This window comes from Anarhichas minor, unplaced genomic scaffold, assembly GCF_050575085.1.
Source record: "Anarhichas minor isolate MPS153535 unplaced genomic scaffold, ASM5057508v1 ptg000080l, whole genome shotgun sequence".
NCBI classification, from domain to species: Eukaryota; Metazoa; Chordata; class Actinopteri; order Perciformes; family Anarhichadidae; genus Anarhichas; species Anarhichas minor.
This window is the reverse complement of record NW_027466526.1, coordinates 2,169,956-2,238,701: the sequence shown is the minus strand read 5'-3', so window position 1 is coordinate 2,238,701 and position 68,746 is coordinate 2,169,956. Positions and strand designations below refer to the sequence as shown.

Genomic DNA, 68,746 nt, shown 5'->3' with positions numbered 1-68,746 from the left:
AGACGATGTGACACAGTTACTTGGACTTGGTTTCCTACTTTTAGCTTTATGGTGGAATATTAAAAGACGTTTAGTTGTTGTTACAACATGCAGGCAGGGATACGGTGTCTACATCAGCCTCGGTGCAGTTGAAGAAGAAGTAACTGGATTCTACTTTTCCAACACACTGTGATGCTTTAGGTGGATCCCAAGCAGCTTCTGGAGGATGGCATCAGGAAGGAGCTGGTGAAGAGGGTAGCTTATGCTCTCCACAAAGGATTGATCTTCAACCTCAGGGCTAAGGTCAGACTTCAGATCTGTAGATCACTGAATACTTTTATAACAGCAGTGAAAAATGAAAGCGATGAGACCAAACAAGAATCTTCCTCTCTCTCAGCCCAGTGAGCTGATGCCCAAGTTGAAGGACATGGCGGCCACCATGGATGGGTTCTACAGGTCGTTTGAGTACATCCAGGACTACGTCAGCATTTACGGCCTTAAAATCTGGCAGGAGGAGGTGTCCCGTATCATCAACTACAATGTGGAACAGGAATGCAACAGCTTCCTCAGGACCAAGGTCAGCACAGCTCGACACAGTAGCACGCTTTTTGAAGGTTTCTGGTCACATCCCTGACCAGTGCACCAACAATCAATAAGAAAACGCTCTGGTCTTTGTGTATTCGTCAGTAACGGGGAGTTGATTCGTCGGTTTCTTTCCTTGCTTCCAATCAGATCCAGGACTGGCAGAGTGTGCACCAGTCCACCCACATCCCCATCCCAAAGTTTCCCTCCGTGGATGAGTCTGCCACCTTCATCGGCCGTCTCTGCCGAGAGATCCTCCGCATCACGGATCCCAAGTATGTCTCCTCAAATATAAGAAGAGTAACTGTACATGTATGTGCTAGCTTGTAAAAAAAGTCTTGTTGGCAAGATATTTGACCACGTCCGCTGTTCACAGATGTATTTATTTGTGACGTCTCACAAAAGAGATGAAGGAGAACCCGTGTACGTGTGGACATGGCCTGAAATAAAAGAGTTATTGAAATCCTAGGAAGTGAATTTCTTTCTCAGAACAACTGAGCTTTAGATGAAGAAACAAGCTTTTGTCTGTCATATATACAGTACATATAATACTGAATGTTGCAGTTTTCCTAAGCTCCCTGACAAACATTGGTCCTTTCTACAGGGTAACGTGCTACATCGACCAGTTGAACACCTGGTACGACTTGAGGAGCCACCACGAGGTCACCAACAACAGGCTGTTCTCTGAGATCCAGAACACTCTGGGTACATTTGGCCTCAATGGACTAGACCGCCTCCTCTGCTTCATGATTGTCAAGGAACTTCAGGTAATTAGCATACAAAGAAGCTTTCAGGCTGTGCAACAAAGCTACCCTAAGGCTCCTGAATCCTGGTCTGTAAGGGCTTTCTTTAATGCATACACTATGCATACCTGAATATATTTGCACCGTTAGCAACGTGTTTCTCTCATCAGAACTTCCTGATATGGATTCAGAGGACAATCCTGAAGGACAAAGCTGCGGTGGATGTTTTCAAAGCCATGCTGGGTGCTGCCAACCCGATCCAGGGTATCGTGGGTAGGTATTCATTATCGGAAATCCTTCAACCTGCCAGCGTCTTTTTATTCCTGAAGGAGAATTGATTTTTTTTTTTTCTGCGCAACAGGTAATGCCAGCAAAGTGTACGCTAGCGCTGTGGGCAAAACCCAGAAGATCTGGGGTGCATACCTGGAGGCCATCATGAAGGTACTGGTCCATGATGTTCCCTAATGGTGTGAATAGAAAATGTTTATTGATTACTTTAGTTTAGATATTCATCCTGTGTTTTCCTGCCACTCCATCTGTTTGTTGTAGGTTGGTCAGATGCAGATTCTCAGACAGCAGATCGCTAATGAGCTGAACTACTCCTGCAAGTTTGACTCCAAACACCTGGCTGCTGCCCTGGAAAACCTCAACAAGTCAGTCGTCTCACCACTTTGTTATTATTACCATTTATTTTGCCAAGTACTAGTAGTATCTCAATGACTGTTTGATTTAAGAAAATAAACCGTGTGATGTGACTTTTCCTGATTGAAATTGAAAATTGAAATCAACTCTTACTGTGCCCTTGGCAGGTCTCTGCTGGCCGACATTGAAGCTCACTACCAGGATCCATCGCTGCCCTACCCTAAAGAGGACAACACTCTTCTGTATGATATCACTGCCCACCTGGAGGCCGCCGGCATCCACAACCCACTCAACAAGGTCCGGCGATAATGAGCGTTGTTTGACAAATAATAATTGTTTTTCCAGAAACCACCACAAACTGTCTGTCGTGTCTGTTTTCTGTGGTTATTTATTGCTGAACGCTCCGACCATTTTTCTTCCATTTGTGTCTCTCACAGATCTACATCACCACAAAGCGCCTTCCGTACTTCCCCATCATCAACTTCCTGTTTATTATCGCTCAGCTGCCTAAACTTCAGTACAACAAAAACCAAGGCATGTTTTACTATATTACATTTTATCGCACTGTGGTTCACGAGGTTATTAAGTTGTACAGTCGTGAGTGCAACAGGTCAAACCAGTGTGCCCACATGGTATAACAGGCACCTCTTACAGTTTAAATGTTGTTTTTAATCATTGTGAGCCCACCAGATTCTTGTTATAATAGTGATGAATGATGTGGTGGATTTTACAGTCAGTGTGCCGGACTTGGTACCTAAGGCTGCGTCAAACATGTAAATGGTCGCTCGACTTTTCCCAGGAATGACCTGCAAGAAAGCCACAGATCCAGTTGACTGGCCTCCGCTAGTGCTCGGCGTGCTCACCCTGCTCAAGCAGTTTCACTCAAGATACACACAGCAGTTCTTGTCTCTCATTGGTCAGTTCATCCGCTCGATCATGGAGCAGTGCACAAGGTAACAAGACAGACTTGACTACATTTTTTTGTGTGTGTGTGGTTTAAAATATCGTTTCTGTTTGCTTGATCTGAAAACTTTTATGAAGTCTATCCTTTTATGGCTTTATGGACTCACGTTTGAGTTTGCATTTGACCCCATCATAGTCAGAAGATCCCTGACATGCCTTCTGATGTGGTGGGAGCGCTGATGTTCCTGGAAGACTATGTGAAGTACACAAAGCTGTCACGCAAGGTAGGCCAACTTTGACCTTAGCATTGCTGCTAGCAAGGTTGTCAACATGTGGTAAATTACAACAATTGACATAAACTGGTGGTAGCTTTGATACCCTTATATGTTGAGCAGCTGTATTGTTATTTAGTAAGATGTAATATCTTTCAGCTGTGAGAAAGTTTATCATAAAGCACCATGCCCTGAATAAGACTATAGACATGTTTTGAGCACTTTGTCTTGCATTTTTACATACTGTGGGATAGTAACGTGTATTTCTCCTTTTCCCCTGTATTCTTAAGGTGGCCGAAGCCCATGTGCCCAGTTTCATTTTTGATGAGTTCAGAACAATACTGTGAAGATCTGGAGGAAGCATTTTCATCATGTACTACTATGCTTTTGTTGCCATACGTTTTACATTTTGACTTGTCACATTAGGAAAAGCATAGGTGTGTAAAAACTAAACTGAAGCAGCAAAATGAAAATCAGTCTTTAATAATTTTATTATTTACAGTCTGTGCTTCAATGTCTACCATGAAAAAGCTTGTTTTACTTACACATTTCATTGACCATTAATGTCTTAATGCACTAATAATAGATTGTACATAGATATCAAATTTAAATAGCCTATTTGCCTACTTTATGTATTATCACTTTGTGCCATTTCCAAATACTATTTAGTAATAAATACGATTGTTCATAATATCTTGTGTTGTTTCTCTTCAGTTGATAAGTGGATCTTTTGGTCAAGGCTTTTATTTTGAAAAGAACAAAAACAAACCAGGAAGTATTTTAGCTGTAGTAGCTACTGTTGTAGTTTTTCGCGGGTGATTTGCGTGTTTTCTTGTAATGCATTTCACCGTTGCGTATCTTCTTAATATCATTACTACAACAAACTGACACAGATAAAGACACTGCTACTTCACGCTCATACAGGAAGTAGCTCGTCAATTAACGTTAGCTAGCTAGCTAGGCTAACCACACCAGAAGCTAGGACGTAAACATTAGCAAGCTAAGCTAACGTAGCTCAACTTGGGGTCGCTGGCAGTGTTCTCGGTAGATGTACGATCGTGATGTCTCTGAGCGCCGTTCACGGAACACTGTCGAGTCTGAAGTCGTGTCAGGCGGACATCGGGACAGGAATGGACATAGTGACCGATGTGGCGATGGACCTGGCGGAAACACAGGGTAAAGATTACACTTTTATTCGCCTGTTTGTGTCTACCTTAACGCTAACGTTACATAGTCACCAGGGATATTCACCAAAGTACCTGGCTATGATAGTAACTTTATTTTTGATTGAACAAGTGTATTTCCAGTTGTGGAAATGAAAAGTACATGACGTTACAGTACTTGGAGTAACGTTACAATTTTGAGGAAAGTTACTTACTATTCCATTTAATGCTAACGTTACTCCACAACATTTCAGAGTGAGTTATTGTACTTTTTAACCCACTACATTTATGTGGCATCTATAGCTTTGTGTACTTAAAATATATATAATTTACAAACACAATCCATCATAGGGTTATAAAATGTGATGCATTAGTATCGATTAAACCACCCAACAGTAATAAGTAGTGTAAATTAGCTCCACCTTGACCAGCTAAATACTGCGGACATGTCAATGCATCAATGATAATAATCTTGAAATATATTAATATACTTGCAGGGGCCAATCTGCATGATGAGTGTATATATATGTACTTTTAATACATCTGTTGCTAATACATCACTTTTTTTTTAACATAAAGATTTTCAATGCAAGACTTTTACACACAATGTAGTATGTTCATAGTGTGGTATTACTACTTTTACTTTAGTAAATGATCTGAATACGTCCATCACTGTGTGTGTGTGCGGTTATGTTACAGATGAAGGGGACAATCCGGGCATCAAGGAGATGGAGGCCATGATTCTGGAGTGTGCTAAGCTGGACAGAGAAATCAACCACTTTGTTGACATTGTGCAACAAGTCACATCAGAGGTGAGAGCAACCCGGTGCCGTCTAATTACATGAGTGGAAAACATTTCCCCTTATACTAAAGGATCGGGTCAGCTTCAAGATGCATTACCGGGATAAGGGCTTGGATGTACAAAAAGTGCGTATAGACGAGTGCTTCTTTGTAAGGTCATCGAGCTATCGCTTCGCTGCGTCCACACCGATTTTTTTTTTTTGTGAGTGGCAAGTCTTAATGTCAAGGTGTTGGTTTTAAATGTCAGGGAAAACACTGAAGTTGACTAATTGTAAAGGTCAAGGAAACGGCCTAATCTACTTCCGTTTGTGTAGGTTAACACACAACAGCCCGAGGCCATGTTCAGCCTGTCGGCCAAAGTGAAGGAGCAGTTCACGGAGAGAATAGCCAGACTCTCTGACGCCGAGCTGCAGAGTCACCCGAAAGTAGTGGCCTTCATGGACAGCATGAAGAACTCTCTCAACCAAGGTAAGGCCTGGAGAGATGGGAGAAATAATCCAAATTCATGCACTGCTGGACTCAACGCAATGGATTCAGGACTTTTAATAAACTTTGATCATAGCTGTGCTTGCAGGAGGGCTGCTCAGCCGAGCAGAAATAAATCTTGGGAGGGGTCCTTTTTAGAATAATTAGCTGAATTAAATTGAATTAATTAATTAAAACACAACTCCCTTTGTTTACTGTTGATTAATTAACTCCTGTAGCTGTTATTTTCGGCTTTTTAATTATTGTCCTTATTATACCCCTTATTAAAAACGTAGCCACGCTTGGGCAATGCCATATGTTGAGGTTCTCTGTACCAATGTTATTTCCCCAGTCTGACTCATTCCCAATAATTGCATTGTGGGAAAAAAAAAAAACATACTTTGCGGTGTCTGATTATATGAGATAATTTAATGTACAGTCAACATAATGTATTCTGTGAAGCCTTAACCCATCAACCATCATTCTTGTTCACTGTAAGAGTGCCAAATCGCCTAATTCTTCCCACGGAGGGATACTTTATGAAGCTTACATTTTGCTCTCTTAATGTCTAAAAATTAGAATATGTAACCTTATTGGCTTGGCCATTGCATCATCGCCTGGAAGACCACACTGTTTAAAGTGAACTTTATTCATGTTTTAAAAAATGAGATTGCTTTGTGTGGGTGGGTGTGTTGGATGCCTGTGTGAGCAGGTGGGATTTGTGTGTGTGCATGTCTTGCATACATACATGTATCTGTTGGTGTAATGTCTTTAGGCTATGTGTGACACTGTAAAAGTATACGGCTGTGTGTCTTACATCATTACGGCATTCCATTACATGCTGAATTAGCTCTGAATTTATTACCATGTTTCTATAATCCATAAATATAGTTTCAGCCACATCCATATCCATCTCGCTGTAGAACCTCCTGCCACCTCGTCATCCATCCAGTACGTCACTTATTACTGTGGTCGGACATTTGGAAGCTCACCGTCTGCATGTTGTGATTTCAGCCAACCAGGAGTCTGTGGAGAACACGGAGGAGCTCGATGAAGACATCGCTGTTACACAGAGCCAAGTCAACTTCACCTGCCCACTCACACAGGTGGACTGCTGCAGCCTGCTAATGTGTTATTTCTACCAGTTTACATATTCCAGTTGAATGCTTTTTTTTTTCTTATTTCAAAACATTTGCATCTTATTACAACTCCACCTGATTTCTGACAACAACATATTAGTTGCAGTGTCAGCAAAAACATAGGAAACCACCTTGATTTGATGTTTTAGCAGCTGTGTTTTGGGTGTGTGTGTGCGTTTTCATTTGACAACACCGCCGTGAATCTGTATTCAAGGTGGAAATGGTGAACCCGATGAAGAATAAGAAGTGCAACCACCACTATGATGAAGCTGCCATACTGGGCCTGATCAAAGCAAAACAAGGCCAGAAAAAGAAATGCCGGTAAGACACACTCTCCCTTGGATCACTGTTTTGCAGCAAGTAAACAACTTGGCGTGCTGCCGTGAGACCAGCCGTCGGCCTTAATTCACATTTTCTTTACTATACTGCTTTGATGTTGGAATGAATTTAAATGCGGCTGCTCCAAAAGGAACTCTGATGAAATCCCAGCGCCGGCTTATGTTGTCGTCAAAGACACCGTCCTATCGTCTTGAGTCCTGACTGTGGTCACCGCACGCACACGCCTTCCATGCACAATTATAGCAGCAATGCTCAAAGGGGCCGTATTGTGATTAGGTGTATGACTGATGAAATGCTGTTGCACTTGAAACCGCACTTCATCCTCATCCTCCCCGAAGTGCCTGTCAGTATCAATGCAGAGATGTTTTTAACTCGCGCTTGCTCACATTGGAGCAAATTTGCATATTCTATTTGTGCGTTTAGACGGCCTTTTAAGTGATCTTTGTCTGCCCTCTAGCTGTCCTGTGGTGGGCTGTGGGAACACCGACGTGAGACAGTCGGATCTGATTCCTGACCAGATGCTGAGGAGAAAGATCCAGAGCCAAAAGAGACACAGCAGCCGCACGTAGTACTGTTTTACATTTCTAGTGGCAGAATCTTTAATTATATAGCCCGTGACAAGGGAATTAATTGTATTTTAAGAAGGAGTATGTTGTTGGCAGTATTTTTGAGCCACTTGTTTTCATCAGTTGTCGGTTGAGACTAGTTATTCAATTTATAATTTTTCTATTCAGAGATTTGTACCCGAGGAAAACTCTGCCATCCGGCAAATTAGATTTTAATTAGTGATGATTTGTTTGTATTTCAACTGGAGCCTTTTTTTTTTTTTTTTGTATTCTTGTTCTATGTAAATAAAAGCTGCAGACCTTTTGATAAATGAATACGGCCAAAGTTGCATTTGTGACCGGGAGTGACTGTAGATATGTTTGTATTATCGTAACACTGTGCAGTACATCGACAGAACCACAAGAGAGCAGTGTCTGCATGAGGACACAGGATCTATGATAAAGAAATACATTTTTCATCTCTGGATTATAAATTCTCAACTCCAGGTGTGATGGAGGATTATTAGTAGCGTTGTGACTACTGTTCCCTACTGGCAACTATGAATCCAGGAAGTGCTCATTTTAGTCTTTGCTCATCATCGAGCATGTATACGTGTATGCACTTTACATATTTAAAGATGTTGAAATCTTAATGTGACTTGTGATGATCCTCATTAAAATAATAGTTTATTCTAACTGAAGTAAAAACTAAAGTAGGATTCTGGAGATACTAAATTAATTTCCTTAAAAAAAACCTGTTATTTGAATGAGCCATTAACGAACCGTTGTCAAACATCTGCAGGAATGCACTTATGTGATTAAATCTCTCCATCCAGCCTGCTCTCGCTCCTTGTAAAGGGTCTTTGTTCCAAAAGAGAAACAAACAAAAGGCTGTGTTGAGATGAAACTAGGTGAAGCTAATCTTTTAATAACCTTGCATCATGCATTTTCAAAAATCTCTAATTGCTCTTCCCCTCCAAAGAGTACGTCACGCAGCACTAAGAGCATTTAGCCCATGAAGATATTAACCGGCAACAACTGATTTTCATTCATTTCTCCACTCGACTTCGTTTTGAATTGGCATTCTGCAAAACTAATCGTGTTTACTGCACAACATGTGAAGTCGCAGGTAATTTAACAGCAGTTCAATTAGTGGAGAGTGCACGCAAACAAGCATCCGCGTTGCATTCGCCGTGTCACCGGCAGAGCCATTGAGACGTTTCTTTGGAGGGAGGCAGAGCTGTAAATATCCACAGAAATTCAATCACAATATTGTACAGACATGCACCACTGAGGAAAAAAAAACCAATCAATTCCCCATAGATGTTTGCTTTCTTCTGGTTACGTTTGATCAGGAATTCACATTCATCTGTTCAAAAGCTCCAAGAAGTATGTGTGTGTAATGGCTGCCTGAGACACTGTAAGCCTCAATAGCTGGCTTGTCCAAGGAGGGTTTTACCTCTTTTGCAGGAAGTGAACGTAGTCTCACTTTGTGGCACAGAGGGTGGATGGAGAAGGGGGAGAACGGCGCGGCTCAGATCAGACTGGTGGTCCAAAATTCTGGTTTGATTTTAGGTGTCATGCTTTTCTCCCCACTGCTTTCTGGGGCTAAATCCAAACAAGAGTCTGGTTCATTGTGCTGCTGACACACTGCCCTCATGACTTCCCCCTCTGGAGTGAATAAAACAAGTTCCTTTACACCACAGTTAAGGTTGCAAGTGAGAAAGTACTCTCAATTGTGCACAAACAAACACAAAACAATGTTCAACACTACTGTACCTGATGTAACTACTACTTTCATGATTAATCCTGCATTCAGAGTACTGTTAATTGCAAACTTGGAAGATACTCCTTTTTCACTGCCATGTTGTCGTGTCGCCGCATTAAATGCTCAGGTGTAAATAATAAAGTGAATGAGTGCTGAATTTCACTTAGCTGTCTTGGTTTTCAGGCTGCATGTTGACTTACTGGGACATTTAGAAAGGACAGAGACATTGTTAATGGTAAACAGCAACACCTGGGCGTTTGCAACAATGACGAGTCAAAATGTCAGCTGGAAAGAAGAAAGGTCTACTGTGAAGTTCAATGTAGGCAGAGTGAATCTCAGAGATACTTAACATTTCTGTTGCGATATCCCCGCTGGCATCAGTGATGTGTAGATCATTGTAGCTCAAGAGGTTTGGAGGAAAAATGTCCAAATCCAGTGCACAGTTAAATAGAAAGCATAATTTAACTCTTTAAAGTCAGTCTGTGTTTGATTGTATATCTGGGTTGTTGTTGTTAATGACGCAACCTCAAGTTCAAGGGGAGCATTGTTACTGAATTAATTTTTTTAAATTTCCTTAGGCTATAAATGTGTTTTTTGGGGGTGGGGGGGGTGGGGTGGGGGCTTACACCTTTGTTGTTGATATGCATGAAAACATCTTTGTTAATTAAAAGATATTGATGTATAATCCAGATATACTATATGCTATTCTTTTTTAAATGATGTAAATGCTGTATGTAACATCCCACATCTCCATATTATGGGTTACAGTGAAAAAAAACCGATTGATTAAATTAATTCATTAAAAAAAAATGTAGTCTGATAAACTCCTTTCAATAACCTCATAATTCTCTCACCTAGGTAGTAGATTTGTTCCTACTTATGTAAAGTGAAGTGAAGACTGAATATGTAAAAGAGGAGAGAGACAAAAAGGCGTACTGCCGCTTTAAATGACAACACCTCCCAGCAGTCGCTGGGTCCTGGGTGAGTTTCGCTGCAACACTGGTTCATACTACAAACAGACAGACAGTACAGCAGAGCAAACCACACAACAGCCTCCTAAGCGCACAGGAAGGAGCGCCCGTCAGCGCCGTCTGAAACCCTGTTTTTTTTACCGATGTGACTACAGGAGCGCGTGAGAAAGCTGCTGCCAGGAGCCGAACTGCAGGTGAGTCCGTCTGCTCTCCTGAGACTTTACTGTGGACCGACCTGTAGGAGATGAACCGGACTGCTGGTGGGGTATACCGCTGAGACAGACTTAACATGACGGCAGAAGTGTAGCAGGTGATGTGAAACAGTACTGAGGCGGTGTAAGAAGTAGACGTAGCAGTAGTTATATCCGGTGAGTATGTGGAAAACTGTGAGCCAACAGGTGCGTCAGGTCACACCTGTTGGGATTGTAGAAACAGCGCAGAGTAGTTGGACTTTCAGATCGGCTTGTGCTGTGAGTTCTTTGTTAAAGCTTCTGTCTATGTGTGTACAGGTCGGCGCAGTTGGCGTTCGTTTGGAGGACGTACCCAGCCGGACATGGATTATTGGTGCCCGTCTTCACTGCTTTGGATTTAGTTGAGACACGGCACAACGCTGCGCCTTAAACCCTCCGTCTCTCCTCCCCTGGTTGAAGAAAGAACAGGTGGATCCTGATTCTGTGTTCGTCTTAATCCACCTCCCAGCATCCACCTGTCACCTTTATGGGGAACCAGGTGGAGAAACTAACGCATTTGAATTACGCAGAGGTGCCAACGACTGACCCAAATGGGTTCGACCCGGAAGACGACGACGGACCGCGGATCGGCGTCTCGTACATTTTCTCCAACGACGACGACGAGCAGGAGGACAATTTGGACCGCCACGCGGTGAACCACGAGGAGAAGCCCTTCAACCCCCGGGACGAGCTGGCGTGCGCGATTTACTACCGAGAGGAGTGCGTCTACGAGACGAACGCCGGAGCCGCGACTCACTCTGCGGAAAGTCTCCTGAACAAGTGCAGGCCGGGAGACTTGCTGGAGTTCGTGGCCACCGGACAGTATCCCCACTGGGCCGTGTACGTGGGGGACTTCCAGGTGGTCCACATGCACAGGGCCGAGATAAAGAACAACTTCCTCACCGATGTGAGCCAGGGCAAAAAAGGCAGGATAGTGAACGGCCTCTACAGGTACCGCGCGCTCCCGCCGGAGGTGATCGTGCGCAACGCCCTGGACCACGTTGGGTCGAGGGACCGAGAGCTGTACTGGAGGAACTCTGAGTGCTTTGCCGCTTGGTGCCGCTTTGGCAAACGGGAGTTTAAAATCGGAGGGGAGATACGGATAGGGAAGCAGCCGTACAGGTTGAAATTGCTCTTTTCGGAGAAGAAGACTCACGTCCTGGAGTTTCAAAGCCTGGAGGACGTGATCATGGAGAAGAGGAGGAACGATCAGATCGGCAAAGATGCTGTGACGCAAGAGCTGGCCAACCACTTGAACGCAACACATGAAAACAAAGAGGAGCGTTTTGTCAACTGACAGCGGATGCTCTGGTCACCTGGTGCTGGTTGGAGCTTTAGCTTATAGGAGGTGTTCAATGGGGGAAAATGCACACTTTTCATGCTGAAAAACAAAACCTGTGTTGTTTGAGGGAGCAAATAAGAGTTTTATTTTTATTTTTTTTATTTTTTATTTTTTTCGTGGGCTTTGGTGTTTGCGCTGCAAACAAATCACAATCATAACAGGGAGTTACAATATTAACATTTGCTTCCTCCAAAATGAGAGGAAAGGCCCCGACGTCTGGGGTGACACTTGTTTCAATCTCAAGAGCACTAGCAAAGCACATCACGAGACAAAATCCCCACAAGTTGATTTGCTGCGGAAAGAAGTGGAAATTGGAAGTGGCAAATGTCCTCCCTCCTTCTAAGAAAAATGTGATTTATTTTTTTCCCACACTCAACCCCCAAGATTAAGTGACTTGCTATGATGGATACATTCGCATTGGAGCTGCACGCAGTCTAATCATTTGGGGATGAAGTCAGAATTGCCCATAATTATCTTTCTAATCCAATGAATCTTTGCACAGAGGAGCAAAACCTCTCCAATGTACTTGCACCTGACGAGAGTGCTGAAAGCCCTCGCTCCTGCACGACTCAGGTGATGGCGATCGATACAGATTGGACGAGAGACGAATGCTTGCTTTTTGTTATTGTGTGCCAACCTTGAGGGTGCCCTTCTTGTTGCTTTCTATCCAATCATCACTCAGCTTTACCCACTCTTTGACCACTTTGTGGACACAGCTATGACTGCACTTTGACTGATTCACCCGTGTCAACAGTTTATTTTTTTGGAGGAAAAAAAAAAGATGTTTGTATGAAAGAATATGGAAATAAATATATATTTGAACAGTTAAGTTTTTTTTCTTTTTTGGGCAAAGGATTGCATCTTTAACATTTTAAATGATTTAAGGCACTTCTGGTACAATGCTAATAAATAATGTCAAACCATAAATCTCAGGAAAAGTAGGAGAGGTTTTTATATAACCGCATCCTAAACACCAGCATTGTGTTTCACTACACAGACTATTTTTGAAAGCGACAACACCATCACAATTCCACTTCACACCCCAGAGGAGCCACGGCTCTACCTGTTCAACCAGTAAGATCCCAGCTTTCTGTCTGTTTGTTGGGGTGGAGAGCGTTGGCTGTCTGACAGTTAAAGCGGTTAATGCTGCCAGCTTTTTTATCTAAATATTTGCCTCAGAGCAAGCAGCTCCCCAAACTACTTACACATCAGGTTTGTGAGCTTGTTAAGTTGTGTTGCAGCCGTGCTGGACATGTTGCTTTGTTTACACCTCTGCCGACTGAAGATAAAGTCATTTTTTGAAAGTTTAGCCGCAGGCTAATGTTCCTCAACAGTATTTGGCTTTCTCTCCTTCCGCTGGAATTACATTACATTTTGGTCAAATGGGCTTAATTTTAACTCAGCCAAATCACATCCCCATTTAGTTTCTATACACTGTGTAAAAAAGGATAATATATATATATACTCAATGTTATAAACTTCCAGTTTATATAACTTGATAGGATTCAAATTGTGATGAGAAACAGGCCAGGGATGTAAATTATGTATCAGCTCACAACAGGTAGATATATAACGTGTATGTAGTGGCAAACAATGAAAGCCGGTGAAACACTTAACAGTACTTTCACATACAGAGGCTGCAACGGAAATTACAGCAGGCTCTGAGGTTGTTTTGAACCGTGAGACATCTTGTTTGTTTTTTTCTCCTCCCCCCTCTCTGTTTCAGAGGAAGCTGATGACTCGCTCATAGCCAGCCATGAGTTACTTGGCCTGTTTGTTTTCCTCTGGTATTATTTGCATGGAGATAATACTGTAGTCATTCTGCTGCAGGTAAGGTCCCACTGGACCATCAGCACTAGTACCGAACAGGAAAGCTGCCGGACACATTAGCATTTCTTCAATCCTCTACGGTCTACCCCAGTGATGAAATCTAAATTGTGTGTGTGTATGTGCGTGTGTGTGTGTGTATGGGTGGCATATATATGATAATCAGTCATATTTTTTTTTTTTTCTTTTTAGCAGCAACAGAATCCGAGCAGCATTTGTCACAGCACACGATGTTAAAGCAGCTTCCAGTAGAGCACTGTAATAGTGAATATTAACTCCCATTTTTCATCATGTGAGACAAAGCATTATTCAATTTGGTTCTTTCTCCACAAATTTGTGTGCTTTCTATGATTTCCCGAGCTATAAAAAAAAAACTGGTACATAATAACTCTCAGCGAAGAAAAAGGCACCAAGCTGTGAGCTGAATTAATAATAATCGGAGTATGGTTTTATTGTGCAGCTTGTCTGTTAGTCAACTCTTAAAGCTGCCCTGTGGAGTTTCCTGTACACAATGCTCCTGTTTACTTTTAGTGTTGCTCACCAAAATACAAAGTGTGTGTCTTTGAGGCCTAGCATATACGTATTTTCTTCCTCATAAAACATTTGCAGTCACCTCCTTACGCCGCCTTTGTTGACGCGACGTGATAACAGCTGTTAATACATCAACTGTTGAGCGGCAGAACAGCGTGAAACCAGCCAAACAAAACAGGGACCCGATCATGAAAACTCCACGGGTTATCTTTTATTTAGCTTGTCTCTCATTCAGTCCAGTAGCCCAAGAAAGCTGAGCCAGTGCATTCCTGATTAAACTCGAATGACTCCAGAAAAAGGCCACCAGCGTGATTCTGCAGCCAAACTCGATTTAGATGCGACTTGCGAGAGTGAGAGACATCTTTTTTACCGCAACACAAACACGTGTGAAACCAGGGGAAGCTTTGGGTTTGACATATTGGCTCATTCATATCAGCCTTTTGGCCAGCGAGTCTGTCATGTTTCCCGTGGAGGATTGGAGGAAAGCCCACGCCCTTCAGGCACAACTGGCAACATTACAGAAGTTGGGGACGAGCCAGAGCTCAAATCAAACCCACCCTGTGTTTACAGAATGTCATAATCTAACAACTTCTTCCCACACGCAAACATGTCTGAACTTCAGAGGAGTGTGCTTATGAGGAGATTCTATCTGACAGGCCTACAGGAAGTGGGAGTGTGTATTTTGGACGGGGCTTTAAGCCACTGTGAGATTGTTATCCATGTGGGACAAAAACACCGTGGAGCTGAAAGATGGATAGTGTGAGGACATTTGACAATCTCAGGTTATGTGCTCGACTATTTAGAATATGAATCTCACCTGAGGGATTTTAATAGATTCCCAGTTGTATTTGCTACTCAAACAGCATCTATGAGCTGCTAAGGTTTTTGCCGATAGGATTCCTCTTTAAGCAGCAAAGCATAGGATTTATGAATGGCTGTTGGGAGAGAGAGTGCACTTGTAAGATAAGATAGGAAAACAGATTGCCCTTAGATTGAACCATTATTTTTTTTATCCAAATTGTGCCAGTACTGATGAACAGCAGAGTCTGATACTCGCCACTTTCCAGTCATGTCAACGGTTAACTAAAAAAAAAATATGAATTTGTTTTCTCAGATTAAAAACATCCGCTTTAGACAGAAGCAGAGTGCTGCGGGGTGTTTTGTTTGTCAGGCCAATTTAACTGCCCACTCACCTGAATCATGTTTATGCTTGTGTTTGGAGAGACAGTTCCATTTCCTGTGAATTAGAGCGAGTGTAATGGAACTCCAAAATGAACTGCACTGCATTCATTAGCAACTATTGATCCACAGTGCTGCAACTCATGCAACTTTTTCTCTTTCTTCTACCACATTTCACTGTAAACTTTACTTCTTGCACCATCCCCTTGCATTTGGTCAATCGTTAGTATGGGACTCAGCGTTTGACTTGGACTGAACTCTGTTCGCTGCTTCATTTCAGACTGTGATTCTTTCTTGCCCCGGCGTGGGACGACCGTTTGTTTTTTCAGCTGCACAAAGGCAAAGTCCATTCCTTCCCAGCTCCATGGAGTTGTAGCGTTGCTCTCCTTTTTCAAAGCAACACTCCCATAACCTAGTTTTGCACTGTTTGTGCTGCACGTGCTACTTTTCAACTGCACAACAATTGAATTTAGTTTGTCTGCTTCCACGCAGACAGACGGGAACCAATGTTCCCTTCCTTCCTTTGTGGTTTCTTTCACTGTCCTTGACACATGTGGTTTGGTAGGACTGAGCAGAATGTGAAGGTAAAGCCTCTGTTAACAGCTACGACTGGGGGAAGTGCTGAGCTTAGAATGATCAGTTTAAAGACATCATGATGCTTTCAAAGAAATAACAAAGGAAACAAGAATACCAACGTAGAAAGTCAGGCCGGGTGAAGCTATAAGACATCATGTGTAAGGATAGCTTTGTAAGACAATCTAAGAATATCTTTGATTTGATCATTGTGACGAGAGGAAGAGCGTAGAATTTGAGCCCGTCAGAATGGAGTCAGGCCCCCTTTCAGTTTGAGCTGTCGTGTTCGGTCAGCCGGGCCTGTCTGGTTTACATAAGCAGAGCCAGACAGCAAGAAAGAGCCCGCAGGAAGCTTCAATAAACTGACCCTGTTTCTTTGGATGGTGATGGATGAATGAACGAATAAAAGAACGAAAGAGAGGGATGGGAGGCTTGAGTTAAGGCCTGGGAGAGAGAAAGGGAACAGAGACCACAGTGGTTGTTAAACCCTCATACTTGAACCGAGATGTGACTGAGATTTGTTGCCTTCAAGCACTCTGACCTGTTTGTCACTTCAATTATTTAAGGCTGATTCAATAGTTATCAACATTCGTCTTATCCTGAGTCACCACAGAGAATCCTGGCTAATCGCAAAATTACTATTTAAGCTATGTCAACTTATGCCAATTATACAGTTGTAGGCCTTTCACAAAAAACTCTTCTGTTCCGCCTTAGTATTTATACTTTACAGAGAGTTTAGCTTGAGTTACATTAAAATCTTTAGAGATCAATGGAAAGACTATAAATATATACTGTATATATAATCATACATACTAGTATTGCTAGTATTTTAGACTCACGAAAACATTCGCAAAGTAGTCCCACAGTTTTGGAAAAGTGTCAGTTTTGTGATTGGAGTGTGCTGCACCTGGCAGCAAGAGTCATAATCCCCCGACAGTGATTTTAGCAATTAATAGAGCCTACCCTCACGGCAGTCTTTACAAAACTTCCTCCCAGATCCCAGGGAATCAAATTAGTGCTTATCGCAGTTCTTGCTCTTCTTTAATTTCAATTCCATGCTGCTGCTCCTGTGCAGTGAGTTTAATTGTCAGGGTCAGAGCTGGATTTTCTTATGTCCTTCACCAATAATAATAATTAACTAAATCAGGTATGCCCTTATGCTGTACCTCTCTTCCTGGACTCACTCTTTCCTTGTTTGCCTTTTTGCTTTATTTGCTTATTGTAAGTAGTTTCAGTTGACCCCCGATGACGTCCATGACTCAGACTTTTTGACATCTGCTTTTTGTGATAACTGTGCCTCATTCTTTCCCATGAATTGCAGATATTAGATGACTGCAGGTGGTTTAGAGAAGTCCTGTTCTCCTGCGCACCACAGAGAAAGAGAAGCAGTGGAGCAAATACTGCTATGAAACACTTAACCGACTACAGAGTAATGATCGTTATCAAGCGTCTAGAGGAAGACATTTCGCTTGTAGCGTAGCATAAAAAAACAGGAAAACAGCTAATTGTTAACTAGTAAACTTTAGAGGTGCTAGTAGGCGGTTTTTGTAACCTTCAGACATAGCCGAAGACTATGTGTTTCCTCCCGTTTCCAGTCTTTATGCTAAGCTAAGTTGAGCTAACTGGCACCAGTGTAGTCGTATCAATCTTTTCATCAAACTCAAATACTCATATTTCCCCAAAATGTTCAACTATTCCTTGAAAACAAGTCCAACAATTGATCTCTGAATGGAAGATTCCTTGCTGATTTAAAAAGTGCCTATTGGTTAACTGATGATAAAACATGACTCGTTTTGACCAGAGACATTGACATGCTACAGTACTACCTCAAGAAAACAGAAAACTAGATTTAGGACCACTGATCCATTATTTTGCAGGATGACGTGCAAGCATGACGTCCATGTTCAGACTGTGACCGCTGATGCTGAATGGAAAAGGTCTGCACGTTGTTTAGAAAAGGTTACACCAAGTGACATTTTCTGTGTGTAGTTGAGTGTGAATTTAAGCAAACTTAACCTTTGCTCTGTGCACATACATGTACCGGGCATCAACCTGTTTATGTTTCACGGCTGTGCAAATACAGAGGAGGGGACGCTCATTCATATTGAAAATAATGTCTACCGTCATGCAGTCATCACGAAACGTCACACCACCCCGGCTCTGATTTCCTATTCTATTTCCAGCTGAGGAGCATCCCATCATCCTTTGTGGGTGTCTGCTATGAAAGCAGGTGTGCTCAGTAGCAAACTGAAACGTCCTGCTGGCTTAATCAAAGACATGGAAATGGAATTATTACAGGGTGTGAGCGTGTGAGGCAACGAGAACATCTCCGTATGTGTGTGCCCGTGCATACCTGTGAGTCTGTGCATGTGTGTGTAAGTGTGTGTGTGTGTGTGTGTGCGTGATGGGTGGCAGAGCAGCAGAGGTCCGGCCCTGCAGGCTAGATGTTAGCTGCTGATAATGAGGCCCTGTTGAGGCTAATGGAGGCAAAGCCAATTTAGACTCACTCAGTGGCCGTGTGATATCGCCACATCGACCAGATTGACGAGAGCTCGAAGATGAGCTGTTGTGCATCAGCATTTCAGGGATTGCAGTCTAGACAGCCTTTCGGAAGAAAAATAAATGTAAGAGAAAGAGAGAGAAAGAGGTGGCAACAGGACTGGAATTTAAAATCAAATCAGGCTGATGTTTTATGGGGGAATAATCTACGACCAGGCCAAACGCTCCGTGCAAACCCTTTGCTTTGACACATTTATACTTCCCTCACGCATTTGTAAACACAAACCTGAACTAAGCCTGTGTTGTGCATGTTGTTTCAGACGGAAAGGTGCAGAGCTCTACTTTGCTTCTGGAGATTTGTCACAGCAACACATCTTCGCAGGGTAATTGCGGTATCCCAGAGATGGATCAGTCTCCCATGTGTACTGCAGTTTATTGCCTTATAATTATGAGACTAATTATGAAGATGTATTACAACCCCCCCTTGTGTGCCCGGATATATGTGTATACGCACAATTCACACACGCACACATCAATCAGAAATACTGTAGCCGCTGATTAAAATCTCAATGTGAAATTGGGAGGTGGTAATGACTACACCACTGCCTCTCCGAGTCCGAGTGTCTGCTGTGAAGCAATACTAATGCTTCACTTTAAGGTCTGAGTTTGAGGTTTATCGTCAACAAAGCTCCTGATTACGTTTCTAACAAAGTGTGTTGACAACAAAGGAGCAATGAAGCTGCGTTCAAATTTCCACACCTTGTTAATATGGCTTTCTAATCAAAACTTTTTCGAAAAAAAATCGCCTACACTACCATCATTGCAATTACAGACAACTATTTTATTGGTATTGCAATGGAGTTTCTATTTTTTTTATGTCGTCTCTATTTTCTCCTACGCCGGTGCCGCCGCAGCAAGAGTACAGAACAACAATAATTGCAACAAGGCTCTTCTGTGTAACATCAATCATGATACAGGAAGTACAGTAGATTAAAACTTCTTATACAGAGCTTTATATTCTTTGTTCCTCAGGCATATTACAACAGGTTATTCATTATATGTTTGTTCAGAGGGCAGAGGAAGAAGGGGTCGACACAAACACGCACGCACACACACACACACACACACACACACACACACCCTTCTCAGGGGATCTGTAAGGACAATGGTAGCACACTGCACACAAGGACAAGGTGTGGCTCCTCTGATGCAGCAGGACTCAGGATGCAGTTTGTGTGTGTACCCACAGTGGGAGGCAGGGACTCCCGCGCACCAAAGGATTCATTTCCAAAACAACTTGGATGTGAGTCGCCTGGGCAAACTGAGCGCCAAGTCCACGCTGCAAAGAAGAAAATAATCATAAAAGGCTCCTTGTAGGATCTTTTTGTTTTATCCCCAGACGTGACAAAGTCCACGACCCTGTATATCTATTTCTGGTGGATTCACAAACACAAGCAGACAAACAGAGCTCTGGCTGTATTTTACACAGAATCCTTCCATCTACAAACACCCATCCTGTAGCCACAGACTGAGATACTGCTAAAGGAGCAAGCCAAGGCCTTATTATGGACGCAGATTTACTTTCATTAAACTTTGACTGAAGTTCATCAAAGAGCGTTCCGTCCCTTCAGCAAATCCAGTTGTGCTCTTGATCTGTGGCAGCGAACCGCTGATAAGTAGTTAGCTCTGTCCCGATAAAGACTCCATTAGAGCTACACACAGAGCTCCGGCGACGAGGGGGAAGACGATAACGCCATGTTCCTAAACAACGGGCCGACTTATCTCCCCATGCCTTCCTGTCCAGGATATCCCATTTGGCTCAGAGGCAATGACATTATCATGGTAGAGGCTGCACGCGGGTGTTTTTAAGTTCACAGATCGTGATGATATTCTGCAAACTTTCACTTCTGCATGGCATTTTCCAAAATCACATTAGGCTAACGCCACGAGTTTGTCTTTGGAGTGTTGTGAGTAACTGGAACAAAGGTTATCTCGGTGTCAAATCCCTGCAGCGGTTGTGTAGACGGGCTGAGCCTGTCCAAAGGCATGGTCGGCTTATAAGAGAAAACTAAGCAATTTCCTTTTTATAAAACAAGACACAGACTTGTGGCCCCTCAAATCACCCCATACCCGGCATCTGAATGCAGAATTTGATGCCTGCACGTATCCCGGCAGCACAGACACACACGCGCACACCGCAATGAACACTATCTTGTTGTTCCAGTGTACTCACACAAAAAAGCGTATACTCAAATAAATGTTCGGCATTTTCACCACGACTTTCAGATGAATAATTCAGGTCTACTCTTCAGAGGGTGGCATGAACTGAATGTACACCAGTCAGCGCACGCCATCTCTGTCTGGTGCGCTGTGTGTTATGTTGAGTGATCAACACACAGGCAGTTTGCCTCTTTAGCCAGCCGCTCATTGCCTTTTAATGTATGCACATGGAATGTATGATCATTAAAAATCACAGTGGCAAGGTAGGGGGGGTCAGACTGAATAAAAGCAAAAAGACCCCCCCCAACCTCTCCCTGTCTCTCTCTCTGTCCATTCATTAATGATATCTATAGCCCTTTAAGCCTTTCATGAGTGTTGGTGGAGTGTCGGGAAGCTCTCTAATCCTCGCGTTGCTCTTTATTCTGCCCATGACGCTCATCCCCTCTGTGTCAGATCCTGAAACCCCGCTAATCCCCTGGTGGCATTGCGCGGGGCCCCAGCTGTCGGCTCCCATGCTGCGCCGCTTCTCGCCCGGCTAATTTGTGCCCCTGCTTGGGATGCTATTGATGTCACCTTGCCCAATCTATTCCAATAACTTTTTATTTTCGCTCTCTTGCTCTTTCACACTGCTTCCTTTCTCTCTCGTCCTCTCTCTCTCTCTCTCTCTCTCTCTCTCTTTCCTGGCTGATGATGAAACTCCCAGCTGGCACCAAGTGAGCGCTTTTGTTCCCTCTGTTGTATAAAGAGTCAATGCCCTTTTCCTCCATGCCCGCACACTACAAATCTGACACAGAGCCCTTCCTCCAAAAGCGGAATGAACGGGCAGTGGAGGAGGTGGCGATAAATGCAGGACAGAAGGCCGAAGCAGCTGAGAGCACACAGACTAAGCAATTGAATGATAGCACATTAAGAATCCTCAAGTTCAATTAAGAGTGCTTAACAAAGCATCAGTATGCAGGCTAGCTTTCTCTGACTTATTTTAATGAGAGGAAGGAGGTGGGAAGGGGCAGAGGAAAGGGAAGGGCTGTGGGTGAGGGTGTGGGTAATGATTAGCGCTGTTTTCTTACTTGCTAAGCTCCTCTGTGCAGCTCAATGGAGCAGTGGGCCGCAAAGAGAATTTGGACACCTTGGTGTCGCCCACCCAGACTAATGCCACCCGTCTGGCACTCTGTGGAAATGAGTGTACATGCAGAGAGACAACACAGGTGTAGACTATCACCAGTAGCGCGAGAGAAGTTTTAGTAAAAGCAGAAATAACATAATATAGGGAACACTGTGTTACAAGTAAAGAGCCGTCGTTTTAAACGTTTTAAACAAATGTAAAGATGCTAAGATGCTATGTTGATTTTGGCGGTCCCTGTGGGCAAAAGCAATAGTGTTTCCGACCACCAGATTCCCTTTAGAAAACCTCTAATTTTGCAAAATAAAGAAATATTTGCAGAAAACAAAATCGCATGTCCAATGCCTGTAATAAGCCTGTCCATGAATGGCCTATACCCTGCCTTTCTACCCACATGTCTGTGTACCTGCGCGCACTATATTGGGCGTGACCGCAGTCTTTCACAAGTCTAGACAGACAAAATTTCCCAACAATAGCCATGTTCACGTTTACGTTCATTATGATAATGTTAGGTGTTTTCTTGCATTTGAATGAGACATGCCGTAGTTGAATACAGTTAGCAGTGACAAAGGTGCGCTGCGCTCCTGTCCTTAACGCTCTCTTGTGGACACCTCCTCTATGTGTTTTGTGGGAGTGGCTTTAGAGGGAGGCCCGAGGGGAGGGGCTGGGATTTTTTGGGTTAGATACAACACTAGTTTACTCTCCAAAATTCCCTACACCAGCTTTATGAAAGGGGCTGTGTTTAAACCTGGCTTCACTTCCTTAACTTGAAAAAGTATAGAGTCCAGAACGGAGTAGTGAATTGTAAGGAGTTTGGAGAGACTGAGAGGAGAGAGACAAAGACAGGGGTGACGGATGAATAGTGTCCATTGTAGAAAGAGTAGAGGAAAGAAAAGTCACAGTGAAACAGAGAAAGATTAGGGTAAAAGGAAAAGATGAATACAGAGACAGAGAAGGACCAAACAAATGATAGCAGTGAAAATTGGAGTAAGAGCCCCGAGCAGAGTTGCTGGGAGACGGAATGTGGAGATGACCCCCGTTCCCAACTTCCCTTGGCGTGGCCTCATCGATGTGACATGCATTACCATTACAGCTCTTGTCACAGGCCCCGCCGTCCCTTTCCTTCACTGTTGTCTCTCTACTGCCACTCATGATCACAGTCTCTCGCTTTAACACGCAGGGCCAACACACCACACCGCTCTCTCTCTCTCTCTCTCTCTCTCTCTCTCTCTCTGTCATCCCCTTCTCTGGACCCACTGTCACAAAGATAAATAAGCAAAAGAAGAAGTCAGTGTGAATTTTCCAACAGTCACTCTCTCCCAGCGGATTTCTCTACACTGTTTCTCCACTCCTCAGCGAGGCTGCGGGATTATCTCGGAGGGCTGTCGGGCTATTCGAGGTCAGGATGAGTATTTACAGGTCTGGCAGTGACAGTGCAGGGGGAGAGGGGAAAAAAAGTATTCACAGAAATGAAATCAGCTTGAGTCGAGTTTGCAAAGAGTGGGAACTCTGGTACAGTACAGGTGTCATATCACATTCTGCTGAATAGACCACAGCGGGAGAGGAGATGAAGAGGGAGCTGAACTCATCAAGTTCCTTTCAGAGTGACATTAAGTGCAGTCACAATCCTGTAATGTTTAAGCTATTTAAATGACACGAGTACAGAAAGAGGCCCTGAAGGGCTTTGGTAATTTGTGTGTACTGTGGGTGGTTCAGACACTCCATCAAACTCCAAATGTTCACTCTGTTTGTACAAGTGATACACAAGCACCACAATATATTCCTGTGCACGAACAGATAAAACCACTGACGGTGCCCGTCTGAGGAACCAGCTCATTGAAAAAGAAATTGCCAAATTATGTCTCCACTTTTATTTAAACCACAAGACATGTAATTTCAGTCATTACTCTATGACAGATTCATTTTTTTTTTTTTTTTCATTCGTGCCATTTTGTTGGAGGAAAATATACTCTCACCATCCCCGAGGGGGAAAATGGAACGTACTGTTTGTTGACAAGAGTTTATAATTTCTATCAGGCACCATGCATCTGTTTTTGTTTGACGACCAAAAGCAGCAGTCTATGTGGTCACAGTCAGAGAGGATTCAGATTCAGAAAATGAAGACAGAGAGACAGACAGATGGTTATGTTGATTCAAAAATAAAATCCACATTTAAAAAGGGGAATGTGACATGTAATTACAGCAACAACTCTTTGCATATATTCTCTCAGTTATTAACAATGTGTCTAGATATAATACGCCTATCTTGAGAAGGTCCTCATCCAGAGAGTCTTCTCCCCCGCCACAGTATCAGGAAATCGTATACGGAGAGCATCTTTTGTATTTTTTATTTTCCTACAAAAACATTTCAGAAACTCTCCTTTGTGCTGTTGTTCCACATGCCATTGACTCCTGAATGAAGGTATTACGTCCACATGAGTTCACACAAAGTTTGCAGGAGAGATTACGGAGGAGCCAGAGAGCTGCAGTGCACAAGGCTATGAGCTAATTCCTCAACAACAGTGAGCCCGATGGGTGCTATTGATGCCGTGTAAGAAAGCAGACAAGATGTGTATTTGCCCTGAAGTGGCACACGATTGTGCAGTCGCAGTATATGTAAAGTACATGTACACGTATGTTTATTCCCTGCCACTCAACTTTCCACATTCCAAAAGCGTCCTCCTCCTGTGCTCTCTGTGTATCATTTCAGCATCCGATACATAAATAGCATGAATATGTTGGCTTTCGAAACAGTTACAATGTGTCTTGTAAGGCGTTGATTTGTGGATGGAGCAGTGGAATAAAATGAAGTCCTGTTTTGATCAAATATTCATTTGACAAAGCAACAAAAAAAAAGCAAAACATACATGATACTCCGTGACTGTAAACACACATCTAAGATCTAAGTGAAACAAATATCAGGTCTGGAATTACTTTAATTTATTTATGTGCAAGGCAGAGATCTTTCATGCCAGAGCGATAATAACACACAAAAGTGTTGCACCTTCGTTGGGAGAAAAACCTCGGGGCAGGCTTACGCCCAGGATCTCTATGGAGAGCTCCAGTGGGGTGCAATAGGTGATTTGCATCGCCCCCTCCCGGCACTTTCATCCTGACCCGGCAACACTGTGCACGTGGGGGAACGGTAGCCAGTGCTGTTGCCCGGACAACTGATCACAGGATTACAGGTTGGGAGAAGGGAGAGAGAAAGAGAGACGTCAGCGAGGGAGAGTCAGTTAGTGTTTGTATCACTGGTCTTTAATGCTGGTCCTGCTGTTTTTTTCATTTTGGCCAGCTAATGACGGACTGCTTCAGACCTGGGACACAAAGACAATGCAATTAACTGGCTGGTTGGAAACAAATGCTCCATGGAGCACTGATGTGGGTTGAAATTGGGAACCAGTGGTTTAAATAGGTTTTCAGTGAGGTGGTTTTCTTATTGAGCATCTATGTAGAATTCAGTGTTGTCAAATGAAGCTGTTTTCTGCCCGGTCAAACTTCTTTTTTACTAAAGTGAGCAGTTAAATTAGTTTTTTGTTTTCATTTAGTCTGTTTTCATCCTCTCCTCTTGCATCTTTACTTCTTGCCTTGATTTGTTTCCTGCCTGTGTGATTGTCGGCCCCGCCCTTATGAGATTCACCAGTTACCTGCCTGATTCTACCTGCCTGTCTTTGGACTTATTGGCTGTGAGCCTTTTATGTAATAAATCTTTAAACTGCACCAGTCTACCTGTCGTCTCAGCTTTTAGGTCCACCTGCCTGCTTCAAACCTGACAATACCCCCCCCCCCCCTCTTCTGAGTAGTATGATTGAGATTGACAGGGCAATGAGTTCTGCGTGCTTAGCTCGACACGCAACAGCTGATAGCCGTCAAAACCAAAACCTCATTTCAGTTATAACTAGATTTCAACTTTTCTTTTCCTCTTTATTTTATAATTCGGTCAAAGCTAATAATATAAGACTTGTAAAAGCTTACAAGTGTTCATGTTAATGAAAACATTTAATGAATATCAAATATTATTGTTTTTGGTTCACCCTAATTTATGCTAATTAAGCAGGAGACTGGAAGTGTGTCCCAAGACCCAATGTTTTTTTTGTTTTTCTTGCACTCGTATTCACTCATATTCAGCTACATGGGAGGCTCTGATCAAATTATATTTATATGGACAAAAAGGGCTTTTATGACGAACAGTCGAGATCAAGGCTCTGATTGGGCTATTTCGTGTTTGGCAACATTCTCCGTGGTTGCTCTCCGACTAAAGGTTTGCCATTATTAAGTCAAATCCTATGGTTTTGAATTTGGACACGACGGCACACATTTGCATTAAAACCTGTGCAGTTAACAGCAGAAGTGTCGCTGAAAACACATGTGTGAAGACAGCAGAAGACGTAGGAATAAAGACACAAACTGTAGAGCATACCGGTCTGCACAACCTTCCCTCAAATCCAGTGACAAGCCTCTTCTCATCTCTGTTGGACTGTTGCCATGTAGACCAGGCCATTGAACAACGGGATAAGGCACACTCAAATCTAACGCCTTCAGGGGGGAAGAAAAGTTCCTACTGCTGCTGCATATTAAAGCATAGCTATTTTCTGTGAGTGTGGCACGTCTTTATTCAATATCAGGGGCTCCACAGAGACACATCCAGCTTCAGGCTGGCAGCAGTGCGGCGAGAGTGTGAGTTGTAATCCGACTGACTGATCGTTTTTAATAATGCTCGACGCCCCGGTACTCGCATTTATTCATATTTAACTGGGGAGATGTTAGAGTGGACCGGTGTTGCTCTGTTTTTCTATTAACCTTAAAGACAGACAATGGTCATAATTTATGGCAACAAGGGGGAGGCCTTCCTCTTTCACTGACCACTGACACAACTCGTGGTTCGCCCACGCAGGAGGGAGCGCCCCACAGTACCGGAGCATGTAGTATCGCTTGCATGTAGAGAAGTTTTATTTTTCGACCTTCTAACTTTCCTCTTAAGAATAAAAGGAGTAAAGATGTTTCAATTTTTGCCCTCAGTAACAAATAGGCAAATAATTGTGTCATTGTATAAGAGTTTAAACCAGAAAATCTCAACCTGCAAGCCTCTTATCGGTGACGCTGAACAACCCATTTAAACAATGATCCTTCTGTTTGCAATGCACATGCAAAGTATAGATCACGTCTAGTGGCTAAAAAGAACTGAACGGCAATGCAAACATGTTGGTGAAAACCATACCTGTCAACAAGAGGCCTCTTTCCCACAGGGGGTCGAGGTCACGGCTAGCTCAACATGTTTGATGGAAAAATAAAAGCGTGTTTTTTGAAAACTCTCATTCAGCTCAACGCAAACAATGTCACTCAGATATTCTAACAAAAATGAGGTTGATAAATAGCAATTATCTGTGCTGTTAGTAACTCATTCCTCAGTTACACACTTGGAGATCAGGAGGAAATAGTCTAGACCAGAGTGCAGATGAGACAAGACTGCAAATGTAACTCCGCTGGTAGTTCACTAAGCTGGCTTCACTCAATGAAACAAACTTGACGCTGACACTGAACATAAAAGAACACAGCAATGTTAGGGGGGGCCTTTCTTTCAATTGTTTTATAATAGTTTCTCCTGTTATCAAATGTAAAGGATGGTATTTGGATGCTCAAATCGAGCCAGAACATTACCTTTAACAACATTCAGCCAATTCCAGAAAGAAGATACGCGTGTACAAAATAGATTTAGGGCTGAAGAGTACTTTCACAAGAAGGAGGCATGCTTCATTCATTGGAATGTTTTTTTTCTAAATAGCCTTATCAGCGTTTAGGTGATTAGCCCCTGATGTTCCTTTTAAGTGAATACATACACAGGCACCGAATGGATCTGGCTTGACAAAAAAACAGCATCTTAGACAAGGTCAGAGCAGTCATCATCCCCAAGCTGAATTATCTGCTACTCAAGTACATTCCATTAACATGGACTGTGTTTAGAAATGTGTGGGTGCGCGATGAGGTGGGAGGAAAGAGTGGGGAGCGCGAGAGGAATGAGGGAGGAGAGGAGCAGTGCAACAGGTTCCGAGGAGGACATGGGGAGGCATAGAAGGAGCCGAGGGTGCTGGGCAATGATGCTAACGTGGTAAAGCCAAGAGGAACCTGAAGGAAACGATGGATGATATGATGCAGATGAGGAGAACTTCAGCATAATGAGAGAAGCTCAATAAGATCATAAATGGTAGGCCTGAGCTGAGAGCTTGGCATTAAGAGGTTTTTTCTTTGAACAAAAATGAAGCTCTACATTAGAAAGTAATGCTTCCCCTCACCGAGGGGCCCTTGAGCGAGTCCCTCAATCCATTAACAGCTCAGTGACCAACAGGTCAGATTGTGGTTGCACTGGGCAGCTTCCAGGTGTGAATGTGCACGTTGTGAGTGTGGACTGCAGCTTTAAAAAAAATCTTCCCCAGATAAGTAAAGGTTAAACCAGCAGAACCGTTTTTATCACCTCATACAGTTGAAACAACAAATTGAATGGAAAACAGTTGGGCAGACACATTTGGAGTCCCGTCAAATATACACTCTCCTTTCAGCTCCTTTTAGTTTTTGGTCACCACCAACTCCTGTGGAAGATATCTGGCTCTCTGCTGAGTGCTGCCGATGTTTACTTGCTAGTTGCTAACTTTGTCTGTCAGCTTTATGTGGTGCAAGGAAAATAGTTTTTTAAAGCTCTTTTGCTGACATCAACTGCCTGAATTGGAAAAGTAAGATTGGGGGCTTTAAAACCAAAACAATGGACTTAAATACACTAAAACCACTGAGGGGAACTGCAGAGTCAGGTGATGATTCTTTAACCCCTTTGGCACTACACATAGTAATTTGATCAACTGCCAACATATAATCATTAATTGGAGAAGCTTTAAACAAAGTAGTCCTGGTCATACCTGAAACAGTGATGAGGAAGGAAATCCTTCTCCTCCATAAGAAGCTTCTTACCACCTTTGTAGAGAGGTGTGCTATTTGTTTGTGCTCTACAAACGCCTTTTATTTACCTTTCAAAACTAATATACAACTGAAATGATTATGTTTAGCTGCTGTTTGAAACAAAAGGCCAGAACAAAAGAAAATAAAAAACACCATAAAGTAGGGTGTGAAGTATAGAGTCACAATCGAAACTCTAGCAGCCTCTTTGATTGGCGGTCTGTTTAATGGCGAACCACGCTTTGAATTATTCTTTTGTTTGATGACTGACCCTGGCTGAACCTGAAAACCACTCATTTGTTCCGTTTTGAAACCTGACATATTGACTGTCTGTCCCTGCATCCACCGCTCCCCTTGTGTCCACCTGTGTCTCTGTCTGACTGCCCGATGGCCACAATACAGAGGGTACAGACAGCCATAGAGGCCTTCAAAGACATGCAAGTAATTTCACCTCCAGAAACCCAGCAAAAGCGTTCTTTCTCTTCATCCCCTCTCTATATATATTTTCTCCCTTCCTCTCTGTAGCACTCCTCTCTCTGTCGGTCTCCATCTGCTTTTGTATTTCTGCTGTCTTTCATGACCTCTCTCTTCTCCTCTCTCGCTCCGTTGTTCGCTTTACTCCCTTTCGTCGATCGCCCTCTCTCTTCTGAACCTCGGGTACACCTGGCTGGCTGCTGAGGGCTGACACTTTAAAGACATTGGCTTCAGCTTCTGCTGCTAGCGGAATATCAATATCTGCTGTACACACTCACACTCACACACACACACACACGCTCACATCGCCTCCCTCCCACACATGTAGCAACATATAGCACACATAAAGGCACAAGCATTATCCACAAAGGTCCCCCTCCATTCGCACACCACCCACTAACCCCCACAGTCCATCTGACTCTATTAGAGCCGGCATAAAGGGAGGCTGTCAGATTGCACAGCAGCGACGACTGAATGACCGCCACACCAACAAGAGAGGAACCTTGGGAGAGCTACAGTGGAGGGCACGATGAGTAAACACAAAGCATTTCCCCCTCCACCTCCACATTTTTTGTTGCTACAAAGCACTTTTTTTCCTTCTCCGAGTAACATGTCCTGCATGTGTTGGTTACATCAGAAGAATTTTAAGCAGCTAACTGTAAGCCCTTTAAGACCTCATCCCTGCTTGGGCATGTGTGAACGTACAGAACCCAACTCTCTCTCTTTCTTTGTCTCTGTGGGCTACTCCTCTCAAACCTCCCTCACCCCCACCCTCCCCTCGCTCTTTGTTGATTTACAACGTGGACGTCTCTCCATCAAAGCCAGATTGCTGCTCTCCGTGTTGCCTGGCATGGATCTCTTTGCACTTGGGAGTAACACCCCACAGCTCAAGGATCAAGAGGTTATCACGTGATTCTCACTGTCTGTTTCAATTGTTTTGGCTATCTGCGCCTGAGTAAATGGCCATTATAAATGTCACACCTCAAGTGCATTGTTTGCAGCAATAAACAAAACAACTGATGGAATAATAGCTTCATTTTTCTGTCGGTGTATTTTTAGAAGGTATTCTGTCGTGCTGGCCTAAAATAGCAAAAATAATATATCACCAGTTTATGCATCTGTTGTGTTTACAGACTGACTGTGAGTTTAGCCTTGATAGCTTCCTCCTGGAAGTCACGGGGGACAACCTTTCACTCCTTAAATTTGCATAACGTTGGCCTGACACCTAGTGGATACTATAATGTAAGTTGGTCTGAAAGGAGTATCAGCGAGACACTTAAATTCAGATTGAACTTCTCATCTCCATTTTGTTTTCTTTCTTAAAGTCACATAACAATCCCACACATGATTCAGTTACATCATGGCCATGCCAAGAGTTTTCTTGAAGAGATGTCTGTGCAATACTCCTACAAATTAGATACAATATAATAGTCGATCCACACCAGTCAGTCGGTGCCTGACTTGAACTGATGTTTATTTAACAAATGGGATATACAAGTTTAGTCAAATTAAGACCAACCGTCAGGTCATTTAAGGACTTTAGGACTTTAGGATGAGCCATGTCAGCTTTGTGACTCAGCAACTCACAGTCACCCCCTACACATAAAATAAATATCTTTAAACAGCAAAAATGTAACTGTACGGGATAATAGGATATTTAATCTTAAAGTTATAATCCTTCAGATGTTCATCATATCAAACTACTTTTTGATGGCTGCTATAAACATTTACACTCCTCAGTTGACTTTTTTGCATTGTCAGTGGCGCAGTCCACCATTCCTGTGTTGGATTCAACTGGTGCGAAAACACAGAGATTTACAGGAAATGATGCATGCGCACATTGCTCGTAATTTGTGTGGACATGTTTCGCGTGATGACATAATCTGGAAGAGCAGAACAGTCAGTTCCCGTCATTTTGAAGAGAAACATATTTGCGTCGAGTAAAACTACTGCGAAACACAAGTTGCGAGTGTTGCACGTCTTCCTCTGTTGTCGCTGTTTCTGACATACAAGCTCTTTAAACCGACTTCCTGGTGGTGAATAAACTCTCTGCGTTGTTTTATTACGACATTGTTAGCATCACCAACAGCAACCACAGGTGTCACCAAATCAACCAGAACCGAAATTGTAAGGATTGCACCTTTAATGGCCTTACTAGAACCTGACCTAATGGGGGCAGGTCTTTATGAAGCTTTATACTGACCGTGTGTGGCTCGGATAACAATTCATTTACGCTGACATCGTTAGAATCAATACAAATTTTTCAAGCAAAAGTCATAAAGAATCCCAAATCCTGGCGAGTCTTCTTGGACTCTGCTGTAGAAGCGAGGCTTGTTTGGGCTCTAAGTCTCAGCATGCTTAGTCAAGCGGAGAATCGAAGCCCCGGGGCCAAGACACGTTATCGCAACAGATATGACAAAGTGACAAACTACTATACTTCAGACCAAGCCTCAGATTTATCATAGAACAACAAGAAAGAGATTCAATCTGGAGGAAACTCACAACCGCCACACTGAGTCAAACAGAAAACACTGTTGTTTTTACGTGTGTTTGTAGTGCTGGATTAAATGATGGCGAGCACTATAATCTTAAAAAACATGGCAGTCTACATGAAACCTTTTTGGAATTTGTTTAACTCTTCCCTTCTGGGCTGTGGAATAGCACTGATCAGCACTGATACAAAGCGTTTCATTCACTTTCACATTGATTTAATAAAAATATAAAAAGGTCTTCATTGAGCGAACTGAGATGAAAGGGAATCATTATCTGGGACCTTTCTCCTATTTAAAGCCAATGCTCTGAGCTTATCTTATGTATCATGGAACATTTCAAATTATTTCAATACTACTCAAATTTAAGTGGTTCAAAAAAGGGCTCCATATGCAAAACAACCTGCAGCCCTGTACCGAGTGAGTGCAATCAAATGAAGTCAAGTCAGAGAAACTGCACTCCCTGTCCATGTTGCTTTCAAATAGTCTTGTATTTGACCAAGGAGAGCTGTCTGCCCTTCACACACACACACACACACACACACACACACATTTATACCAATCAGCAAGATCTAAATCCCCCGGGTATAGGCTCTATTAGACCATGTGCTTATGAGAAGATAATCATTTGGTGATATGAAGACACAGCACCGGGCGGTGGGTGGCAACAGTTATGCTGCTGCATGAAAATGCTCTGCTGCACACTGTGCGCCACAGCTTTAACTTTTAATAAGTTGTTGCCTAAAGGCAGACATTAATGATTCCTTTCTGTCAAGGTGAAGGAACAGAGATAGCAGACAATGTGCTTAACTTTAAAGAATGCAATCACAGCTTTGAATATGAGTGTGTGAGTTATAAAATGACACCGCTGCCCTCTGGGCAAACAAGTTAAGCTTTTGCCCTTGACTATACAGATCGATGAGATAGTTTTAATGCCAATATCACGCTAGAAGGGCAGATATTTATTTGTGACATTTTGTTGCATGGTAAAAAAACGTATTACCTTACAATTTAGCTGACCTGTTAATTGTGTATTTTACTTGGAAACAAACCCATGACTAGACTCTAAAAGGCTTAAAATGCCAGAGAGTTAATTGGAAAAGGAACCCGTTTTTCACAAAAACTGTCATTTTATAGACACAAACTGTCATTTTATAGACACAAACACTAGATGGAGCTGTTTAGTTTTGACTGCTGCCTACATGACGGCTGGTTTCATCGCGTCACATGTGGGAACTTTGTGACCTCAGTTTTCAGTATCACTGCCTGGATATACAGTTCATTTCTTGTCAGATTTGTGCTCCACATACATGTCATTTGGCAGTTTCATAGTTAAATTGCATGTATTTGCTGCAGTGTAGCCCACAAACAACAACATGACAAACTGTCCACATAGAAGGCTGGCATGGCACAAGCAGTTTGTGGGTTAACCTAGTGTTTTTGTTGTGCAATCCACATTGAACTGCAGTAGTGGTCGTCGAAGCTCAAGCAGCTATTTATGTCTGATTCGCAGAGCTCTGTAAACAAGCCCGAGTACAAGAAAAACATGTCACATCATGACGACTGAAAATGCACTCTAATTTCGTTGTTTTTATGTGGCCACATTTATGAAACAGACCAGCAAGCATTGATTCTCCAGCTTTTACGAAACCTGAACCTTGTGGGATGCACTCCACGAAAGCTGGTGATTGAGCTTGATCTGTTTCAGGGAGCATGAAGCAAATGAGGCTGAAGTGAGCACAACAAATACAAGCATAAGAAACGCAAGCATCTGTTGTTGATGTGCAGTTAAATCAGGACGTTTCCTTATGCTTAAAGGATGAATGCCGTCTGTAAAAGTGAAGCCAAAGATATTTAGCAGTGCGTCACATAGCCTAGAGTACAACAATTTTACTCCATTAACCCAAGCCTCTTGGTAAATCTGAGTAGCTTGGGTCTGGTGACTTTGCTGTGATGCCAGTAGTCAAGGCCTGAATGTTTTACATGTGGTTGCTCTCTCTGTTTCTGAGTTGCTTCAGTAACCTAATCATGTTTTTGCATCTCTGTGTTTTCAACCAGCCGGCCGACAGTGTGAGCGGCCAACAACATGGGTGTTCGAGTATCAGTGCTGTTTTTACTGCTACAATCATCTGGCAGACAGCGATGGAGATGGTGAAGCGAATAGGAGTGGAAGGTATAGAGAAGAAATGAGAGATCAGACCAGGGAGAACTGAAGTGACATTATATAAGAGGAAGAGGGAAAGAAAGTCATTGGGAAATAGAAGGAAAGAAAAAGATTAGGTGGGGAGTCAGACATATACTGAGAAAACCTCTTTGACGAGACACATGTGAGTCTGCAGCCGTGTTGCCAAAGAGCGGCTCTATTTTTAGGGGAGGAATGCACACAGAGGCCTCGTGGAAAGAGACCATAACAAACAAACAGTACGCAACACGCTCCTACAAAGAGACAGCCCCCTTTGTATCGCACAGGCACACAGCATCGACGCAGGAGCTAAGAGGAAGAAAGTACAGGGAAATGTCAACGCATCAGATTTTCTCTTGAGATCTTGCTTTCGAAAACAGAGTGGGGCAACCACACAACATAAAAAGAGAGAGAAGAGGAACAGGTAGGAGATGTATTCCTCTGAGGCTTGTTGTCTTATGTATGTTGTTGGCATGGCTTTGGATAAATTCTATGTAAATATGAATCAAACAAAAGAGTTTTTTTTTTTTTTGCACTGATATGTTAAAATTAGCATTCTGTATTTTCTTGCTTTGAATCAGACTAGTCCATTTGTATGTGTTATTTTACACTGATGTGTAATGCATGCAATGGATTGGAAGAGCTGCAGTCACATGCACCACTTTTTCCATGACAATGAATAGTTGTGCAGGTGTTTCTGGGGTAATCTACTTAGACAACTAGTCTTCATAATAAGTCAGACAGGCGTCTATAGGCCCTATTTGTAGAATGATTGGGTGTAGCAGCACTAAATTGGGCCCGCGGGCTTAAAGGCAATGATCACATAATAAAGTTAGTGTGTGTGTGTTATGAGTTGAACAGGCTTCAAAAAACATGGTATCTGTAAAGTACACAATCAAGCAGTGGTTTTGGTGACAGCTTACCAAGAATATTTGTAGGACAGAATTTTGGATACATGACACAGGAGTGTATTGAATCTAATTCCAGTGGCATGGTTCTGCGGTAATGTGTTTGTTTCACTAGAATTTGTAAATTCTCGGGATTATAATCAATTCTAAGATGTCTTATAAAATGGGACCTTTTCTCAAAATCCTTATACTGCTGCCCTAAACTCTAAGCTAAACTAACATCTAATCCAGTTTTGGTAAAGTGTACACCACATTAGTGCTAAATTAGCTAAAATGATTGAACAAGAATTAGAGTATGTGTCTGATTATACAAGTTGATGGAGGAGGCGCTTACATTAAAAAATGCTAAAACATCCATGCTTGATTTGAAAAAAAACAAACCAATTGATTTGACAATAACAGCATGGTCTCTCCTCAGCATGGACCGACCAGTGGTCAAGATCTTCCACTACAAAGACAAGGAGCAGTCCTCCAACCTGCTCCTGCAGCTCAACGGACTGAGACAGGAGAACATCCTGACCGATGTGTCACTGTGTTCGGATAACACAGAGATCCCATGCCATCGCAACGTCCTGGTCTCCAGCAGCCCCTACTTCAGAGCAATGTTCTGCAACAACTTCATAGAGACACAGCAGACTAAGATTGACTTACAGGGCATCACATCGGCCATTCTAAGCAGTGTCATTGACTATGTTTACACAGGACTCGTCAGTATCAGCATGGATATCGTGCTGCCTCTGATGCAGGCGGCATCCATGTTGCAATATGGCCGCCTTTTTGAGGCCTGCTCGAGCTTCCTTCAGGAGCAACTGAGCCCTGACAACTGTTTGAGCATGATACGGCTCTCTGAGATCCTGAATTGTAACAGTTTGAGGGACAAAGCAAAGGAGATGGCCATGAAGAGCTTCTCGGACGTGTCAGCGTCTGAGGATCTGTGTGAGCTCTCCCTGCCAGAGCTCATGGGATACCTGGAGGATGACGGTCTTTATGCGGAGGAGGAGCAGGTCTTTGAGACACTGGTAGCTTGGATCCACCATGATCCTTTATCCAGGCGTGGGGCAATCAGTGACCTTTTCAAGAAAGTTCGCCTCCGCCACATCCATCCCACATACCTCTTTCAATTCATAGCCAACGACCCTCTGATCCAGTCCTCCACCCTCTGCGCCGAGCTCATAGAATCGGTCCGACGGCTGATGTTTTCCGTCAACACGAAATGCGTTGGTGACACAGCGGTTGACTTCAAACCTCTCTGGGTTGCACCGAGGCGCTACTCCTCCCACGACATGTTGGTGGTGGTAGGAGGGAGGAAGAACAGCGAGCAGACCTCGAGGGAGGCCCTCGTCTTCGATGAAAGGAGCGAGACATGGCAGCAGCTCGCCAAGCTGCCCATTCGTCTGTATAAAGCCTCCTATGTCGCCCTTCACAGTGTCTTGTATGTCATCGGAGGCCTGACCACAAACACAAAGAACTGCCAAGTCAGCACAACCGTCTACACCCTCTCCCTCAAGACCAACCAGTGGCGGACGGCAGAACCCATGCTGACGCCACGCTTTGCCCACCAAAGTGTCTCCTACCTCCACTTCATCTTTGTCCTGGGTGGCCTTGGGCCTGACAGACGACTGACGGACAGCGCGGAGAGGTGAGTTGGACCATAATTATCATCAAACAAAAGCCTGTCTTGGCAAAAGCCCATAACACATACAGAACTAAACACGCAAACGTGGGAAATAAAAACACTTCTCTCCATAATGCTATCAGGTACAACAGTATGTTCAACCAATGGGAGGCTATGGCGCCCATGCCTGAGGCTGTGTTGCACCCTGCAGTGGCTGCTTCTAACCAGAGGATCTACGTGTTTGGAGGAGAGGACGCCATGCAGAACCCAGTCAGAATAATACAGGTAATGCTCTTCAATCACTAAATCACGGTTTATGTTTTCTTTCATTTGCAGCTCCATCGTCTATTCTTTCTCATTCATTCATTCATTCACTCACTCACTCAATCTATTTCCCCGTCACCCTGACCCCCCTCCCCCGTTCGGTAGGTGTATCACATTGCCAGGAACATGTGGTCTAGGATGGAGAACAGAACGGTGAAGAATGTGTCTGCTCCTGCTGCCATTGTGGATGACAAAATCTACATCATTGGAGGTAGACAATATGAGGGCTAACAAAACAATGTTTATGTTTAAAGCTCATACACTTAACACCTTTGATTCAGCTAAGAAAAGGAGAAAGGAATCCATAAAAAGAGAACCATATTCATTCTGCTGTAATTCCGTATTGATTTATTTATCAGAATGCATCGCGGGCATTCTGCTTGAATCACACGGGCCGCCCCTCTCAAATGAATGCCTCCCTTGTCACAGGATACACCAGGAGAGTGATCGCATACGACACCAACGCCAACCGGTTCATCAAGTGTGCCAACCTGAAGGAGAGGAGGATGCACCACTCTGCCACCGTCCTCAACAACAAAGTCTACGTCACAGGCGGACGTCACATCAACGGCAATGACGTCATCGAGGATTCAGACAATTTCGATTGCTACGACCCAAAGACGGACACTTGGACATCTAAGGGGACTCTGCCGTATAAACTGTTTGACCATGGCTCGCTGACTTTGACGTATGTCTCAAACCATGGGCAAAATCATGGCTGATCTCTGATGTTATACTTTAATGCTATTAATTTGAAACCAGTTTATTTGCAACTGCCAATCAAAAAGTGTTCCATGTCTTTTCTATGTTTCTTTTCAAACAACCAAACCTATGAAAACAGGCTATTGTGCGCCACATCCCCTTCTCAACCGGTCTTGACTTCACAGAGGGTGAAAGTGCTATTTTCAGCCTGCTCTAAATCATGAGATTTCACTTGTCATGATTAAATCCCGGGGGCTGTGTTCTGTGTGGTGCTCAGTCTGACTGCTGCTGTGTCTGGTGAAAGGTTATTTAATTTACATATCTACTGTATACTAAAATATTAACTTCTGACCTTGTGTGAATAGCCTCAATTTCTGTATTTAGTAAGATACAATTTAACTTTTTTTTAAAGGTGTTTTTTAAAAATGTTTTTGTACTGCTTTTTCTGGTACTAACTATTGATTTTTCACAATAAAAATTCAATCAACACACCTGGCCTCTCTCCATCTCTCAGTGCAGTATGTCTTCACAGTGCTTAGTCAGTTGACAGCGAGTGTAATCTGAGCAGCATGTGTCTGTTTGGCCCCGCTCTCACTCCTGTCCATACAGGACCTTCACATGTCCAGGCAGGTTCCTGCCATCCAGACAAGGAGGGACACAGAATAAAACATCTAGAAAATGTATCACATTGCAAAGAACAGTTTTAAATATTATCGAGAATGGAAGATTGTGAAATAGCTTTTCTCCACCTGTTGCAGGTGAAGTAAAAGCCACCGGTGCCCCACGAGGTCTCAGCTGACTAACATGAATTTGAATGTGTCTGCTCATGCAGAAGACACATGCTGATGGACATGAAAATAGGGGACATCAAAGCCAAATTGTGTGGCCTGTTTAGCCAGCATGAAAGGATATCACTAATGATTTAGTGTTCATAGGATCACAAATTATTTTGAAAATTACATTTAATGTTAATATGAATGGTGCAGGTAATTCAGATCTCGAGTAAAGTAAGGATCAGCAACAGCTGAAGATAACATGATTTCATTCAACTCTAAAATTGTAGAGACTGATGTCAGCTGTTTCGTGTGGAGAAAACATAATGTGACCAGGAGCTATTACACAGGACTCTGTGTCCATTACATTACCAGAAATCACTGGGTCAGGTGTTTCAGTCACTCACTGCCAGCAAATAGAGTCCAGGGGACAGTGGGTGGGTCAAGGTGGGGGACTGGAAAAACTATAGTAGTTATGATGTTATTTTGAGAGACAAACAAGAGGGCAAATGTTACACCATGTGATGCATGTGGTCCTGTCGGTTGCCACGCAAGCCGGCAGATGTGAGAGGCGACTGGAGAGAGCAAGAGCAACTAATGAGCAGGGTTTCACAACAGAGAATCTGAGCCAGTGATGAAACTCATCCAGGAAGAACAGCAACAGGTGTGTGTGTGTGTGTGTGTGTGTGTGTGTGTGTGTGTGTGTGTGTGTGTGTGTGTGTGACTATGTGTATTTGTGAGAGAGTGTGTGTGTTTGTGATTTCGATTTTTGGAGGCTCAAGCAGGACAGCTGTCCTGTCCGGTCACAACATCACAACACAAATAGGAATCGTGGACAGAGGAGAGAGAGCGAGAGAGAGAATTCACTACTTACCTTTTAAATCATGCATCCATGTGTCTCAAAAACATTGACATAAACAGGGGATCACCACATGATACAATGTCTTGGGAACATGAATATCTACACAAAATTGTGTGGCTATCAATGAAGAAGATAAGTAAAAGGTTTGACCCGCTAGATGCTCTAAGTATTGAGGCAGTGGATCACAAAAGTCAGTGGGGTTCATCCTCTGAGGAACATGAATATCTGAACTGTCATGGCAAACCATTTTGAAGTTGTTGAGATATTTTAGTCTGAACTGACAAACTGACATTGCCATCCACAGAGCCAGATCACTAACACCAAACCACCTGATTTAACATTGGTTGTGACTCACTGAATAAACTAAACTGATACTCTTTGGAGCCGTAGGTCATAGCTTCCTTCTCCGTTAGTCAGTCATCAACTGACACTTGCAGGGACTTTCCATGTCATCCTGTAGTTTGGCCGTCTCTACAAATAGACTTTAATTAGATTTCAGTGACTGAACACCATACACATCACTGTATAGCCCCTGCACTTCACACAGTAAGAGCTGTTTTTGTCTTGAAGTTCCACTTTTCACACCCAACACTGCGGCTCCGTATGGTTAGCCACATGGGGAGCTGTCGGACTATTTCAGCGTGGGCCACTTCTGCGACGGCTGCAATTGGAAGTCATGATCAGCACATCTAGTCAGAGCACATGTGCCCAATGTGCTTTGCAATATTCTCATGTGACATGTTGTTGACAGATTTTAACATGCGGAGTGTGTGCAGAGCTCTGACCTCTTGCATATATTCGGGTGTTACATTCAAACCTAGGACATGAAGCCACAGATGCACCTGTTTCAAAAGCTTCAGCAACACAGGATCTGTAATTAACGGTGCAAGAATGTTTGAATGAATTCAGAATGTTTGAATGAATTCAATGATTTCAATAAAACACTAAAATCCTGAAATGCACTTTTGTTGAGGGAGAACCCCTTTCCATGCTTATTCACTCTTTTTGACAGTCACAAAAAGGTGACTAATTTATTAGAAGAAGAGAAGGAAAGGAATCAACAGAAATGAGTTGGTGTAATAGCATGTGAACATACACTCATTCAGTCACATGGGTATAGATACACACACATGCGCACCAACCACTGTGTCTTTTTCTTATACTGAGAAACAATACACAAAGTGGTTCTCGTGCTGCAGGAGTTTAAGGAAGAGAACTTCACATCAGCAGTCACATGACATCAGTAATCAGACTGGGGTGCGTTTTAGGTGAGACATTAACGGCACTTCCTAAATGGAGGCCTTTGTTATCGTGCTTACTGTATGCCGATGACAAATCCAATCTCTCAACTCTTCCTGATCATTCTCAAAGGCCTCACAGATGTGTGCATAAATGATCATTCCTCATTAATGAATCCCAGTCATTGCCAGTGGTGAAAGAAGTATTCAGATCCTTTACTTATAAGTAAAAGTAGCGATACCACAATGTAAACGTGTGATGTATACTTGAACAAGTAGTTGAAAGTACTGTGCAAAATGGCCCGAATCTAGAAGGTGCAACCACATTTTCAATCTTCTTCTTTTTAATCTTGTGTGTCGGATGAAAAATTCAGGCTTCAGGCATTCTCCTTTTAGTTTTGTTGCAAGACAAGATACTTTATCACTTTTATGAGCATACACAGCTTTGAGCATACTCAACCTTGAGCATGTCTAATTAACCACATACTGTAACTCAAAACACCTGTGAGGGTTTACAGGGCCTTTAATATGTTACAATCATGTTTTACAAGTTGGTCAGATGTTTTCTCTATAAAGTGACTGTTGGGGAGACAATCAAATGACTACAAAGATACAGAAAACATCTACAAAGATAAACACTTGTATGACAATCGGTCCATGACTGTAGCTGTAAAATAAATGTCGTAAAGTAAAAAGTATAAAGTATTATTTCTCCCTAAAATGTAATGGAGAGGAAACGTGAAGTAGCAGAAATTGGAAGTACTCAAGTACATTTACAAGTATCTTGACATTAATTACAGTATTTGAGTGAATGTAGTTACAGCAGAGACAGTTACACAATGCCAAGCTGTTTAATTAACATATAATACATGCTTTCGTAAGCATGTATTATGCTTACGAAATTAAGCATTTTTCGTAATTTATCTTGTTAAAATCCTTCTGAATAAATGCCCTTGGTGTCCTCTGTCTCTACATTTCCATGACACGACAGAAGGCTCGTTGCCTCCGCTGTTCTCCCGGAGAGGTTTTGCAACGCTCAAGTTGATAAACAAAGCCACGTGTTGCAGGGAAGTTTCCAAAGTGGGCGGACCTCGTGTATTTCCGGGTTCTGGGTTGAGGATATAAGAAGAGCTGCGCAATGACAACAGTAGACCAGAAATACGTACACAGCACATCGCCCTTCAGGAGAGGATACATATTAACGCAAACAGGGCACTGTTTCCTGATACTTTTATTTTAATTTAACTCACCGTCGTCGAAGCAGGATATGCCTTTCCTCGGACAGGACTGGAGGTCACCGGGTCAGAGTTGGGTTAAAACCGAGGAGGGATGGAAAAAGACAACGGCGGACGAGAAAAACAACAATGTCTCCGTGAAGAGGTTGGTCAATAAACAAGTCCCGAGAATTCGCGCTGTCTCCATCACAACAGTGTTTGAGATCCAGCTCCTAAATGCGCCATTAGGTGTTTTTTTTCCAGTTGGGGAGAGGAAAGTGTGTGTGTGTGTGTGGGGGGGGGGGGGGGGTATTTTGAAGAAAGTCCAGACAGCTCGATGAACAAAGGCAGGGTGACAGACAAACGGGAGGCCTGCACCTTCCGTGTTGTTTCCATCTCATTAACCTCAGTGTCTTTCTTTGTTTCTGGGGGCCATGTTCCTTTTCCAGGCTAATCACTGAGCTATTAATAACCTCACAACAAGTGAGAGGATTAACAAACGTCTGTCCACTTTGCAACATGCCGACACTAACACGAAAAGCCTGCCTTTCACACGGCCCGAGGTTACTGTTAAAGCACATACAAGTAGTTTTGGTGTTGGTGTGTCCTCCTTATAGCCTTCTGAAGAAAACAAACGACGTGCTGCAGACCTAGTGTGTAGGCTACTCGGATAAAATGGTGAAATGATGCCTTTAATGAAATATGTGTGGTTGTGTTTTTCCAGCTTCTGCAAAGCCGAGGAGGAGGAGGAGGAGGAGGAGGAGTGTTTCAACAAAGAGAACCTGCTGCTCTCTCTTAGCTACGACATGGCTGCCAAGAAGAGGAAAAAAGACCAAATGAACAACAACACCAAGGTCCCCTGTGAGTCACTACCAAAGGCCCACACAGTCTGACTTATTGTTTTTAAAGAAGCAAAAGATAACATTTTGTAATTTTTTTTTTTTTTTTTTACGTGTGGGGTTACAAATCGCATAATAAAATGGGTAAAGTTAACTTCATGCCAAAACGTATTAACCGGAGGGGCTCATGAGGATGTTATGCAACGTTCTTGATGGGAACTCATCCCTTATAATATTGTTTATGATTATTTTTTTCCAGCATTTGATCGACTCTATTTCAATAACTATGCTCACTCTGAAATTGTGTCTTTTATTGGCACCGTGTGTGTGTGTGTGTTTGCATTTGTCACAGTGCTTATAAGCTGCTTAATGAGGACAGGCCACTAATACAAACAATCTGCTTTCTCACAGATTTCCACAGGGAAAAGTGGATTTATGTTCATAAAGGAAGCACCAAGGAGGTAACAAACCAGCTCATCTACTTTCACAATAACTTTTCACATCATCATCATTGCTCGTGTCAACATGCCGAGAGAACCTTGTACTCCTGCCGAGGATCTCAATTCTAATACCCTGATGATTGTGTTTTCCTCAGCGCCACGGATATTGTACATTGGGAGAGGCCTTCAACCGCTTGGATTTCTGCAGCGCCATCAAGGACACAAGGAGATATAATTACGTTGTCAGAGTGAGTCCTCGTCTCTTCCTCTTCTTCTGTCTCTTTTTGTTTCTCGTCCTCTGTGGTTGCTTATAGGAAGTGTTTTGTTCGTGGGGGAGAAGGGGTTAAGAGGGTGTGCAGGCTTCTGCCAGGCTCTTATCAATGCTCAGCAGACAAGGGTCTCTCCATGGTGGCGATACTGACCCAGGGAGTATATGCGTGTGTTTGTGGTAGGATAAAAGTGGGACATAGCGTGACAATTTGCTGTAATATGATTTGATAAAGCCATTTGGCATCCCTAAATTAAATTACACTAACGCGTAATTTTAAATCAATTATTGTTAACTAGTGCAATTCTGTAACTTTTAAAATGTTTCTATATGTTCTAACTGTTAAAGTGATGTACAGACATTAGGGATGCTAAATGGCTCTGTGAAAAATAAATTCCACTAAAAACATCGTTGACATTCATTATCATCGTTATCTATAATGTAATTGCATTATCAATATATAATCCCTTAGTTAAATTTTGAGTTCTTCCCCTCCACATCAAAGCGTCGACGCACTGAACCAAACATCAGCTCTCCCACATGTGCTCCCATGTGAGCTGAGTGCATGTGGTCGTGTTCTCCTGTGCTAGTTGGAGGGGGAGGGGGAGGGGGGGTGACAGCTGTGCGGTGAGGTGAGACCACCCGACAGGGGTCTATGAAACCAGACCCAGTGGTTGTCAGGTGATTCAGACACACACACACACACACACACACACACACACACACACACACACACACACACACACACACACAGTCCTCTGTTGAACTGTCTCTTTCTGCCTGCCTGAGGAATGTGATGTACCAAAGCCGGCCTATGGTACATCACATTGGGGGGGGGGGGGGGGGGGGGGGATTCTCCGTTTTAGCAGGACAGTGAGTTTGCAGCGGATCAGGTTTTATGACCGCTTTGGTGTTTTTATCTGCCGTCGTAAACACAAGTGTAGGGTATCAGCGTTGCAATATTCCTGAGATATCATGTCTTTTATTTCACAAGAGATTAAAAACGTTTATCTCTTTACACAGAACTTTGTTTCCCGTCTCTGTTGAAGTTTTTTGTATTGACCTTTTTCTAGCGCCGGTTCCAGCCAACATGTGCAGTGTAGTGTGGTAAGCCCAAAGAACAATACGGCTGTGTAACACTAGCGTCTACTCTGGACACGGCGTCCTAGGTCACTGCTCTTCATTGGTTGTGTCTGATGGCATTTGGGGGTTCATTTAACTCCGTCTCAGTTACACGGATCGGGTTCTTCCACAAAGAGACACCGAGAGGTCCCTCTTCTGTTCTCCTCGCGCACGAACGGAGGTTGTTTCAAGGAGACCGAAACCTTAAAAAAAAAAACGATTGTTTATTGTACAGTAATAACACAAGACGCGGTGTGTCTGACACGGCTGGTGTGGCAAGCTGTGCCGTGCAGTTTGGAGAACAGCAGGAGCTAAAAGTAGATCCTGAAACGCACGTTGTTCTGCCCGGCTGCTCTACAAAGAGAGGAACACTTGATGAGCTGCTAAAAGCAGAAGGGCATGGGATTAGCTTTTAGGAATGGAGCTGGAATGAATAAAAAGTTGATCCGGGAGAGGGCGAAGAAGCTTAAAAAAAATGAACAGGGAGGGTGAGGGTGTCAGGCCGATTAGTTTGAGGGTTATTCTCTTTCTTCTTACTCCCAGTAAGCACCATCCGTAATTATGAACTAACGTTTTCCTTTTTTGAGTTTAGAACTGCTCAACGTGGAAAGTTTATGCTGTCTGCTTCTGCACTCCTCTTAATAACTTGCCTTCTATCAGTGCCCCCCCCCACCAGTTTACCAGAAAGCAGCCCACAATATGTGGATGTGGATATGTTGACAAAGGTCACATGCTCCAGTGAGAATTGAGCAAGTGGGAACTCGAGTTTCTCCATGATGTCACGGCATCTGCTGCATGCCAGCCGTGCCACCCTGGAACCCACTGTTTGTCCGCTAACCAACGGCAACAACCACACACACACACACACACACACACACACACATACACACACAAGCCTGCATGGGAGCGCGAGTGCAGACACACTCTGTCAAATGATGCAGCTAATTCACGTGACGGGAGGATCAAGGAGTCCCAATGATTTAAAAGCTTGTTCGCGGAGGCTGACGTTGTTTACAGCCCGGGCTCTTGTCCAACACCTTTCCTGTAGCTTCTTCCCCCCTAAAGAGACTCCGATCAAGAGTGATCAGAGCCAAGAGCGCTGTCGTTGGACCCAACCTCGGGTTGAGAGCAAGGACCAGGTGGAGCGGCTCCAAATTTGTTGGGCAGACGGCGTTTATTGTCAGGAGTGCAAGTGCCTTTTATGAGAGAGCGGCGTAACAAACATTAAGCACTGAGGCAACGGAACGGAGAGTCTCTCAACAGCTGACAGGATGAAATTGATGTGTTGTTTTCTTTCTCTTTTCTCTGCTCTAGCTCCTGGAGCTTATCGCCAAGTCCCAGCTCCCCTCGCTCAGCGGCGTGGCGCAGAAGAACTACATGAATATTCTGGAGAGAGTGGTACAGAAAGGTGAGCCCTGTCGCTCTCCTCCCCGCTCTTTGTAAAGCCACTCGACTAATTTGCCTCTCGGCCTCTCTCCTTTTGTGTACCAAGGGTTTCATTTTCTGCTGTTTTCACACACACACACGCACACGCCTAAACGTGCAGTTTGACTCCATTCAGTCTATTTGGTTTCCTTTTTATTGTTTCATCAAAATGTACATGGACATAGACTCCTCTTCCTTCTTAAAGACAAACGCATGAAAGCTACTGTTTGCTCCGATAGGTGAGGAAATGAGCCCTGACGACCTGTGAAGGAGGCAGGGGAGTGGATTTAGTGCTTTAATGGCGCCGTAAAACCCACAAGACAGTCACCAGACGGCCCAGCAAGCCACAGTGTAAACTAAATGTTCCCTCTGCTAAACAGAGGTTCGGCTTGTTTAGGTGGCGTTATGAAAGCTGTTGGCCAGATATTACAAACGTCACAGGAGAAGAGTGGAGCCACTCCAAAAAACATTTGCTTTGATAATGTGCTTTTCGATGACTCACTGTTTCACTGTTGGGCGGCTGCTTTCAGGTCGTGATTTGAGTAGTGAATTGAGTTCAGTGATTTATCTTCTCGTCCTCCCCCCCCCCCCCCCCCCCCAGTTCTGGACGACCAGCAGAACGTTCGTCCGATCAAGGAGCTGCTGCTGACGCTCTACGTCTCGCTGTGTGGTCTCGTTCAGGACATGGGCAAGTCTGTCCTGGTGGGGAACATCAACACCTGGCTGTACCGCATGGAGAACATCCTGCAGTGGCACCAGCAGCTGGACAACATCCACATCAACAGGGTGAGCATGTGCTCGAAATACAGGGCGAGGAGCCTGAATCACAAAAGTTCTCTTACGATGGAGAAATGTAGGGGAATTCAAGGAGGACATTACATTTCTATTAAACGTATGACTTTTTCTTCCCCTTCAGCCCACATCTACAGGCATGATTCTGACCGAACTGCCCGCCAGTCTGCAGTTGAACATCATGCAGCGTCTGTCGGACGGCAGGGACCTGGTCAGCCTGGGCCAGGTGTGCCCCTCGCTGGGGACCCTCGCCGAGGACCGGCTGCTGTGGAAGAGGCTCTGCCATTACCACTTCACAGACAGACAGGCACGTGGAAATCAGGGGGATGATCCTTAAATATGTACAGAATGAGAATGATGCACTCCTCCGTGCCCGTAACACACATTGGCTGGCACACACACACACACACACACACACACACACACACACACACACACACGGCGGGTTAGTCATCTTCCTTGTTGCCCTCGAAGTGCCTCAGATGACCTCCAGGTTACATACTTGAGACCGTTAAAGTAAGATAACGGTGCAGTCTTTTTGACATACATGTCATTGAAAATCACTCAATGAGGTCAAGCATCTCTGATAAACAAGACTTGCTCCTGGAAAACAGAGTGCGCATACTGACCTCGCAGTAACCTAGCACCCTGCGCAGAAGCATGCCCCTGATAAGCGAGTGAGACGGTCTCAGGCTTTATGCTGAACTAGGTTACAGTGAAGCTTTCCGACAGGTTAAGAGTGCTTTAAAGAAAAAACTCCTCTATTAATGCAACATCTTTAGGAGTGAGTTGGGATACTAAATAACTTCTCAAGAGAGCTGAGATCCTAGAAGATATTTGAAAGTATTTTTCTCTCCTTGGGTCGTGTCTCAAAGTCTGTCTACTTCTTCTTTAGATCCGAAGGCGCCTGATGGTGTCAGACAAAGGTCACCTGGAGTGGAAGAAGATGTACTCTAAGCTGATCCGCTGCTATCCTCGCAGAGAGGAATATAGTGACACCCTGCACTTCTGCACACACTGCCACATCCTTTTCTGGAAGGTAGTGTTGATGTTTTTTTTCCCCCTCTCTCCTTTTGCACTTGATCAAAGTGGATATGAAAACAAAAATGTCACAACCATTAATAACTAAAGAGGAACATAAACCATTTAATATTGAGCGTTGTGTGTCTTCTCCCAGGACACGAACCATCCCTGCACGGCAAACAACCCGGAAAGTTGCACCATGTCCCTCTCCCCTCAAGACTTCATCAACCTCTTCAACTTCTGATTTCCCCCCCCCCCCCCCTCTCCCAAAGAAAAATCCAGATGAACTGACTGTACATACTGTACATAGAAATGTACAATATTGTTTTTTTGTTACTAGCACACTCTATTCCCGGATGTGTATTTTAGTTGAGGTTTGAGCGGAGGGGGCTCATGCAGCGGGACAATGATGCAATGGAGATTCTGTTGAACCTCTGGGAGAGTTCCCAGTTGAAAGTGAGTGAATGTGACGGAGAGGAGAGGAGAGGAGGTGTAGCAGTCGGCCTGTGGATAAAGGGAACACTCGGCTGTCAGAGTTAAGTCTTAGTTTAATGTGGTTGTTGAAATTATACTCCGAAGCAAACACACCTCTTGACCTCAGACGTGTGCACTTATTTTTCCCAACTTGGGAATTTGTTTTTATTTTTGGAGGGTTTTCAACCCTTGTAATTGTTTTTTTTTTTTTTTCGAGACAGGAAGTAGGAAGATTATTCCAACCCCTTTGAAATTGTGATTTGTTTGATCCATTGCAAGGCCTGCTCACATTGGGGGTCTGCGATGTGTGTGAAGTTTAGATGTAGTTTACAATAGTATTGTTGGGCACTGCGATGGAGAGGCACAAGTCTTGAGTTGCTGCAATATAAGCAATGGATCGTTAGACTGGGTGATAATTCTATGATAACATGGCACATCACAATGTTTTTTTCCTTTTCTTTGCTGTTTTTCACTTTTATAAAGATTTGATATGACTTTTTTTTTATTCTTAATGTTCTGCTGTGGCTGCTATAGCAGCAGCAGTGCCTGTGTGCAGTATTACCAAAGATTGTAATTAAATTCAACATAGCGATGGCGTGTGCCTTGTCACGAAAACTTGAAACCGGTACAGTTTAATCCTTGTTTGGAATGTTTTCAGATCCTGATGCTGTTTTTTTTTTTATCATCAACGAATGTCTCATTTACAGAAGAGTGGTATTCGAGAAGGCTCTGATACCAAAGTTGACTTTCTGAAACATCTTATTTTTTCTGTAGCCTCCTGCATGATTTTTAAACACCCAGCTGATAGTGTTTACTTATTTATTGAGATTCTAGCAAGGAATGGGAATATTGTTATTAAGGTGCAATTTGACCCAGACTTTCCTCTATCACTGCTCAGACAGTGAGGAATGATGTACATGCTATGCAATGCGTTCTGTTTCTGTTCTGTTGAATAAATAAAAGAAAACAACCTTACCGCTGCCATCACTTATATGTAGTCCTCTTAATGTGACTTTTCCACACGCACACACACACACACTCTGTGTTGGGCAATCGCCTTTTCTTCAGATTTAAAATCCACACTGGCTTCTTTCTAGAGGTGAGCAGGAAGCCTGGCTGCTGCTGCTAACGGCAGAATGGTGCCTTCTACTGGAGAAATGATGAACTGCATGCTACTTTGTACATCAGGACGTCAAGCTATCTTCATGAGGGATGAGGTTTTCTCTGCCTCAGATTTTCCATCACTGCTCAATCCTGAGGCTCTAATACAAAATAAAAAAAACCTGCCTCTGCAGTGTTTTTAAACCACAAAGGACTCTTGGGTATTCCGTGTTTATTAGACAGGCCTGCTGTTTAATAACACTCGGTAGTTAAACATCGAGCTGCCTGAACAACAAACACTGTCTTCAAGTTTTAAAATGTCATTTTTGTTTTAATTGTTGCAGCAGTAACAGTTGAGGTAGAAAAAAAAAAAAACATTTAAAAAGCAAATGAAACTCTTTTAGCATGACATTCAGACAATATGAACAGTGAAATAATTGTTTAAAGTTTTTAAATGAATATTTATACAAATATTATGTAAATATTCATTTTACCAAGAAATATGATCATTGTAATTGCGTGTAAATCATTGTGTGCATCTGCCACTGCAGCGTTGCACAAACAGTACTGCCCTGCTCCTCAGGGTGTGAAGGTAGCTTTTTGCAGAGAGGTTCAACATTTGGAAGCATCGTGTGTACGACTGGTAAAGGCATGAATGATTACCAAAGCAATAATACACGGGCATAATTTAAGGCCTTTTAAAAGACGGGGCAATGCTGCCCACAAAGACCGTCCACCTAACGTTTTACTGTCCCGATCACAAAAGCCAAACATGTCATCTGCATCTTCCTCATGAACCCAGTTACAAATCTGCTGGTTTAAGGCAATATTGCCCAGATTTAAAAAAATCAAAAACACTGTATACTTATGCTTTGCAAGCAGAGAAAGAAGGTCGTGTTAATGGTACATTCCCATCTTTTTTGTTGTTGAGATAAACAATATCATTTCTGTGAATTCCTACCTGTCTAAAGCTGCATTAGCAAATGTATATCTGGCTACTACATTTCTTTTTTACTCCCCCCCCCCCCTGTCTTTTTCAAACTGCTATCATGCAAACACACCATCTACAGTTTGTGAGTCTTAAAACACATAATAAGCACCAGTAAAAACTGTTTTTGAACTCCCGCCATCGGAGTCGCCACTGAGAAATTACATCGGTTCAAATAAAAGTTATGACGTTTTTTTTTTTTTTTTTTGCATATTGTCATTGTATCATACTTTGTTTCCTTAAAAATGTGTACATGTACGTGCTGCATCCGTCTTCCGCATCTCCTCCACGGTATGCGGAGATATGACATGAGAGCAAAGGAAATGAGTGGTAGTGATGCTATATTCAGCCTGGTAGGCTCATGGTGTTGACAGCCGCCACCTTGAATGTCAAACCTTCAATGTATTCAGCGGTGCAGCTGGAAGGAAAAGTTTCCTGTTGGCCCCTCTTGCCTCGATGAGAACAGTCGTTTGCTGAGTTAGCATTAAGCAACACCTACCGGACTTGGGACCCACAACCCTTCAATCCAGCTCTGTAACCATTTCAGCTTTGGCAGCATTTCCCCGTCAGTCTTAGCTTTCAGTGCATGGCGATGTAAGTACCAACTGCAGAGGATCCCGAGGTGCTGAGAACCCCCGGCGGTTTATGAGGTGTGAAGCGCGTAAAGTAGGCGTCGCTGTAGAGCTGCAGTCCTGCGTATGCAAACAAATGAGCGCTGAGCAATATGTGACGCATGCATACACAAATATAAGATTTTTGCTGTTTCGAGAGAAAACAAAATGAGTGGCGTGCTTATAGTAGTCTGGTAAGACTGAATGTTGTGAAGAAAAGCAAGGAGAGAAGAGTTACCAGAGTTAGTAAATGTCACAGAGAGGTACGTTCTCTCTTTCAGAGTTCTGAATAATCCACTCAATAGCATCCCAACCCTACAGGTCCACACGGAGAAACAGAAGGTTAAAGAGAAGTCAAAGGCCAAACACAGAAACAGGTGAACACCGCTGGGAATAGCAACTTCTGCCTGTGGGTTCCAGGAAGCACGCAATGAAACTGCAGAGACAGCAGAGTCCCAGTTAGAAGGCATGCAAAGAAATACTCTGCAATACTTTTGTAACTTCAGAGTACATGCAAAGGATAAAAGAAGTGTTACCTTACTGGCGTTAGCCGACATTCTCCTCGCCATCATCCCCTCCAGGTAACTGCTTAGACTCACTCCCTTGACTGTGATAATGGCCTCTTGGGTCAGGATGGTACTGAGGAGGGAGGGAGGGAGGATGAGGGCGAGGGTGAGTTTTCAGAAATAACATGAAGTTGAATAAATTGCGCAATGTACTTACACCTCTGGGTTGTCTGGGTGTGGTCTGTAAAGAAGCCTCTCGTCCACTGAAATCAGGTTGGTGAGAGTGATCTGGAGGATAACGTGCATTTGGATTTCCTTATTTATGGGATACTCACATGGAATATTCTGATGCATATGAAGTTTTATTTGGACACAACAATTACTATATCAACGTACCATAGTATTTCCTGTGAATTGTTGTTTGTTATTTATTATTCATGAACACAAAAGCAGCACATTTTGGTGCATTATCATGTTGGTGATTACACAGTTGGATTTTAATGTTGTTGTGGCTCACCATCGCTACATGTACTGTGCAGCTGATGCTGATTGAAGTCGTGGCTGGCGGACAGACTCAGTATGAACTTACATTTGTTGAGCACAGCTCCATCTTTTTCTCCTCTGGGTCCACTATGGAGTGTTCCTTCACATACGTCTGCGTGTAGTTGGTTCCCAATATCTACGCACACGATAACACACAGCAAGTAAAATGAGCCCACATGTCGCTTGAACTGTGTATGTGGATATGTGCGTATACATATGTGTGTGTGTGTGTGTTGATGACTGACCGCTCGTACAATGCCCGGGAGGCCCCACTCCGTGCTGAGGAGCCTGTGGCTGTGCAGGCGCCCCTCTGTATCAACCCTGCGGTCCAGCACGTCCACCCCGACCACGTTAGGGTTCATGGGGTTCGGGTACTTCCTCATGGCAGCCTTGATCACCGTCTCCCATGGGTAACTGCGCACAAAAACAGTACAAAATAAAATGAAATGGGGAAGAAACATGTCAATCTTGTCTATTGGCTGACATTTTCTGGCAAGCTTTTGATAAACTGAACGTGTAGGAATATGTTTCATGATCTCTCGATGAAGTCAAGTGCACAGGGTTGTTGATGTAAGTCCTTAAACAACTAAACTCACTTTCCTTATTTGCTTTTCTGGGACAAAACTGTGACCGGGAGGCTGTCTGCTGATGTTAAATGATCATCGTGATCACTCCTATAGAGCAGGTGGAATTTACTGACCACAATCAGATAGTAGTGAGCTTCAGAGTTTAATTAAATTCAGATGTATTTATCCTAGCCCTCCAATGACAGACCAGTCCACAGAGGACAATACAACGTCAATAAACCAACCTGAAAACATGTTCCGTGCTCCAAATCTTCATTTTTCACAACACAGGTCTTGACCTTATCGCTGCTGAGAAACCCTCCGTGATCCGACGCTACGTTTCACCGGACCATTTTCATAAGAGGAACTAGCGTCGGTATTAAGAGCGCAGGGCCTATGATGGAAGCTCACGACCATCAATGAAGTGAGTCCGGAGTTCGCATCTCTCGTATCAGCCGTGCGTAAAGATTGCACAATGTGCTCTTCTGATCCCCACGCCACAGGACCAGCAGGAAGACAACATGTAGGCTGATTTATAGATTAAAACAACCAGCTCGTGCAGTAGAGGACAAGAGAGGAGCCGGTGCAACAGCGGAGCCACCGAATGTCAAGCCCGACAGAGTGAGATGAGGGATTCTGGTCAGGAATTTCAAAATAAACCCCATTTAATGACCTGTCGTCCTCAGCCTGGTAAACATGTAGAGCCTATGGATTTAGAATCAATATACAGTTTGAAGTTGGATGCTATAATGCTATTCACCTGTATCTATTGTACTGTGATGCTGACTCGTGTTTGATGTGTACATTTTTCTGCACAATAGTAGTTATTTTAGGAGACACGTTTCTTTTTGTTTTATTTTGAGGTCAAAACCAATGCTTTTCCTGCCTTTCCCTGGTTGAGTCTGGTCGACTCGACGAAGCGGATGCTGCTGCATCCGCCTCCATGTGTGCGCATGCGCTTAGTATCTCTCCATCCTCCCGGTCAAGTGGAAAGGAGCGGAGCTGCATGAAGCTAGACAGAATAGAGCAAGCAGGAAATTCAAATAAAAAAATTTGGTTTGGAGGCTGAGAGAAAGTTTGCGCACGAGCTCCAACTGCTGCAGTAAACTACTACAAGGATAATGTAAACAATCATTATTTAAACTCCCAAACTCACCGCATTACCATTAATGTTTCAGGAGGGATTTAATTTAAGACAAGTGAGTGGTTGAATGATTATTGATATTAACAATACCATAAGATGAGCATTATTATTATTTAATAATTACTATTGTTGTTATCATCAATCATATTTAATTGATGTGCATGCCCATTGTCTACTGTGCTTTAAGGAAAACCATCATTCTTTTTATTTTGAAGGTAAAATCGGAAGTGTAAGGTGTATTCTCTGTGCCTCGACGCGGGTGTGTGAGGGATCAGAGGAGGACTCAGGGAAGCAGACGCGCAGCGGAGCCTAGTGTGGTCCCTTAACGACATAATTCATGCTATCGCCGTTTTTTTCAGCGGTCCGTTTATTTCACCCTGAATGCGGAACAGTTAATCAATTCATAGAGAACGAGCGCAGTCGATTACCACCCGGAATAACGCACACGGCGTGACCTTGCGTTGAATGTCATTTTAGACGGATTTTTTTTAAAGCACCGACACGGTAAGGTAATAAGCATCTTCATTTGCACGGAGCAGGATGCGAGACCAATGTCGATAATACGGGATCGTATATGTTGCCTGTGTGGAGTCGTGATTTGAGACCACGTTTGTCTTTCATGACCGTAATCGTGTTTTTTTTTTACAGATGTAAGACGGAAACAGCTCAGGCATTTTTGAAAAATCATATTGATGATGGGACTCCTCGTGCAGGCTCCCAGTTGAAGGCCGGACTGCATACTGCAGATTGCAAATATTTGGCATTCAAATAGTTCATAATCCTATTGTCAATATAGTTACCGAAGCCATAGGAACACACACTATTTGGTTCATTTTATTTTGATTTTGACAGTGATGTAGCCTACGGTTTATTTTCATAGTAGTTTATGCGGACAGCGCGTGCAGGACTAAGGCAGATGCTGCAGCAGCGCTTGATCCGCTCCAGGCGGGAGAGAGAGAGTCAGAGATGGTGGGGGGGGGGGGGGGGGGGGGGTGGCAGGGTGTCATCTTTTTAGGGATCATTCAATCACACTTATCAACATATGCGTCAGTCTGGCACTGTATAGGAGATGACCCATTTCAATGTGAAAGTGGGGCACGAGGCCTCCACCCCCCCACCCCCACACACTATAAGGACCACCAGGCTGGTGGACGTGCTCACGCCAAAAAATCTGCTGACACACGCGCTCTGCCGGCCGGTGCTCCCAGCCTTTGTGTGCAATGAAGCCTATAGCCCATCTATCATGGCCTGGGGCCACAGGCTCCTATAGGCTTTAAACTGGCCTCCTGTTAGCCTGGGTTCGTTTCTCTTACAGCTTCATACTATTTAATGATCAATCATTTAAAAGTGTTATTATTATTGTTATGTTACAGTTTAAAAAATAGCATGGCTAGGGTTCTTACTCGTTCACCTCAGTTGAAAGCTGAGATTTCAGAGGTCTCCATTCTCACGTCTGTCTCTTTCATTTCAGGTCATCGGCCGCAGAGATGGAGATAGTCACACATCTAATTAATGACACCATAGAGTTCTACAAATGGACCCTAACCATTGCAGGTAACAGTCTTGTATTTTGGAGAAATGGTGTTTTTCAAGTAACTGAATACTTAAGTTTACATCTACAGGTAGGTGGTTTTCCTGCAATGAGTCAGTAAATGGACGGTGCTTTGGTGGGAATTTGATAAAGGATGAGTCAAAGTTGCACCACAGTAGAATAATGTGTGTATGTGCCTGGACATATATTGATATGAAATATACAGCAATATATTCTCAATGTGTCTTGTCTCGCTTTACTCCGTCATTCGTATCTTGTTTTTATGACTGAAGTGGAATCAGTACACAATCTTTCCTTTTTCATCACCTGCTACATCGCTGAATGGATATTGTATCTTTCACCTCATAAGCGAATTATCACATCACATGCACCAATAAACTACATCAAATTGACCTCCAGACAGACAGGTCACCTCTGGACAAAAAGGTGGCATCTGTACTCCTATTGCATTTGACCTGCACTCCTCTTAAAATATGCTGACACCGAACCCACGCTGTAACAGCGTAATGTGAACATTAAGAATAGTTATGTAATGCTCTGTGAACATCTGTCCCACAGACAAGCGAGTGGCGAAATGGCCTCTGATGAACAACCCCCTGCCCACGCTGGCCATCAGCACCTCCTACCTGCTATTCCTCTGGCTGGGGCCCAAATACATGAAGAACAGAGAGCCCTTCCAGCTCCGCAAGACCCTCATTGTCTACAACTTCAGCATGGTCTTTCTCAACTTCTTCATCTTTAAAGAGGTAGGTAACTATTAACTAGATGTTCCCCCTGAGTTAAGACTAACCTTATCGCAGCGCATCCAGCTTTCTTCCTCTCACTGTGTCTCTCTGCCTTTGTTGTTATATCAGTGATTCATTAAATATTATCTTGTTTTTTTTAGCTGTTTATGGCAGCGCGGTCAGCGAGCTACAGCTACATCTGTCAACGGGTGGACTATTCAGAGGACCCCAATGAAGTCAGGGTGAGTGTTTTTTAAAGTGAAAATGGAACATTACCACAATGGACTGCACGGCACCTGCCCAATTATGTCACTTCCGTTCTTATGGTTTGTGTGTGTGTGTGTGCTGTAATTAGTTTCCAGGAGTAACGAGGCACCTCTGCTCTTTGACTGCGACGTAACATGTTACATGTTTCTTTATCATTTGTACTCAAATGATGAAGAAAAATCCTCGTCTGCGGTGCCAGGGGAAGCTTCACTTTCAGGGTTTTTTTAGAAACATGACCAACATCCGCTCATTTGGACCGTGCTCCTGTTATTAGAAAAAGTGCGAGCTGGAAGAGGGCTCAAGGAAGGTGTTCAGTTTCACCTTCCTTCCTACTGCTCCGTGACGTAGTTACACATCTGACACAGTCAATGGGTCTCAGGTGACCCTGAGTTTGAGATGTTGGATAGAATAGATCAGTAAAGAACTGAAACTATTCCCTCAAGGAAGTGCAAGTATGTGTGGAATGTGTGGAGTCGAGACAGCTTCATATTTGATTATACAACAAGTTAGAAACGAGAGTCCAATTGAACTACTCCTCTACTTCTCTAACTGTCTGCGTTTCCCTGTTGGTTTCTATTTCCTTCCTCCACCCGTGCCTGTCTTCAACCCATTTCTCCCGTTCTGCCCGAGACAGGTGGCAGGAGCTCTGTGGTGGTATTTCATCTCTAAGGGCATCGAGTATCTGGACACGGTGTTTTTCATCCTGAGGAAAAAATTCAACCAGGTTACTTTCTTGCATGTCTACCACCACTGCACCATGTTCACTCTCTGGTGGATCGGCATCAAATGGGTGGCAGGAGGACAGTGTGAGTAGCTCATGCTACAGTGCAGTCCTACATGATGCCCTATGCCTACTTTTACCTATAATTGAATACATCTTTACCCCCTATTTCCTTTAGCTCTAGTTAAAATGAACATTTATTGTTGGACTCAAAGGTCTTGATCATGTTTTTGTTTTTTGCTCCTGATCTTTTCATACTAAGCAATTGTGGTCGTTTTGTAATAAGACGGAAGGAAGAGTCTTTTACATGTATGTGCCCTTTGTGTCACAATCACCAACAGCACAAACAACATCTTGCAGAGACATAAATACATAATCCATCACAGTGGACAATTTGCCAAATCATTTTTTTGTTACGTAATCTTTGTGTGTTAATGCGGCTGGAAAATGAATCAATAATGTGAAGTATTCACAATTTCTCGCTATATACACCAAATACCATTATTGTCCTTAAATTCGAAATAAAACTACAATAAAGTGTTCAGAAATAAACAAAATTTGTGCAATAAAATTGTGTTCTAGCACCACCGTTAGCATGGCAAAACTAATATCAATATTCGAATTTTCTTTCACCTGCAGCGTTCTTTGGGGCCCACATGAACGCAGCCATCCACGTCTTGATGTATCTGTATTATGGCCTGGCCTCCTGTGGACCTAAGATCCAAAAGTACCTGTGGTGGAAGAAGTACTTGACCATCGTCCAGATGGTAAGATGTCACCTCACTGTGCGGCTAATTTGAATAAAAATGTAGTCCTTTTTACATGTTTTGGAAGGTTGATCTCACGCCACGTTTTACTCACTGAAATAATGATTCTCAGGTTTAAAGGTGTGAAAGAATTACACGACAGCAACGCAAACATGTGATTGTCTTTCTTTGTGTCTCAGGTCCAGTTCCACGTCACCATCGGCCACACAGCCTTGTCCCTCTACGTCGACTGCGACTTCCCCCACTGGATGCACTACTCCCTCATCTGCTACGCCATCACCTTCATCGTCCTCTTCGGCAACTTCTACTACCAGACCTACCGCCGCCAACAGCCCAGACGTGACGCCTCCTCCTCCAAAGGGGGCAAGGCCCTCTCTAACGGGACCCTCAACGGGCTCGGCAAGGCCGCCAACGGAGCAGTGGTGGCGGGGAGCAAAGAGGAGAAGCCCCAGGAGAGCTCTGGGAGGAGAAAGAGGAAAGGAAGAGCTAAACGAGATTAGAGGAGGAGGAGCCAGAGAGAGGCGGAGGTGAGGTTGGGCCTTGCTTTGGGTTCTGGGTTGATAGTGCTAAAACATGAAAGACTTAATTTGAGCAAGATTTAGATGGATGGATGCGTTAAGGTGTGATGTGTTTATTTAAGCCATGATCTGAGTTGTTGTAGATCAATTATGAGACAGGCTTGTGTTGAGAGAGGATCATTTTGTTAGTGAGAGGTGTTAAAGGTCATGCCCAAGGTGTCACACATAACCTAAAATACAGTAGTGTATGGTTCGGGATAGATCTTAGTATTCCTTCTCTTTATGGTGGTGCCACGGATCTGGTTCAAAAAGTGACTTTCAGCTACTTAAAACTGAGCCTGGAAAGGAAACCAAGACCATTTGGCATGCTGGGAAAGCTACATCAAATGTTCCTGAGCTGCTAAATGATATACCGTTCATATTGTTACTGCTGTATCGAGACAGGAATACACAACACGCACACAAACATGTCAATTTATATTTGAGCTCATCATTTTTTTTGTTGTTGTTCACCTTTACAGATATAAAGCTGATGATGATGTACAGTATCATGTCATTTTGACCTCATCGTATTCACGTTTTTATTGATGTTACGTGAGAGAGACTTGCGTTTACAGTTCTTGTTTACTGAATAGACACCTCGGTACGACAGTCCTCCACTTATTTGTGAACACGCACTTGTCTTATTTTTTCTTATTTATTTCAAGTTGTGGACTCAGCTGCCAGTCACTTTTGAGCTGCACAGTTACATTCTAAACAAGGAAAGCAAATCAATATCCAGAGGTGAGATGTACATAGAAATAGAAATGAAAGATTTCTAATCCTTTGAGACTTGGATGGGATTGTTCCAGCACTGGTTTATGATGGAATAATCATCAACTGTATCTCAGAGAAGGTTACAACTTAGATTTTCTATTTCTGTACATAACCATAGCAGGTTTTATATATCCCTACTTGTATGTAATGCTTTGAAATGTAATGAATATCATCCAGAGAAATGGCGGATCTGATGATTATATTAACGTTCCCCCGTTTTGACAGAAAAGCTGGTGGAGTTTTGTCTTTGCAGATGTGTACCTGTCTTTTTCTATTATATCTGACGTCGTTGTTCGTCTTAACATGCTGGTGAAAATGTTGTGTGCCGAACAAAGAAGTGGTGGTAGAGAATTCAGAAGTAACCGCCAGTTTTTATCAAGTTAACTGAGCCTACCTTGAGTACCATTTCTTCCCATATTCAATCAAATATCTTTTTGTGTCTATGTTTTCAGACTTAATGTCTGTCCTGATCTGGCTTGAATGTAAATTTATCAGGGGAAAATTTGGATTTAAAAGTATAAAAGGTATGATTGATATACAAAAGGAGCTGGTGAACCTTATAGTGACTTTGTATGTTATACCACTATGAAGTGCTCTGCCTGTAGAGTATTATAGAGTATAAATCAGTGGTCGGCTGTATGTCGGCAAATCGAGCTTCATGTCATCCATTTATCAATGCATTTTGATGTTATTTATTGTTTTTTTATTTATTAATTTTTGTGTAAATACCAATGTTCATGTTACTGAGAGTGCTTGTCTGTGTATTTGTGTTCTTTTTGTGTTGTACATATTACATTGTGATATTTTGTACAATGCGCATTTGAGAATGTTCCCAGCTTGTTAGCTCGGACATTAATATGTCCACACTGCTTCCGTGTTTTTTACTTTGAACTCTCTTCAAATTCAATTAAACTGAATGCCTGTACAAAATGCGTGTTTCCTCTTGCCACTCCATTTAAATGTATACTTTACATTGTAGTAAATGTCATGGGTATTTAACAATAATTTACATTGTTTGGCATTCTATGTGTTTCTTGATTGGTGGTGTGAAAAGACAATAATGGTAACATATGTGCAGATTGGGTTTCCAACACTAGAGGGCGCCATAGTTACTTTACAGTCTGCTCGCTATGTTCCCCACCTTTTTAGCCATCCACTGTAATTATGGAAGAGATAAAAAACGTCATCATGTTTCATGAAGTGAGGAGAGCAACATAATCACTCAAAAGTTTTAATGGACGTATGTGAACTTCAATTCCTGGTTGTCAGTTTGGTATTGACTTGGTGTATCAAAACGTGTTACACTCAGGCAGCCCCACGTAATAGGGATGGCACTCACACACTAATGTTTCTGTGCACTTCTATCTGTAAGAACCCAGTGCTAGAAATTATCTAAGTATATTTACTTAAGTGCTGTACCGTAAGACATTTTTTTGAGGTACTTAGCTGGAGTATTTTCTTTCAGATACTTTATACTTCTTCTCCACCACATTTGAGATACCGGAGCTTCTTGAGCTACTAAAGCTGTAGGTTTTACAGACATAAATATGACTAACATATTACATGAAACACTACTTGCAGCATCAGCGATAATAATAATTATATAGCATACAATATTTTAACACTCTCAAAAGGGTCCTTCAGCCTAATTAGTACTTTTTTGTTTGATACATTAAGTACATTTAGGTAAGAATACTGCAGGAGATATTCTTGTAATGGAGTAGTTTCACATTGTGGTATTGTTACGTTTACTTGAGCACATAACCACAATTGTATTCCACAATTGTTTAAGCCAAACCTCCAAATCAGAAATGCTTGTGTAAAATGTGTGTCGTGTTGCAGCTTCACTTTTTGCCATGAATGTCTGTTTGCCAGTTTTCCATATTTATTATCAATAATCCATATTTATGACGAATAAACATCAAAATCTGCAGCGGTATAGAAGTGTGCTTCCAATATAGGGTGGGGTCATGTCTGTCATGTCATGAGTCATATGATGCTTGTCTGACACGCTTGATAATAAAGATAATAACAGTGATGAAGGTAAATCTCTGGAAACCTGTTTGGCAGCCAAAGACAGAGAAACCTCTTAAAATTCAATTTATACGACTGCTCATCCCATCCCGGAATTCTCCTCCCATTTTGACGATTTCAGACAAAGGTATCCATGGTAACTGTACACAGCAGCTGTCTGACCCCCCCTCTTGCTTCTTGAATCAGCTGTGGTCTATGTGGGAAACAGCACCAGCGCAATAAACTATTAAACGGTGTTTCAGTGCTTGTGTGTGTGTGTGTGTGTGTGTGTGTGGGGGAGGTTTTATTTGTGTGAGTGTGTGTATGTGTGTGTGTATGTGCAACCCCCCCCCCCCCCTCGCAGAGTTTGTGAGTGGGAGGCCTCCACTAGCAGAGGGGTATTACATGGATGATGTTGGTGTTATTCCTCAACGCAGAGCCATCATTTCACAACTCTGTAACAGAAAACTGTAACCTCCTCAGCAACATTTCCCTTGGATGGTGGATCCCTCCAACCGTTTCAGCCCTTTCCCCGAGTCTCTCCAGCTTGGCACATCTCTGCCATTATGTCTCTTGAGGTTTCTAAAGGACAAGTGATTTATAGATGCTGAATTTTCATTGGCACTGAAATGCCTTGCAGTACTTTTAGAAAATAAGCCATCACACATATTTCATATACCAAACTTAATGGCAGATTTGGCCTGCATAGCATCGCTGGCCGTAGCGTAAGTATGCCAGCTCATGTGGTATGAGTTAGTTGTATTAGTGTAACCTCATTAATGTTTTCAATCTCATGTCAGTCAATGTAATGTGTTTATTCAAATGGTGGTATTGAATAAAACAAAATGATCGCACTCTTTTCTATGTCTCCACACGGCACATGAAATAGAGCATAAGTGCTAAATCCAAATATGTGAAGTCTATGTGCTTGTGTACTGAGAGGATTCAAATGGCCACATCAACATTTATATATGTCTGTATCTGTGCAGAAGTGTCCCCTTCAGTGAAATCCCATGTGGATTTCACAGCAAAGTAACAATTTCCCTGCCCGTCAGAAGCTCAGCTGATATCTGGAGCACAACAACTGAGACTGGCGTGTTTTTTATGTCGCATGGGAAAAACGTATTGCACCAATAAGGCACTACAGCTTCACAAAGCCCTCCACTGCTAACCTGCCAGAACAAGGGCTAAAAAGACTTTTTCATTACCTTTCCCATGGCATGTCATTATTCTAAGAATGATTATTAATGACTAATGAAGCAATGAAAATATCTGTGTATGACTTATCTTACGTGAGTATTTGCCGCCCTGATGCTTTTTCTTTTGCAGAAAAATAAAGTGGTTTACACTGCATTTTAAGGCACACTTATATGTCTCATGTCTTATAATAGAGACATAATAGGCTCATGTACCAAACTTCATGTGGAAAGGATTAGTTGATGCGAAATGCTTATATGTTTTATTTAGAATAATACTAGACATTGCAGTTTAAAAAACTGGGAACCCAGCACGGACACTACAAGATGACACTGCAGATTATTCCTGACTGCGACACAGCTGGGATCCCCGTCTACACATGGTGTTACAGTGATGATCCCGGGTAAGGGTGTTAGTGAATAATAGAGAAAGTGAGAATGAGAGAGAGTCTTGGGAGTGTGAAATGAATGAGGGTGATATTTTTAGATGTTCATTAGTTCCTCTCTCTCTCTCTCTCTCTCTCACACACACACAGCTAACAGGCTCTCACCAGTGAATGCTGTGGGACGAAGGACTGGGAAGTGAAAGATTTACCACTCAAGCTAGACACACAGCAAAAAAGAAATGTTCGTGAAACAGTGGCAGGAATTGTTGTTGAGTGAACTGCCTGTTTATTACTGTAGAAAATATCCACCTTAACAAGTTATTCAGTCTCATATGAAGTCTTTTCCTGTGATGGGATGAGTGCAACATTGATATAAAGTGCTTTGAAAAAAAAGACAAGATAAGGTGATTCAATCCAGGATCCAAATGGATTCATACTTGAATATACATGTTGTAATTTAAATCGTCAGATTAAATGTAATAAATGTAATTAAAGAAACTGATGTCTTCTCAGCACATTAAATTACCATTTCCGAGCCAATCGTTACCTTCTTTTGTTTTTTTACACCATGACAAAGAATCTCTCCAAAGGTCTGCCACGTGGGAGCCTCCATGATGCAGACATCTGTCACTTTAATGCACGCAAATGATTGAACAGTCCAGGGGCAGAAGGCGAGGATAGGTGGGGGAAGTGGTGAATGTGTGTCACTGTGAAAGGGAGCGCAAGACCCCAAACATCTGTTATCCCATTCAGAGAAGATGGATTATAATTCCTCGCCAAAACTGGCTGATTGGCCTTGCAACATCTTGTCTGGCAATTAAGTTGTGATTACAACAGAGAGCAGTCTTAATTCTGAATGGATCAAGATATAGTGTTGTAAAAGCCTGCAGTGACAGAAGCAAATGGATTGCACAGGAGGTGTGTGTATGTGTGTATGGGGGGGGGGGGGGGGGCTGTGGTTACTGAAGCCTCGACAGAAGCTAAAATCCATGCCATAAAACTTTCAGAGCAGAGACAATCCTAGCTTTCAATTCACGTCAATCCCTGACACTGCCTGCAAACTTAGGCCTACTTGTTATTATACTTACACAGGGATGATGCATGCAACACCAGACTGCCTCCTTTGCAATGTATTGTTAAACGACCAGCCATTTCAGATGGGTGTGTTTACTTTATATAGGCACAGGGCCAAGAGTTAAAACTCCATCTGGTGAGATGGGTCTGGCAGGCTGCGGTATAATTCAATCAAAGTGAAGATGCCTCGAGTATGAGGAACCCACGAGAGTTGGGACTGTTTCCAAAAAGGATAAATGCTCCTCAGTAACCATTTCCACTGGAAAACCTCTCACATGAACCTGTTTTCTAACCAAATCCACTCTCATTTCACATTTCCGTTTCCTCACAAACACAGATTCAAACAAATTCTGGGAGAAATGAATGCAGGCAGAACTCCAAATGACATTTCTGATTTATCCCTTGTCAACATTAAGCATATTTGTTTTGAGAAACAAAGATGAGAGATGGGAGAAAGAGGGCAGCAGCCAAGAAACAATAACAACATAGAAACATGATGACCAAAATGTTGCATATTGTCACAGAGGATGATGCTGCGCCTTTGGAAAATAAAACATATTCTACAACTTTGGAAAAGTCACAGTCTCCCTCGTGGTCAATTTAAATCCATACACAAGGTAAATTCAAATGACTGAATGCAAGGTGAATGGAGTTCCAAGTGGCCACATCAAATCACTTTTGGGAGAGAGAGAGAGAGAGAGAGAGGGAGAGAGAGAGAGAGAGAGAGAGAGAGAGAGAGAGAGAGAGAGAGAGAGAGAGAGAGAGAGTATAATGTCTTCTTCCAATGAGAGCAGCCTGCTGGGTGCAGCTCTATTTCCGTGCCGCCCCGGCCCTCCCAGCAATGATGTAATGTCATGAATATTGAAACCAGTTGCTTGGTGGTCGGGAGGCGCTCGAGTCAGCATCCCTTCTGCCTCCCCATCACCACTATACCCTTCAGCACCCGACAAAACACCCAGAGAAAGGTAAGAAATTCACCTGCTTCATGATTTCCAGGTGATAATCTTATTTCTTTGAGCATACATGTTTGCTTTAGATGGATGTGACAACAGTAATGTGTATGAAGGGCAAATGTCTGAACGTGGTCCACGTTATGTTCTATACTGTCAGGCCTTGATTTACTGTTGCTGCTCCCAGTTGTTTGTGGGTAGAAGACACGGAAACGGAGCTATACGATTTCTTCATTGTTTTGACTTATTTATTATTATTTATTGGATCAACGCTGAGTGAGAGATTGTGTGGCAGGTAGTCGATTTGTTGGTGCTTTTAAAACCAAAGAGTCAAAAGAAAAAAAGGCATTAATTGTGATAACTGTGAAACATGTCAAAGAATCGCTGTGTGCGGTGCTTCTGGTACTTTTATAGCTTGAGTAATGAGTCATCGGGCATGTTGGATATGAGGAGTAGGATGGTGGCTGACGGGAAACGGCAGAAGTCCCGGAAGCCTGGATGTGGCTCATCTAATATCAAGTAGCAGGACCGTCCTTTGTGTCCTTTGTGTCGATTGAGGATCAGATCAGAGGCCACTCAAAACCTTAATTCTGTCAACTGAACAGGCAGGGCGGATTAAAATTGGCTGGCTGCTGCTCCAGATTTAATAGCTAATGACATTGCCTTCTCTTTGCGCTCTCTCTCTCTCTCTCTCTCTCTCTCTCTCTCCCTCCCTCTCTCTCGCGCGCGCCCATTGCCCTTTAGGCAGCACACGTGACGCAAATTACTTTCTAATTGCCCGAGCTGCAGCTGATCTCTCACTCGTCTCCTCAAACAGGGGCTGAACGGCCGGCTGCATAATCACTGGTGGTCACGTAGCCTACCCATAGGGGCGCTGTCCTATTAGACCTGCTTATGTTTTTAAAAAAACCACACGGATGCGTTCTGGAATGCCTGTTTTTAATATCTTATTTAACATTTAGCTTTTTAAGTCTAGTCCAAGTAACAAACCCGCACTATTCAGTCGACCTGTAGAGGATAACCTTTTCTTATTGGGTGTTGTTTCGCCGTAATCCTATCCACATTTGTAGCCTTTGGATCTGAAAAGTCTATTGTTTTTTTTCCAGCTGCGGGGATACGGGTGAAGGGGATGGATGTTGTTGAGGATGAGCTGAGCCTTTGACACCACGATGAACTCATCCTCTGCCGACTCCCCGCGGCAGCCAGACAATAGCAGCCGGAAGCAGCCGCGGTCGTCGTCTCCGGCTGGGCTCAAAGACGGTGGATCTAAAGCTACACAGAAGGGCAGCAACTCGTCAAAGCCCATCACGTCAAAGCAAGGAGCAGGAGGAGGAGGAGGGAGAAACAGCCGAGGTCATTCTCCCGTCTCCGCAGGCAGGGAGCGGCAGGCCGCAGGCGCTCCTGCCGTCAAAGGCGCGGCTGCTGTCCAGGCTGCCGGTGCTGAAAGCCCGACGCTGAGCAGGACCGCGGCGGCGGACAGAGGTGGCATCGACACACCGGAAGACTCCCCCCGCCTTGTCGTCGGTGCCTCCTCGCCCTCCAGAGCAGATCCGAACCGCGTCGTCTCCGATCAGCCTTGCGCATCCAAATCCCCAAAACTGAGGAGCAAAACTTCGAGAGGTGGGGAGGCCGCAGCGGCGACGGCGACGACGAGCGGCAACAAGAAGAGCTCCAAAAGCACGATAGGCTGCGGGCCCGGTTTCTGGAAGGAGGGATGCTTGCAGTCCGAGCTCATACAGTTTCATTTGAATAAGAGCCTGGGGAAGAAAGGGACAAAGATGCAGACGAAATCAGCGACAGCGCCGGCCCAGGAGCCGGCGCTGTCCCCCGAGCTAGACTGTCCACAACCGGCTCCACAGCCAGACCAGATGCTACAAGAAGATATTGAGAAGCTGGAGGATGAAAACGACGATCTTAAGGTAAATTGCTACATTACAAGCCTGCCAATTTATATTTGTTTAGAAGTCGTCATTTTTAGCGTGCGCAATTGTTGCACCTGTTGAAGGATTTGCTTGCAGGTTGAATAGCGACTACTGTACGTAGCTGCATGCTTTGTCTTTCTTTACAAATGTGTTTTTAAAAGGGCCCGACCAATTCTATTGGGGGGGGGGGGCAAGTTAGATTTATTTATTTTGAGACAAATTTTCCATTTCCCTCTCCGTGTTTTGCAAGGCGGAAATCGAGGAGATGCGGGCAGAGATGGATGAGATGCGGGACACCTTTTACGAGGAAGACGCCTGCCAGCTGCAGGACATGCGCAGAGAGCTGGAGAGAGCCAACAAGAACTGCAGGATCCTTCAGTACCGACTGAAGAAGGCCGAGAGGAAAAGGCACCGCTTCGCAGAAAGTGGCGAGGTGGATGGAGAGCTGCTCAGAAGTCTGGAGCAAGACCTCAAGGTGAGTATGGCGGGTTAAGCATCATTCTGTGAGCACATTCTATCATATGGACCACGAGTAACAACAACTTCTTTCTTTCCTTGTGTCTCTGTGTCATCTGTCTGGGTCCCTCTCTCAGGTGGCGAAGGATGTGTCCGTGCGCTTGCACCACGAGCTGGAGAATGTGGAGGAGAAGAGGACAAAGACCGAGGACGAGAATGAGAAGCTGAGGCAGCAGCTGATACAGGTGGAGGTCACCAAGCAGGTCCTCCATAATGAACTGGAGAAAAGCAAAGAGGTGAAGGGCTGGGAGTGTGTTGTGTGTGTGTGTTTTTTACCTTCTGTTTTTGTGTGCTTATAAATGTGTAATGCAAATTCTATCCTGCTGTGTGAAAGGTCAGGTTGAGGATAGATAAAGTGTTTTAATGGCAGTAATGGTGCATTCCAGATTTATGTCCTATTTCCTTTTTAAGATTAGTGCGATACACATACTTACAAACATGACACAATGAATAACAAGTTATTTTTGGGGGTCTTTTTACTTCCAGCCGGTAAAATCACACTGTGATTTCAATTTGAATATTTCACCACAAATGTTCTCGAGGGTGGCTTTAAACAGTCCTGTTTTTCCAGTACTGAGCCTTCACTGCTCCAAAAGAGTTGGATGATATCACTGCCTTCAGTAAGAAGACAGAGAGCTGCTGCTGCTGCTGCTGCTGCTGCTGATGATGTAACCACTGTTTCCCTGCAGCTCTCACTGAAAAGAAAAGGAAGTAAGGATGGACAGAAAGCAGAGAGAAAGACACCACAGACCCCCATCGAGGTGAGTCAGCATTTACAATATTAGATCATAAAGTCCTGAACTTCAGTGGAGGTGTTTTAATACTGAGGTTGTTTTGCAATGCAATTTTCAAATTAAAACAAAATGTAATATGCACAGGCATCAGACTCCTCATTTGTAGTGAGTGAAAGTAGCATGAGGAGAAACATGACTTCCACAACATTACGATATGAGGCAATGAAAGTGATCCCAGGAATATAGATTTTTTTTTTAATGCACGGTTCCAAACTAATTAAGTACAAGAGACGTAGCTACATAGCTAACTAGTGTATTTTCTTCTACACACCTCTCTTCTCTCTCCGCAGGAGGAAAATGAGGATCTGAAATGCCAGCTGGCCTTTATCAAGGAGGAAGCCATCTTGATGAGGAGAAAAATGGCAAAGATTGACAAGGAGAAGGATCGACTGGATCAGGAAGTGCAGAAGTACCGCTCCTTCTACGGAGACGTGGACAGCCCTCTGCCTAAAGGGGAGGCTGGAGGGCCACCCACTACCCGCGAATCGGAGCTGAAACTCCGCTTGCGCCTGGTGGAGGAGGAGGCGAACATCCTGGGGAGGAAGATTGTGGAGCTGGAGGTGGAGAACAGGGGGCTGAAGGCTGAACTGGATAACATGAGGGAGGACAGGTACTTTGCTTTCATTCATCAGTTTTTGCTTATTGAAACAGAAGGAAAGACTGGATGAAATGTAGTGATAGCTGTAATGGAGAGGAAAAGCATAATATACCCATATTGGGGAGAATTCAGTTAATCCGTAATTTTGGACAATGAAAATATAGTTCATGGTTTAACCAGACAGTATAGTGAAACTGTTGTTGAAAAGAGGGTGCTGTAAATTAAATGTCACATTTGTCAATGCGCCTTTCCTCTCCTAGTCTGGCGGCAGCAGGAGTGGACAGCTCTGGTATTGGAGGTCAACAGTGCAGAGAACAGGGCGAGGTCCTGTCAGAGCTGAGGCAGCAGCTTCAGCTGGTGGAGGACGAGGCAGAGCTTCTCCGCAGGAATTTAGCAGATGTGGAAGAAGAGAACAAAAAGGTAGATGGTTTAGACTGTGCTCCAAAAAGGACCAATTTGCTCAACAGTTCCACTGTATTGTTGCTGTAAGATCAAAGGACAAAACTACTATAGTGTGACAAACTACTTCACAA

At 43.3% G+C, this 68,746-nt stretch overlaps 8 protein-coding genes across 13 annotated transcripts in view; 7 read left to right on the top strand and 1 right to left on the bottom strand.

Annotated features, from left to right (window-relative positions):
• washc5 (WASH complex subunit 5) overlaps nucleotides 1-3,812 on the top strand; it is an 11,679-nt gene extending 7,867 nt beyond the window's left edge. For all 5 annotated transcript variants that reach the window (XM_076081367.1, XM_076081368.1, XM_076081365.1 and 2 more), the window contains 12 exons: nucleotides 181-282; nucleotides 377-556; nucleotides 712-836; nucleotides 1,166-1,328; nucleotides 1,475-1,577; nucleotides 1,666-1,745; nucleotides 1,854-1,957; nucleotides 2,114-2,243; nucleotides 2,384-2,480; nucleotides 2,746-2,899; nucleotides 3,046-3,133; nucleotides 3,412-3,812. In XM_076081367.1, coding sequence (XP_075937482.1) covers nucleotides 181-282; nucleotides 377-556; nucleotides 712-836; nucleotides 1,166-1,328; nucleotides 1,475-1,577; nucleotides 1,666-1,745; nucleotides 1,854-1,957; nucleotides 2,114-2,243; nucleotides 2,384-2,480; nucleotides 2,746-2,899; nucleotides 3,046-3,133; nucleotides 3,412-3,468 — 1,383 coding nt within the window. In that variant the 3' untranslated portion in view covers nucleotides 3,469-3,812. The remainder of the gene's footprint in view (nucleotides 1-180; nucleotides 283-376; nucleotides 557-711; nucleotides 837-1,165; nucleotides 1,329-1,474; nucleotides 1,578-1,665; nucleotides 1,746-1,853; nucleotides 1,958-2,113; nucleotides 2,244-2,383; nucleotides 2,481-2,745; nucleotides 2,900-3,045; nucleotides 3,134-3,411) is intronic.
• A 132-nt stretch (nucleotides 3,813-3,944) lies between these two features.
• nsmce2 (NSE2 SUMO ligase component of SMC5/6 complex) lies at nucleotides 3,945-7,909 on the top strand. The gene is made up of 6 exons (XM_076081370.1): nucleotides 3,945-4,297; nucleotides 4,984-5,096; nucleotides 5,400-5,553; nucleotides 6,565-6,656; nucleotides 6,904-7,010; nucleotides 7,486-7,909. The coding sequence occupies exons 1-6, from the start codon at nucleotides 4,183-4,185 to the stop codon at nucleotides 7,595-7,597; spliced, it is 693 nt and encodes a 230-aa protein (XP_075937485.1). The 5' UTR covers nucleotides 3,945-4,182; the 3' UTR covers nucleotides 7,598-7,909.
• Nucleotides 7,910-10,247: 2,338 nt separating this feature from the next.
• On the top strand, nucleotides 10,248-12,713 carry LOC142938169 (protein LRATD2-like). The gene is made up of 2 exons (XM_076081414.1): nucleotides 10,248-10,506; nucleotides 10,822-12,713. Exon 2 carries the CDS (start codon nucleotides 11,030-11,032, stop codon nucleotides 11,837-11,839), a length of 810 nt encoding a protein of 269 aa, XP_075937529.1. The 5' UTR covers nucleotides 10,248-10,506; nucleotides 10,822-11,029; the 3' UTR covers nucleotides 11,840-12,713.
• Nucleotides 12,714-35,247: 22,534 nt separating this feature from the next.
• LOC142938211 (kelch-like protein 38) lies at nucleotides 35,248-37,489 on the top strand. The gene is made up of 4 exons (XM_076081468.1): nucleotides 35,248-36,467; nucleotides 36,587-36,728; nucleotides 36,873-36,978; nucleotides 37,197-37,489. The coding sequence occupies exons 1-4, from the start codon at nucleotides 35,248-35,250 to the stop codon at nucleotides 37,487-37,489; spliced, it is 1,761 nt and encodes a 586-aa protein (XP_075937583.1).
• A 3,978-nt stretch (nucleotides 37,490-41,467) lies between these two features.
• fbxo32 (F-box protein 32) lies at nucleotides 41,468-48,914 on the top strand. Its single transcript, XM_076081390.1, has 9 exons — nucleotides 41,468-41,722; nucleotides 42,281-42,417; nucleotides 42,807-42,856; nucleotides 42,991-43,083; nucleotides 45,540-45,633; nucleotides 46,252-46,436; nucleotides 46,567-46,749; nucleotides 47,338-47,481; nucleotides 47,620-48,914. Exons 1-9 carry the CDS (start codon nucleotides 41,610-41,612, stop codon nucleotides 47,707-47,709), a joined length of 1,089 nt encoding a protein of 362 aa, XP_075937505.1. The 5' UTR covers nucleotides 41,468-41,609; the 3' UTR covers nucleotides 47,710-48,914.
• Nucleotides 48,915-49,276: 362 nt separating this feature from the next.
• LOC142938149 (uncharacterized) lies at nucleotides 49,277-52,081 on the bottom strand. The gene is made up of 4 exons (XM_076081391.1): nucleotides 51,934-52,081; nucleotides 51,735-51,824; nucleotides 51,363-51,433; nucleotides 49,277-51,278 (listed from the first exon to the last, which is right to left on the bottom strand). The coding sequence occupies exons 1-4, from the start codon at nucleotides 52,069-52,071 to the stop codon at nucleotides 50,672-50,674; spliced, it is 906 nt and encodes a 301-aa protein (XP_075937506.1). The 5' UTR covers nucleotides 52,072-52,081; the 3' UTR covers nucleotides 49,277-50,671.
• A 2,804-nt stretch (nucleotides 52,082-54,885) lies between these two features.
• Nucleotides 54,886-57,930, top strand: elovl4a (ELOVL fatty acid elongase 4a). 2 transcript variants are annotated; one of them, XM_076081383.1, is made up of 7 exons: nucleotides 54,886-54,952; nucleotides 55,509-55,696; nucleotides 55,837-55,917; nucleotides 56,577-56,748; nucleotides 57,303-57,430; nucleotides 57,610-57,837; nucleotides 57,874-57,930. In XM_076081383.1, exons 1-7 carry the CDS (start codon nucleotides 54,886-54,888, stop codon nucleotides 57,928-57,930), a joined length of 921 nt encoding a protein of 306 aa, XP_075937498.1. The 2 variants fall into 2 exon arrangements, with proteins under 2 accessions (XP_075937498.1, XP_075937497.1); XM_076081382.1 differs by having other exon boundaries at nucleotides 57,610-57,930.
• An 8,141-nt stretch (nucleotides 57,931-66,071) lies between these two features.
• Nucleotides 66,072-68,746, top strand: part of mtcl3 (MTCL family member 3) — a 4,350-nt gene continuing 1,675 nt past the window's right edge. Inside the window, exons 1-6 of the mRNA XM_076081464.1 lie at nucleotides 66,072-66,302; nucleotides 66,556-66,780; nucleotides 66,899-67,057; nucleotides 67,511-67,582; nucleotides 67,906-68,225; nucleotides 68,498-68,633. Coding sequence (XP_075937579.1) covers nucleotides 66,162-66,302; nucleotides 66,556-66,780; nucleotides 66,899-67,057; nucleotides 67,511-67,582; nucleotides 67,906-68,225; nucleotides 68,498-68,633 — 1,053 coding nt within the window. The 5' untranslated portion in view covers nucleotides 66,072-66,161. The remainder of the gene's footprint in view (nucleotides 66,303-66,555; nucleotides 66,781-66,898; nucleotides 67,058-67,510; nucleotides 67,583-67,905; nucleotides 68,226-68,497; nucleotides 68,634-68,746) is intronic.

What these genes read in the sequence shown, in the direction of transcription:
- nsmce2 (XM_076081370.1), top strand. Translation starts at nt 4,183, where the DNA reads ATGTCTCTGAGCGCCGTTCACGGAACACTGTCGAGTCTGAAGTCGTGT. An exon ending in GAAGAACTCTCTCAACCAAG is followed by an intron (nt 5,554 to 6,564) that starts GTAAGGCCTGGA and finishes TTGTGATTTCAG; the next exon opens with CCAACCAGGAGTCTGTGGAG. An exon ending in TCACCTGCCCACTCACACAG is followed by an intron (nt 6,657 to 6,903) that starts GTGGACTGCTGC and finishes TCTGTATTCAAG; the next exon opens with GTGGAAATGGTGAACCCGAT.
- LOC142938169 (XM_076081414.1), top strand. Translation starts at nt 11,030, where the DNA reads ATGGGGAACCAGGTGGAGAAACTAACGCATTTGAATTACGCAGAGGTG.
- LOC142938211 (XM_076081468.1), top strand. Translation starts at nt 35,248, where the DNA reads ATGGACCGACCAGTGGTCAAGATCTTCCACTACAAAGACAAGGAGCAG. An exon ending in CTGACGGACAGCGCGGAGAG is followed by an intron (nt 36,468 to 36,586) that starts GTGAGTTGGACC and finishes TAATGCTATCAG; the next exon opens with GTACAACAGTATGTTCAACC. An exon ending in CAAAATCTACATCATTGGAG is followed by an intron (nt 36,979 to 37,196) that starts GTAGACAATATG and finishes CCCTTGTCACAG; the next exon opens with GATACACCAGGAGAGTGATC.
- fbxo32 (XM_076081390.1), top strand. Translation starts at nt 41,610, where the DNA reads ATGCCTTTCCTCGGACAGGACTGGAGGTCACCGGGTCAGAGTTGGGTT. An exon ending in GATATAATTACGTTGTCAGA is followed by an intron (nt 43,084 to 45,539) that starts GTGAGTCCTCGT and finishes TCTCTGCTCTAG; the next exon opens with CTCCTGGAGCTTATCGCCAA. An exon ending in ACCACTTCACAGACAGACAG is followed by an intron (nt 46,750 to 47,337) that starts GCACGTGGAAAT and finishes CTTCTTCTTTAG; the next exon opens with ATCCGAAGGCGCCTGATGGT.
- LOC142938149 (XM_076081391.1), bottom strand. Translation starts at nt 52,071, where the DNA reads ATGAGGAAGTACCCGAACCCCATGAACCCTAACGTGGTCGGGGTGGAC. An exon ending in TCCCGGGCATTGTACGAGCG is followed by an intron (nt 51,825 to 51,933) that starts GTCAGTCATCAA and finishes TCGTGTGCGTAG; the next exon opens with ATATTGGGAACCAACTACAC. An exon ending in TGGAGCTGTGCTCAACAAAT is followed by an intron (nt 51,434 to 51,734) that starts GTAAGTTCATAC and finishes GTTATCCTCCAG; the next exon opens with ATCACTCTCACCAACCTGAT.
- elovl4a (XM_076081382.1), top strand. Translation starts at nt 54,886, where the DNA reads ATGGAGATAGTCACACATCTAATTAATGACACCATAGAGTTCTACAAA. An exon ending in ATGGACCCTAACCATTGCAG is followed by an intron (nt 54,953 to 55,508) that starts GTAACAGTCTTG and finishes TCTGTCCCACAG; the next exon opens with ACAAGCGAGTGGCGAAATGG. An exon ending in ACTTGACCATCGTCCAGATG is followed by an intron (nt 57,431 to 57,609) that starts GTAAGATGTCAC and finishes TTTGTGTCTCAG; the next exon opens with GTCCAGTTCCACGTCACCAT.